This window comes from Clarias gariepinus, chromosome 20, assembly GCF_024256425.1.
Source record: "Clarias gariepinus isolate MV-2021 ecotype Netherlands chromosome 20, CGAR_prim_01v2, whole genome shotgun sequence".
Taxonomy (NCBI): Eukaryota; Metazoa; Chordata; class Actinopteri; order Siluriformes; family Clariidae; genus Clarias; species Clarias gariepinus.
This window is the reverse complement of record NC_071119.1, coordinates 28,046,827-28,118,915: the sequence shown is the minus strand read 5'-3', so window position 1 is coordinate 28,118,915 and position 72,089 is coordinate 28,046,827. Positions and strand designations below refer to the sequence as shown.

Here is a 72,089-nt window from a genome sequence, read left to right as displayed (position 1 = left end):
TAGTGTTTTTGTGAATACAAAACAATATAGCAAGTTTCCACACACCAGAATTAATACAATAGAATACCAGATTCCATGTACAAGTATACTTACTTGTGATGTAATGCCCCTAACTGACTCCCTTGGGAAAACAACATGGTGACAGTCGAGTCTCTGGGAGAGAAGGGGGCCAACATGCTGAGGCAACACGGTGGGGTTTTTTCCGCCTTAAAAAGGGCTGTGGTAGAAGACCCTTTAAAAAAATATGAACTGTAAGAATCAGAGCGTGTGCGAGAGTGGGTGGCTAACAGCTTTCTTCGTCGTTTAATCTCTAAACTCTCAGGCATCCTAATAGCAGCAGTTTCCATCCTGCATGCTGATTTTCATGCACTTGCGAGCATGTTTATATACAGGTCCTTTTTAAAAAATTTGCTTATTGTGATAAAGTTCATTATTTTCTGTAATTTACTGATAAACATCAGACTTTTATATATTTTAAATTCATTACACACAACTGAAGTAGTTCAAGCCTTTTATTGTTTTAATATTGATGATTTTGGCATACAGCTTATAAAAACCCAAAATTCCTATCTCAAAAAATTAGCATATCATGAAAAGGTTTCCTAAACGAGCTATTAACCTAATCATCTGAATCAACTAATTAACTCTAAACATATTGTGACTCAAAACACAACCGTGTGTATTGTGAAGAGAAACTTGAGAGACGCAAGACTCAACACTCTGGATGAGCTTAAAGCCGCTATCGAAGCATCCTGGGCCTCCATAACACCTCAGCAGTGCCACAGGCTGATTGCCTTCATGCCACGCCGCATTGAAGCAGTCATTTCTGCAAAAGGATTCTCGACCAAGTATTGAGTGCATAACTGAACATAATTATTTGAAGGTTTACTTTTTTTGTATTAAAAACACTTTTCTTTTATTGGTCGGATGAAATTTTTTCGAGATAGGAATTTTGGGTTGGAAAGTCTAATGTACATTACACTAATCAGTACATTACAGAAAATAATGAACCTTATCACAATATGCAATTTTTTTGAGAAGGACCTGTATGTATGTATATATATATATATATATATATATATATATATATATATATATATATATATATATATTGTGGCGTGGGCGGGGTTTTGGGACTAGTAACCATCATGCTTTGCGGGAGGGGTTGTTAGGTGTTCACCCTGTCGAGGAAAGGTGTTTGGGTTAGTGGCTTCGGCCAGGGTGTGTGTGTGTGTGTGAGTTAAAAGTGTGTCTTGTTGATCTGTGTTGAATGTGTGATTGTGTGACTTTTTGTGCTATGTTAAATAAAATACTCCCAGCCATTTGCATTGGGCAGCAAGGAAGCTCACTCGTCTCTCCACCATCCTTTCCGGCTCCAATAATAAAACGCTCCAATATAAATATATATATACATATATACACACAGACACACAGGGAGGAAGAATAAAAGGAGATGACACAGGCGGGAGTCTCTCCTGGACATCTGTCGACTGCGCCTAGAAAGAGCTGAGAGGGTCCAGGACCTTCACTGCCCTTTTATCCTTTTCTTTCCCATAAAAAAAAAGACCCTTTCTTCTGTAAGACCTTGCTTTATGTCCATGTGTCTGTGCTGCCACCCATGCAAAGAGGGTCGAACCTGTTACACTGGTGCAGAATTATGGGAACAGATCTTGGGTTGTGTCCTGAATGGTGCCGGGGTCTTACTTGGCAGTGTCAGTGACAACTGTGAGCTCGGAGCTGAGGGAGAGGCACCGGCTGGTGATCAATCTCACACAGCAAGGACAGCTGTGAGCTCACTGCCGGAGCTCCTGTTGCTCTGCAATTCTCGAACGGAGCCAGATTCTGTAACCTTGTCGCTGAGGAGGAATAGGCTGTTAGGAGATTAGAGGTCACAGCCCCCGTACCCAGCCATGGAAAGCCATCCAGCCATCATAGAGGACTCCCATTTGAGGGCGCGGCCAAAAAAGACTTGGTGTAGTGTGTGTGTGTGTGTAGGATGTGTATACAGTATGTGTGTGTACTATATGTGTGTACAGTATAGATAGTGTGTGGCAGTGTAGGGTGTGTGTTACTTAGACCAAGTTTTTAGACCATGTGATTATTGTTGCTATGTCTGATTGGTGAAACAGTCATTTGGTAGATAATTTCCACATTTTTCTGGCAAAAATGAAGAATATGTGGATGTGTAGGATGTGTAGAGTGTGTTATTGGTAGTGCTGATGTCATAAATGTGTGTTTTACAAATGACCCAAAATATCTGACCTCATGTTGAGTTCAGCTCAATGAGATATAATGATTAGACTGTTATACGTCATCATACATATCCGTCCATTTACATGTACACATACAGTATGGCCATAAGCAAAACAAAAAATTAACAATTAATTCTTGAAACAAGCCCTATTCATCCTGTATTTTTGTACCATCGACTTCGTTTTATGCAAATATCCATAATGCAAAAGCACAAGGTTATACGGTGATGTCCCAGATAGAAGAGATCTCTCTCCTGGGACATCAATCTCACTAAAGAAGCCAATACTTCCCTCCAAGCCGTGTAGAACGTCTTCTTCTTTGGTAGAAATGGCTTTCCAAGCAGCAGGTCAGACCGACGCGTTTTTTGCATACCATGGCGGTCTTGCAGGCGAACCAGGCCGATCTGCTAAAGGATTTGAGCACGAGCGGCACCGTGAATGAGATAGCACTTACAAAATTACGTCAGGCTCGGCCCCGTGCTATCGGCCATTCTATGGCTTTCCTGGTGTCCGCAGAAAGGCACCTGTGGTTAAATTTGACAGGCATCAAGGATAAGGAGTGAACATTCCTCCTTGATGCCCCTGTCTCACCTGTCGGCCTGTTTGGCGACGCTGTTAATTCCGTCGCCACCAGGTTTCGGAAGGCTAGGCTATATTTCCTTTTGGGAAATGTTTCCTACACCGTCCTTAAGAGTCGAGACTGTCGGCCACCCAGTCTCAATCAGACATGATTCTTGCCAAACGGGAGGCGCAGAAGGAAAGCATCAGCAGCCAGGCACCGCCTCGTAAAGACTGGGGTACAGCTCGCCGCCCCTCACAAGCTGCCTCAAAGAGGTCAGATCGCCGCACTGTCTTCTTTTCGAAGAAGTCATCCTGAAGCCAGGGGAGGGGCACGTAACATTCTTTCCTATAAGAAGGTGCCCTCCCTGGCACCCCCAGGGGGTCAGTGTTCAGTTTCCGCCGCCTTTGGTGTTTCGGACAACATCGGTTTTCTTTAGTCAGATTAGTCCTTCGGTCATATCCTGCTGTACTCCAGGATGCCGAACCACCAACACCCCCCGCCCCGTGGAGCCGATGTGCTAAGACTTTCTCCCTTTCAGAGAAACTGGCAGCGTGGAAGCTACTGCCAGGCATATCTCCCTGGGTGTTAAAGGCTGTAGGAAAAGGCTACAGGATTCAGTTTGCACATCACCCTCCGTGTTTCAACGGCGTGGTGACCACTTCCGTGAAACCGGAAAGGGTGCATCTGCTGACAAAAGTTGCTGGGAAAAGGGGCCATAGAACAGGTTCCCCTACCAGACAAAGAGTCAGGCTACTACAGTCGGTGTAAGAGCCATATTTCATTTTTATGATTCTGTTTTTTTTTTTTAAGTTTTAAAGTTTTAAAGGTAATCTTGGAAGAACACGCAGGGTTGATAAGTAATTGAAACCGAAAGTAAGGATTTGCCTGCTTTGAAATTCACTATGGCAGACGACGATGACAACGCTGCCTTTAGCGCTGCCTGAGCGTGTGAGGGCGCTCGTCTAAAAAGGTTTCAAAGAAAAGCTTCACGAAATGATTAACACCAGAGAAGGCAAGTGGAGTCAACTGCCTGCAAAATCCTTGCCTTATCTCCAAATGATTATAGCCCCATAGACTCGCTCTGCCAATGCATTGATGAAATTAACAGTTGGACGTGCCAGAATTTCCTTCAATTAAACAAGGAGAAAACTGAAGTCATTGCATTTGGAGAAAAAAGATGAAGCTCTGAAGGTGAATGCATACCTTCACCTTCTGTGAGAAAAGTCATACCTTAGATGAATTCTACCAGTTCAACGTTAAGACATATAAAGACAAATTGGACTTTTTGAGAAAGAATGGATTTTGCTTTGGATGTTTAGTAAAAGAACATTTAAGCAAAGACTGCACCAGAAGAATCACATGTCAGTCGTGCTCAAGGAAACATCCTCGCATGCTACACATACTGTAGCCGCACAAGACACAGCTCATGTAATGGTAAAAGTTGGAGAAACTAAAACAGTTAATACCTTGCCTGCTACAGTGAGTCATGAAACAAGCGCCTGTGCTGGGGCTAGAGACAATTGCATTCTCTCCATAGTACCTGTTAAAATAAGTCCAAGAAAAGTGACAAGACAGCAGAAGTGTATGCCTTTGTGGACCCAGGTAGTTCCCTTTCAAAGGCTACACTTGATGCTGCGTGAAAACGCTATGGGAAACATCTTGTCATGTTGCTGGTTGTGAAGCATGTGTGTATCAAACACGCCAAATTTTGGCTTATATAACCTCGGTCGGGTGATGTCATCTGATAAGACGAACTTGCAGGTTATAAATAGGAGTGAACCGGAAACATTCCTCAGATCTTTTGTCTTTACTGACCTTGTTGTGTTGTGTATGCGTCTGTATTTAAACCAGCAAAATAAGAAAGTGTTTAACTTACCGATATGGCAGAGTTTTAATTGAAATATCCCTCCGTGTCAAATAAACACATATCGGAGGGCGATCTCTACACTTTACACGCAAGCGCGCGCCGCGCTTCTTGTGAATGGGCAAGGATAAACATTCTCTCTCGCTCCGCAGAGATGGAAATAGCAACCAAGCACTTAAAAAAATAATAATAATAAAAAATATTAGACGGCAGGTTCTGTCGGGTGGCCGGGGGGCGGAGCCTCAACGACACTCTCTCCCTTTTTCTTAGCAATCTCCATATGAGTTAACCCTTTCATGGAGTAAGCTGTATTTATCCTGTGTTTTCCTGCCATCTACTTATTTATTTGTTTAAATATAGTTGAGGTGGAAGCGCAGGGTTATATGATGATGCCCAGATAGAAGAGACGCTTTCAGGCTATCTCTCTCCTGGGACATCATCCTCCCTGAAAAGCTAATACTTCCTTTCAAGCTGTGTAGACTTATTTTCCCTGGAGGGAAAAGCTTTTCAGGCAGCAGGTCTCGTTGGTGCTCCATTGCACACCATGATGGTTTTGCAGGTCTACCAGGCTGACTTGCTTAGAGACTTGAGTACTGGCGGGGCTTTTCAAGATAGGGCGTTCTGGAATAACGCCGGGCCACAGACTTGTGGCTGAATCTCAGTGGCATCAAGCATAGGATCGCGCATTTCTCCTTGATGCCCCTATTTCGCCTTCTGGCCTGTTTGGCGATGTCGTTAACTCGTTCGCCACTAGGTTCATGAGGCGAAGTTATATAACAAGCCTTCGGAAATTCCTTCCCCACCGTGCTCAAGAGTCGGGACTGTCGGCCACCCAGTCTCGACCGGGTCTGACTCTTGCAAGGTGTGAAACACACAAGGAGAGTGTTGTTGAGCCGGGCACCCATCGTAAAGATTGGGGTGCGTCGCGCCGCGCTTCGCAATCCGCCTTAAAAGAGCTCAGACTGGCATATTGTCTTTTTCACAAAGTAGCCCTGAGGTTCATGTGCTCAGGACCATGGCCCCCCAATGGGGAGAGGCACGCAGAATTCCTTTCGAGAATGAAGTGTTCTCCCTGGCGTTCTCTGAGCGTGGAGGTCGGTGTTTTTGACCCGCCACCACTGGTGTTTCGGGCAACACCAGTCTCCGATAAAGTGTTTATCTCAATAAAGTGGTTTTTCCTGCCATGTTTCAGGATGCTGAACATCTAACATCAAACCACCCCCCCCCCCGTTTAACCAAGCCGCCGAGACTTTTGCCCCTTTCAGAGAAACTGGCAGCGTGGAAACTACTGCCAAGCATATCTCCTTGGGTACTAAGCACTGTAGAGAGAAACTCTCACATCACCCTCCGTGTTTCAACGGCGTGGTCTTCACTTCCGTGAAACCGGAAAGTATGCATCTGCTGACAGTTGCTGGGGAATGGGGCCATGGAACATGTTCCCTTACCAGACAGTGAGTCAGGCTACTACAGTCTGTATTTCTTGGTTCCCAAGAGGAACGAGGGGCTACGTCCAATTTTTAGATTTTCGTGGGCTTTTCCGCTATCTAAAATAAATAAATACAGCTTTAAAATGTGGACTGTCAAAGTGATTGCTCTCAAATCCTACCAAGCGATTGATTTGGAACAATCGATTGAAGGACACTTACTTCATATAGAAATATTGCCACAACACAGGAGGTTCCTAAGGTCGCTTTCGGGGGCGAAGCTTACCAGTATCGGGTCCTTCCATTTGATCTAGCTCTCTCACCTGCACATATACAGTACAAAATGCATGGATGTAGTTCTGGCGCTTACGACTCCAGGGCATCTGTATTGGAATTACATAGACGACTGGCTGGCCCAGTCTTAGTAGCTAGCGCTTTGACATCAGCATGTCGTCCTAGCTCATCTTTGTTTTTTAGGATTGAGACTCAACGCCACGAAAAGCGTGCTCTTTCCTGTTCAGAGGACAACATATTGGGTGTCACATGGGATTTGATCGTAAGCAGGCACAGCTGTCCCCCGCTCGTGCCGAATCCATTCTCAACACCCTCAAGGAAATCAAGCTAGACCAGAAAGTGACCATCACTTTCAGAGATCTTAGCTCATATGGCAGCTGTATCCACGGTGACACCTTTGGGCCTTCTGCACATGAGAGCATCTCAGTTGTGGCTAAGAACCAGGGGATTTCACTCTAGGGCCAATCCCCAATAAAGGCTACGCGCCAGGTGCTTCGTACCCTTCCTATGTGGTTTAGACCCCAGTTTCTGACTTTGGGTTCCACTCTAAGTTCTTCTTGTCGTCGCAGATGCTAACCACAGACGCTTCCCTCATGGGCTGGGATGCGGTCTTAGATGACCGTCCAGCCCAAGGGAGCTGGAGAGGCCATCTTCTCGCGCGGCACATCAATTGCCTCAAAATGATGGCTCTATTTCTGGCCCTAAAGCACTTCCTCCAGCAGTTGAGAGGATACCATGTCCTAGTGCGGGTGGACAACACTATGGCAGTCTCATATATTAATCGCCAGGGCGGACTGTGCTCGCGCCGCTAAATAGCTAGCACACCAGGTTCCTGTCCCACAGGGCGATTTACATTGCAGGGCATGTGAATGTGGGAGCAGTTGTACTGGCCAGTCAATCTCTGACACACGGGGAATGGAAACCCCACCCCGAAATAGTCAGTCAATCTGGGAGAGATTTCAGGTAGAAGAGGTGGACCTCCTTGCCTCGAAAGATCAGCAAATGTCCCCTTAACCACTCTCTGACTCTTCCAGCTACCCCTGGTCTGAACGCCTTGGCCCGTACATGGCCCTGGTTACGCCTTTATGGGCTTTTCCTGATAGCTCTGCTCCCAGGAGTCTTGGCGAGGGTCCATCTACAGTGTTTGCGCCTCTTATTGATAGCGCCCTGTTGGCCGACCAGAGTGTGGTTCTTGGACCTAATATTCCTCCTTAGCGGCTCACCATGGGTGATTCCAATGAGGTGGGATCTTCTGTCTCAGGTGCAGGGGACGATATTTTATCCCCGGCTTGAGTTTTGGAACCTTCACGTTCAGTCCCTGAACGGGCCCAACTAAGCTGGTCTTCCAGCCAGCATAATTAAGACTATTTTAAGTGCTAGGGCTCCCTCCCCTAGAAGAGCTTATGCCCTCAAATGGAATGTATTTGAAAGTTGCTGCATGACGAAGCAGGTAGACCCAGTCCACTGCCGAAATGTTTCAGTGCTGGAGTCTCTGCAGGAAAAATTGTCCTCGGGCTTGTGCCCTAGTACCCTCAGGACGTACGTAACTGCTATTTTAGCCTGCCACGTCCTGATTGGTGGGGTTACTGTGACACGGTCCCTTTTGTGGGTTTTATCTTTCGTGCTCGAAGAGCCAATTTACACCCTTTTTTTTTGAACCACTAGAGTCAGTGCCTCAGGTTTCTGACCTTTAAGATGGTTTTTCTAAGGGCCGTTACCTCTCTGAGAGGATTGGAGATCTGTCAGTCTCCCCATCCTGCCTAGACTTTGCCCCTGGGCTAGTCAGGGCCATTTTGCATTCTCACTGAACTTTCTTCCGAAAGTTCCATTCTCAACATGCACCCTATTGTTTTTGAAGGCTTCTGTCCTCCGCCTTTTACAGCTTCGGAGCAGGAGAGACTTACTGTGTCCAGTACATGCTCTCCAGATTTACGTCCACCGCATCAGCCAGTGGCGTAAGTCAGAGCAGCTTTTACATGTTTTGGGGCCGCAACCGGGGGGGCAGCCGCCACTACACTGGGTGAGAGTGTAGACAAGGTCAGTAGACAAAGGCCAACCCTGCGAGGTTTCTAAGGCATCTTGAGAAGGACCTGCTTTAGCTAGATTCTGCTTTATGATGGCTGGAGCTACACATCCTGCTCCTGTGCTTCCAGTGATCTGACCCCATCTGCCCTCTGCACCTACTGCTGAACTGAATCTACACAACTTCTGATGTATTGAACTTTCACCTGCACAACACACTTGATGTTATTTCTATCTGTTATCACCCAGATGAGGATGGGTTCCCTGTTGAGTCTGGTTCCTCTCAAGGTTTCTTCCTATTGCCATCTCAGGGAGTTTTTCCTTGCCACTGTCGCCATCACCCTTGGCTTGCTCATCAGAGACATTTCATTCATTTCATTATTATCTAGACACATTTTTCTCACACATACACACTTCCAAATATTTTCTTTTCTTTTCTAAAAAAAAAAAAATCTTTAATTTTTTTTTGTGAAGCTGCTTTGGGACAATGACCATTGTTAAAAGCGCTATATAAATAAAATTGAATTGAATTGAATTGAATTGAGAGATGCTATTGCCCTCTCCTATAAGCCCCAATCACTTCACCTCTAGGAATCAGGACTCATTCAACCAGGGGGATGGCCTCATCTACTGCACTAGCAGGAGGTATTCCCCTGCAGCAAGTGTGTGACGCGGCAGGTTGGTCCTCTCTGCACACATTTGCATTTTTATAGCCTGAATATTCATGCTACTCTGGGCTCATGGGTCCTCGAGTCAGCCTCCCAGAGATAGTTCTAAGACCTTCTCGGCCTTGTGCGCACACGCCACACAACCTTGGGGTCCAGACACTTGCAGTGCGGCGGTGTTGGTATTCTCGTTCCCATAGCGTTTTCACGCAGCATCAAGTGTAGCCTTTGAAAGGAAGCGTCTCGGGTTACTTTGCTGTAACCCTGTTGCTTGAAAAGGCGGGAACGAGATGCTGCGCTCCAATGCCACACTGCCTACCTGACCAGATGCCCCTTCAGACAAAATCGATCTGAGAAATCTTACTGGTTTACTTCTATCTATAACCTGCATGTGCGTCTCATCAGATGACGTCACCTGACCGAGGTTATATAAGCTAAAATTTGGCGTGTTTGATACACACGTTCTTCACAACCGGCAACACGAAAAGATGTTCCCATAGCGTTTTCACGCAGCATCTCGTTCCCGCCTTTTCAGGGAACAGGGTTACAGCAAAGTAAACCCAAGACGTTTTTGTTAATAGACATGCAGATAGATAGATAGACAGACAGACTGTGTAAAGCTTTCTTCAGCACATCACAAAGATGCTAAATGTGGTTAAGGTCTGGACTCTCCAATTGCCAATCCATGTGTGAAAATGATGTCTCCCTAAACTACTCTAATTTGCATGAGATGAATCCTGGCTACACAATCTTGTAATATATCCATGCCTTTAGAGAGGAAAAAACATTGATAGAAAAACCTGGAAAATTTTTCATCTATTATTTATCTACCAAAAAAAGCAACTACAAATCATAAATAAGAATAGATTGAGGTTCGCAAAGGTGTGTTTTCATCTTGGTTTCCTGGGAACGTCTTCATCAGAGGCAGTTTAATCATAGTGCTTGATGGGTTTTGCAAATGCACTTGACAATACTTCAGTATTCTTGCAAGAACTGTTCCAGAACAGCTGACCTTCATGTCTTAAAATAACAAGTGACTGTTTTTGTTACTAATGTCATATGTCTTTTTTTTTCCTAATCTCTAGTATTGTTTTAGAATGTAGAACAATAAATCAGAAAAAAAAGCATTTAAAAAAATAAAACATTGAATTAGAAGGTATGCGCAAACCTTTTACTGGTACTGTATATACTGTATACACTATAATTTATTGTACATATACTGCTGTAGTGTCCAACCCATGATGTTAAGAGGCTCACACTTTTTAATAACAAATGATAAATATAGGTTATTATTATTAAAGTTAGAATTGTATTTCTATATTGTATTGTATATTCTAATTAAAATATTGGCACATTATTGCCCCTAAGGCTATTTTAAAAAGTATTATTCTTTAAAAGCTTTAAACTACATTCTATCTATCTAACAAAGCTCATGTAATATTTACAGATCTATATAATTTCGTTGTTTCAGAAAATGCTTTGGGCAATTGTCTAATGTATAGTGGATAAACCACAAAACATGCTGCCTTTAAGCATTAAACAACCTGTGTGTGTAGCACAATGAAACTTGGCAGCAGATATAAGGCAAACACTAAACTTGTCAAACTTGTTACACACGTTTCCAACAATTATCTGCATTATTCATTTGGACCTATTTTCAGAGATAAGGGAAGGATGCATTTATTTAATAAGCAAACTGCACATTCAGTACAGAAGCAACAAAACACAAGAGGTGGAGTTTGTCTAATTAAGTCACAAATTATAGAGAATAAAGCTGTGACACTATATCTTTAGTTATTATTATTACTATTATTATTATTATTATTATTTACAACTAAATAAAATTTAGAACATTGGTGTATTTTTATATACAGTGAAATCCTAAATTCCGAGCACAATTTGCACTTGTAAACCGAAGCAATTATGAAATAATGGAAACTCAAATGATTCATTCTACATCCCCCCTAAAAAAAAACATAAAAATAATTAACACAAAATATAAAGTAAAAATAAAACAAATTAACCTGCAATTTCCCTTAAAAAAAAAAGTAAAAATAAATCCTGACAGATAAGTGTTTCCGTTTATGCGCGCAGGCGCTGTATGTGTGTGTGTGTGTGTGTGTGTGTGTGTGTGTGTATGAAGTAAGATGAGAAGCCACCCCCTTCTCATCCTACACAGTGAACCTTTCTCCTCTTTTATTTGAATTTCATACACACACACATTAACGGAAAGACTGTTTAGTCAGAAAAATTAACAGCGAACATCGTTAATGACACTCGTGTGAGCGCTTAATAACGGAATTACTACTGTGAAGTCAAACAAACAAATCAATAAACCTGCATTTTAGCTATGAGAAAGCTAAGCTTTAGAGAAAAGAATCTCTTCCACAGAGAGAATCAGAGTTTCTGTGTAGAGCAGAGACTGTGTGTGTGTGTGAGGGGGTGGGTGGGGGTCACAGTGTCAAATAACGAGCGCACACACATAGCGACAGAGAGGGAGAAACCTCTCTAATGGGATTTGCTTTTGCTTTACACGTGCGCACACAGTACAGTACACGCATGCTTACAAACACAAAATAAAATATGTTTTACACAAACACACGGGGTCACAGTGTTATAGTAAACAGTACATGTGCACGGATGTTGATTATACCAGTGCACTAAGACCCAGCAGGGGAGACGATTACCCACAATTCCGCAGCTCAAAAGAGAGAATAACCGTTGGCTAAGTTGTGATCAGGTGACGCTCGGCATCAAAACAAGAAGCGCATGCGTGATACATGATACTCGGTACTCGTAAATCAAGACTTGTTCGTTTTCCAAATAAAAATTCGTTAAAAATCTTTGCTCGTCTTGAGGATCACTCGCAAACCGCGTTACTCGTAATCCACTCTCGAGGTTCCACTGTACTTGCAAACATATATAAGAAACAAATATATTCCCAAATATGCATACTTCTTGGTAATGTAAATATTACTTCTTGGTAATGTACAAAGTACCTTCTTAAATTTAAGAGTAACATTTCATTTTAAGGTTTGTGAGGCGTATACTCAAGCAATGTAATAGTCTAAATCAAAGAAATGTATAAAAATAATCTTGCAGATGTTTTGTGAAATTTCAGACAAGGTCATAATATTTGGTTAGATAAAAGTATGTAAAAGTAAATAAAATGTTGTGGTGATGATGTTTCTTTGATGTTTTTTTATATATCAAAATGCAGGAAATCAGGGAAGCAAGAAAGCTATGATTGGTGCCCAGACCCTTTTGACATCGTGGGTTTGGCACTATTGTATAACATGCATTGTAAAATCTTATGTTTAACTATCCCATTTTTTTTCTCTGTATTTTACTCTCTAAGCCCATGGGCTAAGAACACTCTTTACTTGGACAAAGGTGAGTCATTATTTTATTTTCTCCCTAGTCACATCATTTTGAATCACCTGGAGTACCGATTGTAACAGGTTCTTATAATAAATTATGTAATGTTAATTATTTTCTGATTATAGTTATAATTGTATTGAATGTACATATGATTATAATTGCATTAGTAGTATTAACTGGAGGAGGAGGGAGAGAAAGAAAGGAAGGAGGAGTAATGGTAATAATTATTATTATAATGATTAGTAGTAGAAATAGTAGCAGTAGCTAGTTGTAAGCTCTCTTAAACAGCAGCCCCAGTACAGTGAAAGCCTTTTTTGTTATGGATGATGAATAAAATGGAGAGAGTTCCATCAGAAAGTCAAACTAATAAAATATGCAGACCCCTGTGGAGACCACTTACAGGAGCAGCCAAAGAAATAGCAATAACACCATTAAATTATTATTATTATTATTATTATTTTGTTATGATTGTATGTTTACATGTAAATAGGTAAAAATAAAAATAGACCTCAATCTCTCGCTCGTGTTTTGCTATATTGAACTTTCAAATCCTAAACAGAATATACAGATCAGTCACAGATGAAGAAAAGAGTCTATTTTAAAAAAAACTATTAAATCTCTTACAAATAATATATACTGTAAAAACATAATTCCATTATTATTGTTCCATATTTATTTTAGGTCATAAACACCACAATGAACTGGAGACTGGTCTTAGCGATCTTGCTTTTGATCAGTAAGTGCTTTCATTTTGCATTTTCCTCCAATAATTAAATATCAATATTGTTTCTGCAGTTACTTGTACATCAGCCTATCCATCCTATACATATATATATATATATATATGCATTTGGCAGATGCCTTTATCCAGAGAGACTTTTTTTTTATTTTTATCCCATTATACATCTGAGCAAACACAAAGCATGTATGTATGAAGGCTGTACCATAAGTAATGCAAAAGTGTGAATGACGTTTTTATTAACTGATGGTCATAAAAGTATGTGGCAGAAAAAACTAGAATACTTTGTTCTATTATTTAAAGCTTAACAAAATCAGTGTACAATATTTGTGAAGGGTGGCTGTCGACAGAGGCAGGTCAAGGAAGACAAGTTAAAGCCAAAGGCGAGAATGCTAAGGCAGTCACATCTCAGTGGGCTGAGAATCATAGTCTGCAGGAGAGCCAGAAGGAAACATTTGCACACTTGAGCCAATCCAATCATAGATTTGATATGCTGGCAGCTCTGTATAGCCCAGTGATGAGAGCCAGAAGATGAGCGATAATGTGCTGCCAGCCATGATGAATTCCTCAGCCCTGTTTCTGCCACCTGAAAGGTTTCCTCCACTGTTGCCAATCACGGGAATTTTTCAGGCTGGCTCTAACTGATGATATAAGGAAGGGGTGCTACTAAAAAAGACAATTTGGGAAATTACCTGCTTGCTCCAGAAGAGCATGTACCTGCTTCTCTAAAGTTGGTCTAGGAAAGGTATGTGCTGATCAAACCTTTTTCTCTTCCCCAGTGTTTGAGTGAATGATAACGTTGTGTAGGTAGGTGGAGTTGGGCCAATAAAAGTTGCACAGACCATACTGTACTGCCAGTGGCCTTGCTACAATGCTAATACAGCTCAGCACTTTGTTTTTTTATGGAGCTGCTTCAGGTGACATTTCACTGGTCCAACCTGCTTCTTTTCCAGCCTATGGTGTCAGGTTAGCCATGGTTGCTGTGGTTGCAGTGCTTCCATCCTCTCCTGGGCATTAATGGGAGCTTGCATGCCAACAGCCTTACTTTCTTTCACACGAACAGATTTTCAGATAGTATTTGCAAGTGATCTAGAGACAAAAAAAAAAAAATTGACCAGGAGTTGTACACTCAAGGTACGCTCTATTCACCAATCCAACACCCTGGTGGTCTAGTGATGAGAGCCAGAAAGAGTTAATGTGCTGCCAGGCATGAAGAGTTGGGATCAATGATGATGCAAATCAATTTTAGAAATTCCAAACTTAAACTTAACTCAAATGTAGAAAAACACTGCTGTTAATGTAAGCAATGGGATTTCGGGTCAGAATGCGGTTTTAAGCACACAGCATTTAATTTACTGATTGGTACATGTGACTATTCTAATTTTCAATTAACAGTTCCAAACAACTCCTCAATAAACAACTTTCCAACAAACATCTCCTCAACAAACATCTCTTCAATGTTGATCACAGCAACAAACCCCTCTTCACCAAACATCTCTTCAATGTCAAGGACTAACAATTCCGCTTCAATTCCGAGCGGATATTTCACCTCTCAATCGACGCTATCAAAAACTTCTGTGGTAGTTGCAATATTCCGCTTGGTCTCGAGGCTCAATGAGACAGTTCATGCAGCACTGGCTAATACCAACTCTTCAGATTTTGCAGCAAAAGCCAAAAGTATCTGTTATCTGGTAAGTCTTTATTGATAATGCTATGAAAGAAAGCAAGTAGAACTTTTCTTACTATTTCTTTATGTAATGAATACTGTGAGCTTAATTACAATAGGAACACTATGTGGCACAATTACATATGTATATAAATATGTGTTATTTTTTGTGTTTACTTTATCCAGTCACAACAATAACAAATCAAACATGCAGTTTGATGATTAAAACCCGGTCAGTATTTATAAGCAAATTAAAATTAATTAATTATTTTTTAGCTTGATACAATTTACAGACAAATCATCGCAAACTTTCTACAGGTGACAATTCATGGCTACCGGTAAGAAATCATTTTCAAAATCACTGCTTTGTCTATTTTTCTGTTTTAAAGTTTTAACTTTTAATTATTTTTTTTTTTTCTAGAACTGGTTTGACTGTGACAAATTCCAGCCTTGAATTTAAAGCCAATAGGACCATCTCAAATACCTCCAGCTCAAGTTCAAACATTTTACCAGATTCTATTTGGGTCACAGATAGACAATCCTTAACAAACTCTTCTTTAACCCAGAGCACAGAAACAAATACCACTTCAACAAACGTAACCTCAACCCCAAACACAGCAGCAAATGCTTCTTTAACAAACACATCTTCTACAAACACTTCTTCAACCCCAAATACCCCTATATTGATCACTCCTTCAACACGTACCTCTACAAACACCTCTTCACCGAATACTTTAACAGTGTCTGCAATATTTACTTTGGTCTTTAGCATCAATGAAACCTTTGAAGAAGCATTACTCAATACCAGCTCGCCACAGTTTGCAGAAAAAGCAGCAGATATCTGTAATCAGGTAAGTAATTACACTTTATTATTAATGCCACCAGTAATAATTTATTGAATACTTTTAAATAGAAGTTATTTTATGTTTTACTACGTTTAGAAGTGAACGTGAAAAAATATTTTTATAAAACTGTGAAAGTTCTGAAAATGTCTAATAAGTCTTCAATTATTTGTCTTTTTATCTGTTATCTTTACAAACCAAAGTGTAAATGCATTTAAAATCAGTAATTGTGAACAAATATGTTAATTATTTAATTGATCTTTTTTTTTTTTTTCAGCTTCAAGCAATTTATAGACAAAACTTTCCAAACTTCCACCAGGTGATAATTCATGGTTTTAGGTGAGAAATTGCTTTAAAATATAGATTTTCCTTGCTATTAATAATTTCACATTTCAACCTCTATTTTGCTACAGTTTTGTTTTTCCTTTTTTTTAGGGGTGGTTCAATTATAATAAATTCCAGCCTTGAATTTATTGCAAATGGCAGCATCCCCACTAACTCCACATTACAGAACACCCTCATTAATGCAACAAACACCAACTCAAGCTTAAACATTATTTTAAATACTATTAACATCACCCAGATCATTGGTCAGTGTACAGGTCCAAGCCCATTGCATTTTATAAAGTAATTACTACATGTGGATATTCTAATCCCATTTCAATCTCTCAATCTGCAGTGACAAACATCTCAACAAGCACAAGCACATCTACAAACATCACAACAAACACCTCTTCAACAAATGGGTCTTCATCAAACACCTCTTCAAAAAACAACTCTTCAAGAAACACATTAAACAAAAATGCAACAGCGGACACATCTTCAACAAACACAAATTTAACCTCGAAGCCAACAACTGATGACTCTTCAATTAAACCCAACATTATCTCCAAACACAATTGATGACCCTTCAACAAACAATTTAGTAATATTCAACGTGAGCTTCAGCATCAGTGACACTTTTACTAAATTGCTGGCTGACACCAAATCTAAAGAGTTTCGTTCAAAAGCTAAAGCAATCTCCAGTAAAGTAAGTAATTATGGTTTTATTTATTATATTGCTGGTTTCAATTTTTTTTTTTAACAAGACGATGTTTGCCATCAGAATCCTTCTATAGCACTATGATGCCGCTTATGAACATTACTGACATGGCATGTAAAAACAATTTACTTATAATTTATAATCAATACTGTGACATTAACTACAGTCTACACATCTTGTGGCATAATTATATATGACCATCTTTTGAACTTTTTAAATTAATTCTATATGTGACAAAACAAACAGCTCATATCATTTAGATAATTCAGTATTTATGGGGGGAAAACTGTGTGTTTTTCTTTTTTAGTTTGAACCCATTTGCAGACAAAAGTTTACGAATTTGCTCCGCATGGTAATTCATAGTTTCAGGTGAGAGACAATGTATGAGAAAATTACTCTGAAGAATGTTTTTATTATTATTTTAATTATTCAGTAAAATTGCACCCTGTATTCACATGTTTTTTCTCTTTCAGGAAAGGTTCGAATTCGATTGTGACAAGTGCCAGCCTTGAGTTTAGTGTCAATGGCACCATTCCAACTAAGTCTGCAATTAAAAACACTTTTTTAATTGCCATGAAAAACCAAACAAATTGGAAGATAATTTTAAATTCTTTAAAAGTCATCTAGATTTCAGGTCAGTATACAGTTTTAAGGATGTTAAAGTTTTATTAATTGATTCATGCCTGTGGATATTCTAACAATCTCTCACACAATAGGGACACAACTGGACACACAAACTTCTTTAGTAGACTCCAGCATGAGTGCTAGCTCTGATGGAACAATGGCAATTACCAGCTCTCCACGGGATGTGCACATGTATACTGTGTAACTAATATCGAATACATTTGCATAAATGGATACATACAGATGATTCATAACATTTCTGAAGGCATCGTAGCACACTTACATACTCAGTAGCACAGAACATATGATTTGTCCTGAATTTTACATTATAAGTAGCATTTATGTTTTGCTCCAGCAGTAATAAGCAGAGGCAGAGTGTTTGCATTACGGAGTTTTATTATCAAATTTGTCAAGTTGCTTTCAGCACATGGTATTAATGGGATGGAGGAGCTACAGCATTTACAAATCTCATCATTAAATCTACATAATTGATTATTTGGATTATATAATTCAAATAATATATATAGACATATATATTGGTCAGTATATATATATATATATATATATATATATATATACACACAGTGGAACCTCGGATTATGGGCATAATTTTTTCCGGAAGTGGGCTTGTATTCCGTTCCACAGCCGTTCCATATATAAAGTAATATAATAATAATAAATCAGATAAGTGTTTCCGTTCGTGCATGCAGGCGCTGTGTGTGTAATGTGCTTGCACACACACACGTTAACAGAGAGACCGTTTTTAAAACCGATTAAAAATTAACAGTTTAAAAATTAGCAAGGAACATCGCTAGTCACACTTGTGTAAGTGCATACTAACGGAATCACTGCTGTAAATTAAAACACCAACAACTAAAAAAAAAAAAATTAAACAGCACCTTACTTTTGAAAAAAAACGTGACAGAGCAGAGTTTCTGTGTAAGGCAACGACCGTGTGTGTTTATATTTTATATTTTATATTTTATATACACATGCGCGCACACACACAAACACACACACACACACACGAGAGAGAAAAAACTCAGTTGTCTCAGTTGTGCTGACGTGACGCTCGGTGTCAGAACAAGAAGCACATGCGTGATACATGATATTCTGTGCTCGTAAACCAAGTTTTTCAAGTCAAAATGTATTTAAAATCTTTGCTCGTTTTGCGAAACACTCGTAAACTGCGTTACTTGTAATCCGAGGTTTCACTGTATATATATATAAATTTCTATTACTTCCGCATGGTACATACATTATTTTAATCATGTATTGGTGGGTGGATAAGTATTTAGCACAAAGAGTTTCCCCAAATAAGGTTGCCTTACAAAAACAAGGCAAAATTATCAACTTAGTCATACAGGGCTTCAGACTGCACAACTCCCCCCAAGACAGGGATTCCGATCTGTGCCATCTTGCCTTTCTGTGTTCATTTTAAAAAGAGTAAAACAAATTAATAATCAAATTAATTAATTAGATCAAATAAATAAATAAACAAATCATGCATCGTGTTGCACTAAAATGTAACAATGTGGTACAAATTTCTTTTTATAATGTTTTATTTAAACATATTAGCCATTTTGAATGTAATTTTCATTTAAGACTGTGGGAAGAGGTTCCTTTCTTTGTCTTTTACCTTTTTTTGTAATAAATGCAAGCAAAATTATACTTGTCTTCCGTTGAATTTTTTTCCAAACATTTACATTTAGCAGACGCTCTTATCCAGAGCGACTTACATTTTTATCTCATTACACATCTGAGCAGTTAAGGGCCTTGCTCAAGGACCCAACAGTGGCAACTTAGTGGTTTTGGGGTTTGAACCTGGAATCTTCCGAACCGTAGTCCAATGCCTTAACCACTGAGCTACCTATATATATATATAAAATGTGTTGAATTTATCATTCAGGCTTATTACAGTCTTAAACTTCTAATAAAGTCATTTCACAAGAGCAGGTGTTGAAGACGTGCTGTGAGTGTGGCCTGACACTTGAGAGGGAAACTCACCTGCACCCTTTCCACATAAAAACACTCATAAATCACAACTGCAGCATAAACTCTTCAGCAACAAATGCACAGAATGATTTCTTTAAACTAAACAGCATATTGTATTTCTAGAATTTTTTTTTATCATTTTATCATTATTTATAAAAATATCTTTGTGTTATAATTTAATTTTTTGCTGGTGCTCAGTAAATTTTTAGTAAAGACCATATACCATGTAAGACTTTTACCACACTTTATCTGTTGCCTCACTAGTTAACCTAAAATGACTTATTAGATCCATAAATGTGTACAACCACCTCCTGGACGAAAAAAAAAATGATTGAAGTCAAGGAACCAAATAACAAAATGCACATTTATGCTAGTTTGCTTAGGCTAGTCTCTGGTGATGAAAAAAAAAGAAGCTAATGCAGAAGTACCGAAATGTTACATGTTACACTCGAATGTTACAGAATGTTAATACTCTAATTATGAGCTCATCTGTACTCCCGTAGCAGCTATTAGTGTAACTGAAAAATGTTCATTGGTGTGAAATAAAATGTATCAATTTATGTTTGACTTTTGACCTAGGAAGAATAAACAGGGTTACATAGTGTTATCTGTGCTGGAAGTTAAATAATGTATAAAAGCCATGCTTTTGCTGAAGCTTATAAAATACCACTTACAAAACTGGTCTGAAGACACTGTTGGTGCAAAAATATTGCCTCTGTGCCACTTACTTTACAAAGTATTATTATTATTATTATTATTATTATTATTATTATTAATAATAATAATAATAATTAAAGTAGACTATGACTACAACCACATGTTCTCAACACAAACAATACTGTAAATCTTGTGGACTATTCAATTATTTATCACGTTTTTTTTCTTAAATCTTATATGACTACCATGTTTTAGTAAAGAACCAATTGGTCTGTCTTAACCACTGTCTTCTTCAGTGTTTCTACACTCTAGAAACTGTCTATTAATGTTGAAAAACGATGGGCTAAACTGCTTCCACTGGGAGATAGATAGATAGATAGATAGATAGATAGATAGATAGATAGATAGATAGATAGATAGATAGATAGATAGATAGATAGATAGATAGATAGATAGATAGATAGATAGATAGATAGATAGATAGATAGATAGATAGATAGATAGATAGATAGATAGATAGATAGATAGATAGATAGATAGATAGATAGATAGATAGATAGAGTGGAGCAAAACAGTATTTAGTCAGCCACCAATTGTGGTGAGAGACCCCTGCACTTTTCATCATAAAAACCTATGAGAGACAAAATAAGGAAAATAAATCCAGAAAATTTCTAAAGAATGAATTTGGAAATTATGGTGAAAAATAAGTTTTTGGTCACATAGAAGCAAAAGATTTCTGGCTCTCTCAGACCTTCTTCTTTAAGAGCCTCCTCTGTCCTTCACTTGTTACCTGTATTAATGGAGTCACATAGGCTTCACCCACGATCACTATCACCTGTTCCCAGCAGTGTTTAGGTGCAGATTGTCTTTGTAATTGAGTGAAGCTGTCCATCCTGAGACAGGAACACAAAGGTTGTTTGTATTTCATACAATTACAGGGAATTAAACATGGCCACCAAAGATTAAGCTGTCCATGTTTAATGTAGTTACTGAAAATGGACAAATATTATTGAAATGCTATAGAAATGCTAACTTTAATTTATTAATTTATATAGATTTTACAATGACTGCATACATAGAGATCAAACCTGAAATACAGACCTTGGCTTGAAAAAAATATTTTAGACTGGACCTAAGGTGTGAAAATTTCTTTCATTACCCCTAAAATACAGTATAACACTTATACAGTGTATACTGTATATATAAAGAATTGTTTAAATAGGAAGATATTAAGTTTAAAAGATAATTAAATATAGAAAAGGGTAGGATTGTATTAATGTCTACTTCCCAATTCCTTTCGAACATGTAATATTAAATAATTTTGTTTTGAGAGATAAAAGAGTGCATTTTATATGTTTGTTCTATGATTGCATTGTTGTCTATGTATAAGTCTATGTAGTGTGTATGTACATGTATATAATTGCATGTGTACATGGATTTTCTTTTGTTGTGTTCAAAATAAGCTAAACTTAAAGTAAACTAACCATTAGTTTCAGGAACCTGGGTACAGTGTAAACCACAGATCAGGGCCCGGTTTCCCAATACGCACACTCTTAGCACACTAAGGAGACTCTTAAGACAGTCTACAGTGAAGGTACTGAATTAGCTCACATCGGTTGCTCATGAATCAATTTTTCACTCCTTTTGCATGACAGCGTTCAGAAGGACCCTCTCCATTTTATCTGTCTTCCTGAAAGAAAAATAAGGCGTTCACTGTAATGGGGCTGATGCAATCACTCAGGAAAATTTTTTACTCAGAAAAATTAAATGAGGGGTTTGAAACTCCCAAGTAATAAATAAAATAAAACTTGTCAAACAAAAAAGTTCATCTAGTCATAAATGATGGCTAATTATTAATGAAACATTTTAAACAAAAAGCAGCAAGTAGCTGGACATCGGGACATAAAGCGAGAAACAACGCTAAGAGTGAGTTAAGGTCGGTCCAGACCAACCTTACGAATGTGTGACTTACTTAAAAGATACTTAGAGTACGAACGTTTCGGGAAATGCGCCATAATGTTAAGAGAGAGGTTAAGGTACAACTTAAGAACTAATTAGCGATAAAGTGCTTTCAAGAAACCCGGTCCCTGATTATTAACATTATACAATTTATCATATTTCCTTTTTTTCTTATCCTGCTAAATAAATAAAACTAAAACAGGAAATGCAGTAAAAGCGTGTGCTTTTTTTTTTTTAAGTTGTCAATGCAAATAAAAAGACAAGCTATGATTGGTGCCCAGAACCTTTTGACATCGTGGGTTTGGCACTATTGTATAACATGCATTGTAAAATCTTATGTTTAACTATCCCATTTTTCTTCTCTGTATTTTACTCTCTGATGCAGCCCATGGGCTAAGAACACTCTTTACTTGGACAAAGGTGAGTCAGTATTTTATTTTCTCTCTAGTCACATCATTCTGAATCACCAGTATGAAGTATCAGGTGTAACAATTATTATAATAATAATTTTATTATTATTATTATTATTATTATTATTATTATTATTATAGTATTACAGTTCTAATAATTATAATGAATGTAAATCTGATTATAATTATTATTTTTATTATATTATTAGCAGTAGTCAGTAGAGAAGGAGGAGAAGGAATAAGTAGTAGGAATAGTATCAGCAGCAGCCCCATTACAGTGAAAGCCTTTTTTTTTTTTCAGGAAGACAGATAAAATGGAAAGGGTTACATCATGAAGTTATATGCAGATCACATGACCTGCTGTGCCAATCCTTACAGAGTAGTCAATGGAATTACAATAACATATTAATATATATTAGTGATTATTATTATTATTATTATTATTATTATTATTATATAATTAATTTATAGTTGTATGTTTAAACTCACTCTCTTTCTTATATTGAACTTGTGCTTGTTTTTAACTCCTACACAGAATAAACAGATCAGTCACAGATGATGAAATAATTCTATTTAAAAAAAATGTAAGAATAAATAATCTCATTTGTTTATTTACATAATTTAGGGTGTAAATATCACAATGGGCTGGAGAATGGTCTTCGTGATCTTGTTTTTAATTGGTAAGTTTTACATTTCTCCTCTGATAATATGAATTATATCTAGTTCTGGCAGTCACTTACATGAACCTGTACAAATATAACACACTTAGTTAACAATCAGGGCCTGGTTTCTCGATAACGCACACTCTTAGCGCGCTAAGAAGACTCTTAAGACATATCTTACATAAAGTGATTACTTTTCCAAGTGTGTTACTCGAACTGTCCCTTAGGAGTCTTCTTAAGTCGCTGCCTCTTATATCCGACGTTACAAGGCGCTGTCTACAGTGAAGGTACTGAATTAGCTGACATCGGTTGCTCAGGAATTGATTTTTTACTCCTTTTGCATGACAGCGTTAAGAAAGACAGCACTTTTTATGCAAATTAAACATTGCACAAAATTCTTCCAATAATGTTTTTTTTCGACATGGGTTAACTTATCAATAGCATGCCATAATAGACAAATATATAAATTAAATCACCAAACTGTCGCTGATATTTTCATGATTTCATACAATCATAGTTGACAGCTGACAACACTCTTCACCAGCTTCAGAAACAATGTGAAGCATGTCAGTGGTTGGGGTTGTATAGCACATAGAATGATACGATAAGATCTCAGAGTAGAGGTTTAATACCCCTACCTCACCTACACGGTTTCGCATGGTGGCCGTAAGTGCGGTTCATCATGATTCAGCATGAGTTTTGGTGCCATGATTGCATTTCTATCTTTCCACGCAAAAAAATTAAATATGTTTAACATGCGGAAGCTCGCGGGCCTTGCAGATCTTTGCGGAACGTTGGGCCGTCACAGTTTGACTCACGGTGAGATGTGATGTTAGGCACTGCCCGCCGACGTCCCGCTAATATCCCTTAAACATGTTTAATTTTCCACACGGAAAAATGAAAACGTAATCTTCTTTGTCTTTCGGCTGTTCCCTTTCAGGGGTCGCCACAGCGAATCATCTGCCTCCATTTAACCTTATCCTCTGCATCATCTTCTCTCACACCAACTAACTTCATGTCCTCTCTCACTGCATCCATAAATCTCCTCTTTGGTCTTCCTCTAGACCTCCTGCCTGGCAGATCCAACCCCAGCATCCTTCTACCGATATATTCACCATCTCTCCTATGAACATGTCCAAACCACCTCAGTCTAGCCTCTCTGACTTTATCTCCAAAACATGTAACATGGGTTGTCCCTCTGATAAACTCATTCTTGATCCTATCCATCCTTGTCACTCCCAAGGAGAACTCAACATCTTCAGCTCTGCTACCTCCAACTCTGCCTCCTGTCTTTTCTTCAGTGCCACTGTCTCTAAGCCATAGAGCATCGCTGGTCTCACCACTGACCTGTACACCTTTCCTTTCCTTCTAGCTGATACTCTTTTATCGCACAACACACCTTAAACTTTTCTCCACCCATTCCAACCTGCCTGTACCCGCCTCTTCACCTCCTTTCCACACTCTCCATTGCTCTGGACTGTTGACCCTAAGTACTTAAAGTCCTGCACCTTCTTTACCTCTGCTCCCTGAAGCCTCACCGTTCCTCTTGGGTTCCTCTCATTCACACAAATGTATTCCGCTGCGGCTAACCTTCATCCCTCTGCCGTCCAGAGCATACCTCCACCTCTCCAAATTTTCCTCCACCTGTTCCCTGCTCTCGCTACAGAGCACAATGTCATCTGCAAACATCATAGTCCATGGAGACTCCTGTCTAACTTCATCAGTCAACCTGTCCATTACCAAAGCAAACAAAAGGGGGCTCAGAGCCGATCCTTGATGCAGACCCACCTTCACCTTAAACTCTTCTGTCACACCTACAGCAAATCTCACCACGGTCTTACAGCTCTCATACATGTCCTGCACCACTCTAACATACTTCTCTGCCACTCCAGACTTCCTCATACAACACCACATACAACACCACGGCTTCTCTCTCGGCAGCCTGTCATACGCTTTCTCTAGATCTACAAAGACACAATGCAACTCTTTATAACCTTCTCTGTACTACTCCATCAGCATCTTCAAAGCAAATACTGCATCTGATGTACTCTTTCTAGGCATGAAACCATACTGCTGCTCACCTCTGCCCTTAATCTAGCTTCCACTACTCTTTCCCACAGCTTCATTGTATGGCTCATTAGCTTTATGCCTCTGTAATTGCCACAGCTTTGCACATCTCCCTTGTTCTTATAAATTGGCACCAATACACTTCTCCTCCATTCCTCTGGAATCCTCTCACTCTCCAAGATTTTTTTTAAACAAACCAGCCAGAAACTCTACTGCCACCTCTCCTAAGCACTTCCATATCTCCACAGGTATGTCATCAGGACCAACAGCCTTTCCACTCTTCATCCTTTTCAACACCCTTCTTACCTCACTTCTACTAATATTTGCTACTTCCTGCTCCACAACGTCTTCTACTCTTCATTCTCTCTCATTTTCCTCATTCATCAACTGTTCAAAGTACTCCTTCCATCTTCCTATTACACTCCTGGCATCTGTCAGTACATTTCCATCTCTATCTTTAATCATTCTAACCTGCTGCACATGCTTCCCATCTCTATCTCACTGCCTCACCAACCTGTACAAATCCATCTCGCCCTCTTTACTATCCAATCTAGCATACAAGTCCTCATATGCTCTTTGTTTGGCCTTTGCCACCTCTACCTTCACCTTATGCTGCATCCCTCTGTACTTTTGTCTACTCTCTTCAGTCCTCTCAGTGTCACACTTCTTTTTAGCTAGCCTCTTTTCCTGTATACACTCCTGGACTTCCTCGATCCACCACCAAGTCTCCTTGTCCACTTTTGCCTTACCTGCTGATACACCAAGTACCCTCCTACCTGTCTTCCTGATCACATTGGCTGTAGTTGCCCAGTCAACTGAAAGCACCTCCTGACCACCCATAGCCTGTCTCAACTCTGTTGTGGGTCAACTCTGTCCTGAGTGCTTCTGCCTCCACGCTTATATGTCACCCTCTGTTCCTGCCTCTTCTGGAAGAAAGTATTTACTCCTGCCATTTCCATCCTCTTTGCAAAGTCCACCACCATCTGTCCTTCTACATTCATGTCCTGAAGACCAAACCTGCCCATCACATTTTCATCACCTCTGTTCCCTTCCCCAACATGTCCATTGAAGTCTGCACCAATCACCACTCTCTCACCTCTGGGGATGCTCTGCATCAGTTCATCTAACTCAGTCCAGAATGTCTCCTTCTCTTCTAACTCACATCCTACCTGTGGTGCATAGCCACTAACAACATTGAACATCACCCCTTCAACTTCCAGCTTCAGACTTATCAGACTTATCTGATACTCTCTTCACCTCTAGAACGTTCCTTACAAACTCCTCTTTCAGAATAACTCCTACTCCAATTCTTTTCCTATTCACACCATGGTAAAACAATTTGAACCCTGATCCTAAGCTTCTAACCTTGCTACCTTTCCACCTGGTCTCCTGGATGCAGAGTATATCCACCTTCCTTCTCTGCATCATATTAACCAACTCTCTTACCTTCCCTGTCATAGTCCCAACATTTAAAGTCCCTACTATCACCCCTAAACTCTTGCCTTTCCTCTTCTCTCTCTGCTTACGAACACGCCTTCCTCCTCTCCTTCTTCGACCAACAGTAGCCCAATTTCCACCGGCACCCTGTAGGTCAACAGCACCGGTGGCGGTCGTTGTTAACCTGGGCCGCGACCGATCCGGTATGGAAATGGTATTTGTGATTTGCATCATTTATTTGGCAAACGTTTTACGTTGGATGCCCTTCCTGACACAACCCTCTGCATTCATCCAGACTTGGGACTGGCACAAGAAGACACTGGATTGCTGTCCTTTCTTGTAGAGGGCCATTGTGTTCACTGACCAGTCCAGTTTATTATCCAGATGCACTTCTAGGTATTTATACTCAGAGACCATGTCCAGTGTCTCTTCCTGGAAAGATATAGAAGGCACAGGGGTTCCACCTTTCCTAAAGTCAACCACCAGCTCCTTTTTTTATGATGTTAAGTTTAGTTGATCCACCACAGCCTGGTATTTGGAGATGTCACCATCCTTAATACATCCCACCACCACAGAGTCATCAGAGAACTTCTGTAGATGTCATGATATAGAGGGTGAAATGAAATGGAGACAGAACAGTCACCTGAGGAGCACCAGTGCTGCATATCACAGTTTCAGACACACAGTTTTGTAAACGAACATACTGGGGATGGCAGCTCAGGTAGTCCATTATCCAGGAGACCAAGGGAGTAATAATTTCCATGATCCTAAGTTTCTCCCCCAGTACCGCCGGTCGAATTGTGTTAAAGGCACTGGAGAGGTCAAAGAACATAATCCTCACACTGGTCCCAGGTTTGTCGAGGTGGGAGTAGGTACGATAGAGCAGGTGTATAATGGCATACGGTGGAGCAGGTGTATAATGGCATCATCTACTTCCAGGAGTGGCTGATAGGCAATATATAATAACTGATATAATATAGAACTGTCTATTCTAATTCAAATCCAATCTCTTAATCAACAGTAAGAACCAACTCTTCAACAAACATTTCATTAAGAAATATCTCTTCAATGCCAAGCACAGCTACACACTTTTCTCCAGAAAATATCGCTTCATTTGAGAGCAGATATTCTAACTCATCTTTCAGCTCTAAATCAACAATGACAAAAACATCTGTAGTAGGTGCAATATTTCGCTTGGTTTTTAGACTCAATGAGACAATTCATGCAGCAGTTGTAAAAACCACCTCTCCAGAATTTGCAGGAAATGAAAAAAGTTTCTGTTATCCGGTAAGTATTTACTGTTAATACTTACAGATAGAGTTTAATCTATTCTTCTAAACAGGATAATGTTGAGCACCTGAACAGTTTTATTGATCTGTAAGATAACTTTTCTTACCAAGTTACTTATGTAACAAGAGTATTTATTTTAAACGTACAATAGACACACTGTGTGGCACAATTATAATCTGAACTTTATATTTTTCCATGTTTTGTTTTTTTGCATTTATTGTATCCAATCTCAGTAGTAACCAAGTAGATTTACAAGTCAGTATTAATAAATAAGTGATTTATTATATTTCAGCTTAATACAATTTACAGACAAATCTTCGCAAACTTCCTTCAAGTGGCAGTTAATGATTTCAGGTGAGAAATAATATTTAATCTTGCTGCTTTGACAATTGGTTTTTCATTACTTATGGTGTTTCAAAATTTTCAAAATTTAAGTTTAGTCTTAAACTTATCACTGTTTTTTTTTTTTAAAGAAATGGTTTGACTGTGACGAATTCCAGCCTTGAAATCAAAACCAATGGCACCATCCCAAATACCTCCAGCTCAAGTTTGGCCATTTTACCAGATTCTTTTAGTGTCACCCAGGATCCTCAGACATTTTTAGAAAATGAACTTTTACCAAACACCTCTTTACCCCAGAGCACAGAAACAAACACCTTTTTCACAAACACTTCTACAGTAGCTGTAATATTTAACTTGGTCTTTAGCATCAATGAAACCTTTGAAGCAGCACTACTCAATACCAGCTCTCCACAGTTTGCAGAAAAAGCTGCAGATATCTGTAATCAGGTATGTAATAAGATTATAATTAATGTCACCAGTTATAATGTAATTAATTATTTCAAACAGGATTTGCTGCCAAATATGTGAACTTAAAGAAGACTTAAATGTCCCATATTTGACCATTTTCTAAAAAGGTAGATATCTTGTAAAAATAACTTGCTATAAAAACTGTGTATGTTCTGGACATGGCTGACAAGTCTTCATACATTGGTCTTTTATCCGTTGTTGTTGTTGTTGTTTTTTATCCATTCCAAACAATTGCAAACCACAATTTTAGAAAAACAGACAATGCATTTTATATATATTTAAATAATTTTAAACAAATATGTTAATTAATTATTTACTTACTTTTACAGCTTGAAGCAATTTACAGACAAAACTTTACAAATGTCTTTCGAATAGTAATTCATGATTTTAGGTGAGAAATTGCTTTAAATTTTTCATTTTATTTAGAATTTAACCTATATTTTACTCAGGTTTTTTTTTTTTTTTTTTTTTAGGAATGGTTCAATTAAAGTAAATTCCAGCCTTGAATTCATGGCCAATGACAGCATCCCAACTAACTCAACAATACTAAAGTCACTTTCCGATGCAGGAATGACCAACTCAAGCTTAAACATTATTTTAAATTCTATAAACATCACCCAGGTTATTGGTCAGTATACAGTTATAAGGGCATTCAACTTCAATAAGTGATTTGTACAGTACATGTGGATATTCTTATCCCAATTTAATCTCTCAATCAACAGTTACAAACACCTCTTCTACCCCAAATACATCTACAAACAGCTCAACACACATAACTTCAACAAATGGCACTTCAACAAATTTCACTTCAAAAAACGGCTCTTTAACAAACGGCACTTCAACAAACGGCGCTTCAACAAACAGCTTAAACTATTCTACAACAAATGGCTCTTCATTAACCAGCTCTTCACCAAACAGCTCTTCACCAAACAGCTTAACAAATGCCTCTTCAACAAACAGCTCTGTAACAAACAGATTAACAAACAGCTCTTCAACAACCAACTTAACAAATGGCTCCTCAACAAACAGCTCTTCAACAAACAGCTCCTCAACCAACATCTTAACAAACAACTCCTTAACAAATGGTTCATCAACAAATGGCTCTTCAACAAACGGCTTCTCAACAAATGCCTTAAACAATTCTACAACAAATGGATCTTCAACAAACGGCTCCTCAACAAATGCCTTAAACAATTCTACAACAAATGGATCTTCAATCACCAGCTCTTCAACAAACAACTTAAATGGTTCTTCAACAAACTGTTTAACAAATAGCTCTTCGACAAGTGGCTCTTTAACCTCAGGCACATCTACTAACATCTCTTCAACAAGTGGCTCTTTAAGCCCAACCACATCAACAAACAACTCAAATGTCTCTTCAGAAAACACACCTTCAAACTCCAGCATAGTATCAATTTTTAACTTGATCTTTAGGATTAATGAAACATTCCATGCATCCCTGGCCAATAACAGCTCTGCGCAGTTTGCAGCAAAAGCTACAAATATCTGTAGTCAGGTGAATTTTATCTGAAGCGGTTAAAATTAACTATTTTTCCTTAAAATTTCTATTGCATTACATTAACATGTGTGTAAGCATTATCATGTGAAATTTGTTAAATGTAATCATCTTGTATTGAATGTGACAGTCTAGGTTGTCAGTGTATTGTTGATACCTAATTTATATATATATATATATATATATATATATATATATATATATATATATATATATATACTTAATAATAACTTTTTTATTATTATTTCAGGTTGAACCATTGTACAGGGAAGCTTTTAAAAGCTTCACGCATATGATTATTTTAACATTCAGGTATGAAAGATTTTTATTTTTTTGATTTTTATTTGTGAATTAATATGTGAATTTTAACCAGTTTTTTTTACATTTCTTACCTTTCAGCAATGGGTCTATAGTGACAAATAGCTACCTCTATATGAATTCTAGTGGGTTAAAGGTTACTGTGTCCAAAGTGAAAAAAACTCTTCTCAATGGACTTAGTAACTTGACTTTTCCTGTCATTCCAAACTCCATCCGTGTCACCCAGACTCTTGGTAAGTATACACTTGTACAGACTTATGAATATCTTACTTATTTATAATAAATCACAAATAATTTTACATGTGCTTACTTCTGTGCATTTAATATTATATACATGTTTGTATTTTGCAGGTAATTCCATGCCACCAGTGATTACCAGTTCACTTTCCATGATATGGATGTCTCTTCTATCATTTTTGCTTTCATGGTCATTACATTTCTAGCTCTAGACCACATTTAAAAACATGCACCGTACCATAACAGTGCTTTTTTTTTTTTTAATCTATTCGACTGAAGTAAATATATATTTACTGAAATGTAGTAAAAAAAACAAGAATACAATAAAATAGTTAAGCTAAAGGGAAGATGGTGGAAAACATTGAATTCTCATACATATGTATGTTTATTTACACAGGAAATATTTTAAAATATTTGTTTAAAATAAGAAAAGTACACTTTAGTTTCTCATTGAAATGTAATTAATTCATATATATATATATATATATATATATATATATATATATATATATATATATAAATCAAATACAAATCAACTAAAACATACACACACAGGCATAAAGTTACATGTAATCCTATTTCAACTGTATATAAATGTATATTTCACATATATGTTTACGTATCTCAGCGCACAATGTTTATATTTACCATGTAAAATAAAGTTTTTTTTTTATTATTTATGTAAAATTATATCATCCTGGCAAAACCAACAGTTCAGAATTTGATTAAAAATAATTCCCCCCACAGGTCACAATTTCCATCATAAAAACATTAAATTCTGTATATAGACATAAAAATTATATTACATATTTGTGGTGCTTAAATAAAAAATAAAAAAAATACTCTGCGGGCCAAATTACACTGTGCAGGCAAAACCATGAGAGTCATAAAGCAGAAACATGATCATATATACATGAGGAATCTAGCAACACCCTAACAAGTAATTGAAATACCTATATATAGAAGTACAGTGGAAAAAATATGGAAGCAAAGTGTAATTTGCGTTTATAGTCCATTGTCTATAGTTAAAAGAAAGCTGTTTGAACTGGTTAATTGACAGGAAACATTGCTGCAATGAGGAAAATGTCAATGGAAGCAATGGAAAAGATTCCAAAACCCATTCAAATGAAATTGAAATTGAAAAAGTAAAACAATACAATAGTTACACTTTAAAATGTATTGCACTGGGTAAAGTTTAAAATGGCCAGGCAGAGATGAAGAACTACTTAATAACATATGATTGATTTTGATTTACTGAATTTAATGTACTCTGGCTACCATGAGCAATATTCCTATCCATAGTAGAAGCTTCCACAACATGCATTAGAATATCTACTATAATCTCCATTAATTTACAGTGCTGGATACCATGTTTGCTTGTTCTCAGGAACGCTGATCTTACATCAGTGCTACATCACACTTTTGGAAAAGGTCCAAGTTTTTAAACATTAGGGCCAGGGGTGTTGGATAGTGTTGCTTCAATGTTTAAAATGATTTATCAGCTATATTTGGTGTTTTTTCTGGTTGTCATTGTCTTATATCAAATTGTGTTTGATTTAAGCATGAACACTGAAAAACCAAGAGCTTATTGGCCCAGGGTAAAGTCAATAAGCTGGCTTCCCACATAGTACCAAGTGGTGGCAGTTAACACCAACACAAACACCAACCACCAGCAAATGGTGACAAAACAGCTCTGTTCCAAGCCATGTGTGCAGGACACACAGCCTGTTCATCTGATGATCTCCACTGCCCACTCGGAACCCTGTGGAGGACATCATACCTGATCTACACAGTAGTTTTGTAAATGCCATACTTTGTATTCACCTAGGAACCGAATGACAAGGTAGCCCTCCTCCAATCAAAAGGGTATTGTCTTACCACAGCTGATGTAAGAAAATCTTTATGCTGAGTCTACATACGCAAGGCTGCTGGCACAGACAATATTCTGAGAACATCCTGAGCAGCTGTATCACTCTCTGGTTTGGGGAATTTAAATCAGATAGTCATTTACTGCCACCAGCCACATCTTTTTGAATTAATTAAGCCGTTTCTAAGCCCTGTGTTTGCTTTCTGTTTTTTTGTTGTTTTTTTTACTTTAAATACGTTTTTCCTTTTCTTAATTTTAGGCCTATGGGTTATGCCAGTTTGTTGATTACCTGAACTGGCACAAAATAAATAACAGGCCAGGTGATAGGTGTACATCACATACTGAAGCATATTTAAGGTATTAAATACATATGAATAGTGACACTGGATTAGACTCTATTTCACGTATGCAAAATGTCCTGGTTTGCAAATAACTATAAACACAAGGAGCTACTGTAACAGCTTTGTTACTGAAAATATTTTACACATAACAGTAAAAACATATTAACATAATAATAATAATAAGATATTAACATAATAATAAGTCATTATAGAAGACCAATAAATAAATAATAATAAAAATATTCTAAGTAAAATGTAATTCAATCGAATTAAAACCGATACCAAACCACCCACATATATGAGTTAAACTATTTGTTATTCTACAAAGGCCAATTTCATATTTAGGTCACTGTAACACTGACGTCTATCTGAACATTTCAGCTTGAACCATTTGATTTCCACAAAGTAAAATTTGCATGTGAAGCCTTTTGTTATGTAGTTTCCCATCTGAAAGGCAGCTGTATAACAAAAGCTGCATTATTTTTCAACTCTCTTTTTCAAACATGGGAGTTCTCTGAAAAGCATTACCTAAACCCTTATGGCTTGCATTGTTTTTATGTATTTCAGAAGCCATCCTATTATTTTCTCTTTTATTCTTGGTGAACTCAATGTTATACATTCTCTTTTCTGTATGTATTCCTTCTGAATGCAAACCACACCTTTTTTAAGAACATTGGAATGACTGTAGCCTTTAACTCTAATTATTTTTTTAATTAATTTAAAAAACATTTAATTAATTTAATTCTTCAATTTTTTAAACTTTAACATGGACAGTTTTGTATCAATTTAATACAATTTTATTTTAATAGCATTTTTTATAACAGTCATTGATGGAATGCAGCTTTACAGAAGCAAAATATGGAAACAAGTAAAAAAAATATGGAACAATGTACACTATGACTTATAATTACCCGTTTGTCTCTGCATCACTGCATCATCTACAACTGCTAGGGTTAACCAATAAAAATATCTTTATGATTAAAACTGATTTTCAGTGGGATATTAACAGGTTTACTGCACCTGTCAATCAGCTTTTTTTTTTCAACCCAAATATGATGTAATTAACATCATATTTACAGTCAGTCTTAGGATTGAAAAATGGACAAACTTAAATTTAAAAGACTACGGTCATCAAACAGCTATCTATCTATCTATCTATCTATCTATCTATCTATCTATCTATAATAATAATAATAATAATAATAATAATAATAATCAATAATAATAATAATAATATTAATAATCTATAATAATCTATAATAATAATAATAATTATTATTATTATTATTATTATAACAATTACTGTTATTATTATTACTATTATTATTATTTTAAAAAAGTAATAAAAAAATAAAAATAATGAACTATAATGATAATAACTATTATTATTAATAATATTATTAATAATAAAAAATAATGATCTAAAATAATAACTATTATTATTATTATTATTGTTATTATTATTAATAATAACTATTATTCTCACCTTACAAATACCCAAGGACATTTGACATAAAAAATAAGGAAACTAAAAACTAAAAGTTTTATCTTAATATATTGTAGATAATAATTAGTATTATATTTTAATTAAAATATGAACACACATGACATAAAAGGTATTATAAAATGTATGTCAATAACAAATACATGTTTTGTGACATTCCGAAATTTGCTTTCTGTTTAATTCTGTGGCCATACAGTAATTACAACAAAGAGCAGCATTTGTACAAGATATTTTAGAGGTAAATAAAACAATGCCTTTAAACTCGCCACAAAAGGATAGCCAGTGGAAATGTTGCATCAAAAGAAAATACATATAGGGCAAAGAGAAAAGAATATAAAGCTAGTTTTGTATTAATGCCTTATATGCGTCTAAGGGCTATTCTGGGAAAACTGGTTGTGAGGTAGAAATACACCTTGGATGTGACGTCAGTCCATTGCATGATGGAAAGGCTTTGTTACTTCATTATAATACTAAACTGTCAACATTTTGTGACAGACCTGGGCCTAAGGCTCTTCTGCTATATGTAGTACCTCTCAGTGGTAACGCCTTAAGCTCCAGGGACTAGTCACTTACTCTCAGGAACACATGCCAATACTCTTAGATCTAGTCACTGGTCACTTTCATGCTGTTCTTTTGCACAATTACTATTTGCACTCTTGTCACTTTGTCATCACTATAATTGCACATCAAAGGTTGCACTGCATTTCACTTTATTATTATTATTATTAAGTATATATAAACACACACACACACACACACACACACACACACTGATCAGCCATAACATTATGACTACCCCCATATTATTGAGGACGTCCCCTTTGTCCTGAAAACAGTCGGTGACCAGTCAGACCCCTTACCATTGGAAATGATGAAAATTAACCTTTTTAATCATTTTGAGTTCCACTAGCTCTTCTATTAGATCAGACTACACGGGCCAGCCTTCACTTCCTATGTGCATCAGTGAGCCCTGGCCTCCCATGACCCTGTTGCTGGTTCACTGGTTTTCATACTTTGGATCACATTTTGATGGGTAGCCATTACAATTTGGCCCTTCTCACAGTAGCTACATTTTCAATAACGTTTTACAATGGCAGGTGGAAGTGGGTGAGATATAATTGTAATGGCTAGAGGACTGAGTCATACAGTATCTAAGGAAGGAAAACCGGTGACCTGGCGACAGGGTCATGGGTGGCCAAGGGTTACTGATCTTATCCAGAGCGACTTACATTTTTATCTCATTACACATCTGAGTAGTTGAGGGTTAAGGGCCGCGCTCAAGGGCCCAACAGTGGCAACTTGGTGGTTGTGGGGTTTGAACCTGGGATCTTTCGAACCGTAGTCCAATGTCTTAACCACTGAGCTACCCCTGGCCCCATGGACATGGCCATAGTCAGAAACAATGCTCAGGTAGCCCGTGGCATTAAAACGATGCCCAATTGGCACTAAGGGGCCTAAAGTGTGCCAAGAAAACATCCCTCACACCATTACACCACCACCACCAGCCTGCACAGTGGTAACAAGGTATGATGGATCCATGTTCTCATTCTGTTTACGCCAAATTCTGACTCTACCATTTGAACGTCTCAACAGAAATCGAGACTCAGCAGAGCAGGCAACATTTTGCCAGTCTTCAACTGTCCAATTTTGGTGAGCTCGTGGAAATTGTAGCCTCTTTTTCTTATTTGTAGTGGAGATGAGTGGTACCCGGTGGGGTCTTCTGCTGTTGTAATCCATCCGCCTCAAGGTTGTGCGTGTTGTGGCTTCACAAATGCTTTGCTGCATACCTCGGTTGTAACGAGTGGTTATTTCAGTCAAAGTTGCTCTTCTATCAGCTTGAATCAGTCGGCCCATTCTCCTCTGACCTCTAGCATCAACACGGCATTTTCGCCCACAGGACTGGCACATACTGGATGTTTTTCCCTTTTACACCATTCTTTGTAAACCCTAGAAATGGTTGTGCGTAAAAATCCCAGTAACTGAGCAGATTGTGAAATACTCAGACCAACCCGTCTGGCACCAACAACCATGCCACACTCAAAATTGCTTAAATCACCTTTCTTTCCCATTCTGACATTCAGTTTGGAGTTCAGGAGATTGTCTTGACCAGGACCACACCCCTAAATGCATTGAAGCAACTGCCATGTGATTGGTTGATTAGATAATTGAACAGGTTTTCCTAATAATCATTTAGGTGAGTGTGTATATATATATATATATATATATATATATATATATATATATATATATATATATATATATATACACACATACACACACTTGTCATTAACAAGTCCTTCAGGTTTAAAAAAGTATCTGTCTATCTAAACCATTGCTAAAATGTTCATTATGCAAGTCTTAGGCCCCGGGTTAATTGTCCTATTCTGCCTTCTAGTAAAGCCACAGATGCTAGCACATTTTTAAATATAAATTAAGTGAATTAATTGATGTCTGTTTACATTGCCACCTCTTTTTTTATTTATGAGCAGTGGTGGCTGGTGCAAAAAAATTTTAGTGGAAAATTTTGACCATGGAACCCCTTGCTCAGTCCATTCGTTTTGATCCTTATTGACCGGCCGCCAAGGTTTATGGGTTTTTAATAAGTTTATTTGGGGATTATCTTAAGTTTTGACACCAGCCAGTACATTTAACACTGATGCTTTCTTACAAAGACAAAAATGAACCACCATCCATCTCCCATAAACCACATACCACACCTCTGTGTTAGCAGGAACTTGATATCATTAGACTTCTGACATTACATTTCTTGTATCAGACTGAGGTTTTTAACTGTCTGATGACTGCGAGTGTAAATCATTTTTAGAACGAAATACCAACAGCCATCTTTATGGTGTCTATGTGATACCAATCACAGTAAAAACATGATGATCTGTAGCTGTTCATATGGTGTCTTTTTCAGGTGAGGGAGGTTCCAGACAGTAGGCCATTAGGATGGATTATTTATTAACATAATATTCCTTATATTATCAGTATTTCCGAGAAGAAAAAATTTGAAAGACTACTGTTGTCAAACAGCTATTACTGTATCTATCTATCCATCTATCTATCTATCTATAATAATAATAATAACAAACTATAATGCTAATAATTAATAATAATAATAATAATAATAATAATAATAACAAACTATAATTCTAATAATAATAATAATAATAACAAACTATAATTCTAATAATAATAATAATAATAATAATAATAATTATTATTATTATTATTATTATTATTATTATAAGCACCCTACAAATACCCAAGGTCATTTGACATAAAAAATAAGGATATTAATATATTGTAGATAATAATTAGTATTATATTTTTAATTAAAATATGAACACACATGACATAAAAGGTATTATAAAATGTATGTCAATAACAAATACATGTTTTGTGACATTCCGAAATTTGCTTTCTGTTTAATTCTGTGGCCATACAGTAATTACAACAAAGAGCAGCATTTGTACAAGATATTTTAGAGGTAAATAAAACAATGCCTTTAAACTCGCCACAAAAGGATAGCCAGTGGAAATGTTGCATCAAAAGAAAATACATATAGGGCAAAGGGAAAAGAATATAAAGCTAGTTTTGTATTAATGCCTTATATGCGTCTAAGGGCTATTCTGGGAAAACTGGTTGTGAGGTAGGAATACACCTTGGATGTGACGTCAGTCCATTGCATGATGGAAAGGCTTTGTTACTTCATTATAATACTAAACTGTCAACATTTTGTGACAGACCTGGGCCTAAGGCTCTTCTGCTATATGTAGTACCTCTCAGTGGTAACGCCTTAAGCTCCAGGGACTAGTCACTTACTCTCAGGAACACATGCCAATACTCTTAGATCTAGTCACTGGTCACTTTCATGCTGTTCTTTTGCACAATTACTATTTGCACTCTTGTCACTTTGTCATCACTATAATTGCACATCAAAGGTTGCACTGCATTTCACTTTATTATTATTATTAAGTACATATAAACACTTGGCACATAAAGTGTGCCAAGAAAACATCCCCCACACCATTACACCACCACCAGCAGCCTGCACAGTGGTAACAAGGCATGATCGATCCATGTTCTCATTCTGTTTACCGCAAGGTTGTGCGTGTTGTGGCTTCACAGATGCTTTGCTGCATACCTCGGTTGTAACGAGTGGTTATTTCAGTCAAAGTTGCTCTTCTATCAGCTTGAATCAGTCGGCCCATTCTCCTCTGACCTCTAGCATCAACAAGGCATTTTCGCCCACAGGACTGCCGCATACTGGATGTTTTTTCCCTTTTCACACCATTCTTTGTAAACCCTAGAAATGGTTGTGCGCAAAAATCCCAGTAACTGAGCAGATTGTGAAATACTCAGACCGGCCCGTCTGGCACCAACAACCATGCCACGCTCAAAATTTCTTAAATCACCTTTCTTTCCCATTCTGACATTCAGTTTGGAGTTCAGGAGATTGTCTTGACCAGGACCACACCCCTAAATGCATTGAAGCAACTGCCATGTGTTCCTAATAATCATTTAGGTGAGTGTGTGTGTGTGTGTGTGTGTGTGTGTGTGTGTGTGTGTGTGCGTATATATATATATATATATATATATACACAGTATATAGTTGCGTTTTTCACCACTAAGAAGGAACTTGGAGAGACGGGTGAGTTTTCTTGCTGTCCAGTGCAAATGGCTGGTAGTACTTACTGTAATTAAGCATGCAGTCATACAAAAGCATGAGCAACACCTTTACACCAGAACCACATCCAATTTAGCCTTAGCATAAACCAGAGCATATTCAATAGAACACAGACACCTAACAGACACACAACATGGCCGAAGCCACTAACCCAAACACCTTCCCCAACAGGGTGAACACACAGCAACCCCTCTCACAAGGCATGATGGTCGCCAGCCAAAACCCCCCCTATGCCACACTATATATATTGTAGCGTTTTTACGCCTGAAAAAATGCTGGAGAGACGAGCGAGCTTATTTGCTGCCCAATGCAATGGCTGGGAGTACTTTATTTAGCATACAGCCGGTATGGCATGAGCAGCACCTTCACTCAAGAGCCTACCTCTAATTCAGCGTCAGCCTGAACTAGAGCACATTTCACACATTACACCTCAACACACACACAACAGGGCCGAAGTCACAAACCCAAACACCTTTCCCCATCATGGTGAATACACCGACATCCCCGCAAGGCATGCTGGTCGTCAGCCGCCGCCCCGCCCACGCCACACTGCCCCCACCCGAGCTGTGACCGTCCCTGGTCACCATGACGAACTTTGTTTTGGAAGCGTGGAGGCGGTCGGCGCTGGCGGTGGGAACGCCGGTGTCCTTTGGCAGGTGAGGGATGAACGTGAACGTAGTCCTGAGGCGGTCCGGCCTCCACAGAGTTCAATGTTTCCCCGGCGTGCGGCTGGCAAGGCGCAAGACGGTCCCGGTGGAGCAAAACTCGTGCCCGCCCCGCCAACCGCACCCGGTAGATGACATCGGAGAGCCGGGCTATTACCGTACAGGGGCCCACCCAGTGAGACACACGCCCGGCCGAGAGCCCCCTCCTTCTCCTTCCGGAGGAACACACCCACACCTGCTCGCCAGAAGCAAAATCTCGCCCCTGGCCGTGAGTGTCCACGCCCATTCGCTCCATGGGTGCCCCCACCCGAAAGTCCTGCAGCGGTGCCCGCGAGCGCTGGGTGGGGCACTTCTGCCTGGCGATGAGCGGTTCACAGTTCTGTGAGACTGGCGGAGCGACTGCGGGTGACGCAGGAACATGGCTGCACGCTGGCTCGGACGGCTGCCCACCACTGGAGAGCCTGGAGGACTGCACGGGGACAATGTTCGGCGACGAGGGCTCTACGTCGTCACGGCGCTCCACTCGCTCGCAGCACCGAGGGTTTCCCGCTCGGTCTGCTACCGGAAGTTCCGCCCCCCGGGTGAGTGCTGCTAACCTGTCCGGCTGTGGTTTGGGTCCAAGCAACCTGGCTACCCCGAAGTTACCACGAAGAGTTCCGCTGGACAAGTTTAGCACCGCACCCCATCTACCCAAAATGTCCAACTCCAGAATGCAGTCCTCCTCGACATTCCCCACAACGAACCCGTGGGAATAAGTCCGTCCACCCACCTGGACTCGCACTGTGCGACACGCCCTTACCTTCACGTAGCCCCCAGCAACGGTGCCGATGCTGAAGGCAGGATCAGGCCGTCCGCAAACACGCTTGCTTTGCCCCAGTAATCCAGAGCGCAGCAGCAAAACAGTGGAGCCGGTGTCCACGAGCGCCCGCAGTAAGACGCCATCCAGCACACAGTCGATGTAGAGCCCGGCGGGGCTCCCCAACCGTCCACCCGGCGCTAGTTTAGCGGCTGCTGGTGTACGCTGTCCCTCAGGCCTGAGAACGTTGAAGCGGTAGTCCGGCTGTCCATCAGGCCTGAGAACGCTGCAGTGGTAGTCCGGCGGTCCGTGGCCTTGGCGTCGTCGCGGAATCTCGGAAGCGATGTCGAGGCCTAGCCGCGACGGGTAGCCCTGTCCCTGGCTAGGTTCACCTACCAAGCGCCACTGAGCTGCGGGCGGTCGCTTGGCTCTTTCGCCGTAATGTGCCGCCATTATGGGCTCAGCGCGCTCGACCTCGCGCAGCGCCTCCTTACGATCACCCGCGCCGTCGCCTCGCCGCGAAACGTCGGAGAGCTGCTCGTTGCCTAGCCGCGACGGGTAGCCCTGTCCCCGGCTAGGTTCACGAACAGAGCGCCATCGAGCTGCAGGCGGTCGCTCGGCTCTTCCGCCGTGACGTACCGCCGATATGGCCTCAGCGCGCTCGGCCTCGCGCAGCGGCAGGTCGCTTTGCCGGCTAACGGCGCGCGGAGATGTCTCTTGCTCCGCCGCTTGCGCTGCGCCAGCCTCCGCCCCGAGATCCAGCGCCGGGATTTTCACTTCACCGCTCCGCGTTGGTTGCCGTGGTGTGCTCGCTTTAGCGCCGTCGGGAAAGCGCTTTTTCTTTGCGAGTAGTCGCTCCGCTACTCGGCGGCCCGCTTGGATTTTCAGTAGGTCTTCCGTTGTGCGCTCGAACCCGTTACTCTCCATCCCACTTCTGACACCAATGTAGCGTTTTTACGCCTGAAAAAATGCTGGAGAGACGAGCGAGCTTATTTGCTGCCCAATGCAATGGCTGGGAGTACTTTATTTAGCATACAGCCGGTATGGCATGAGCAGCACCTTCACTCAAGAGCCTACCTCTAATTCAGCGTCAGCCTGAACTAGAGCACATTTCACACATTACACCTCAACACACACACAACAGGGCCGAAGTCACAAACCCAAACACCTTTCCCCATCATGGTGAATACACCGACATCCCCGCAAGGCATGCTGGTCGTCAGCCGCCGCCCCGCCCTCGCCACAATATATATATATATATATATATATATATATATATATATATATATATATATACATGTGCATTTTTTAAATGATGGTTTTTATTGTTTAGGGAGAAAAAAAAATCCGAACCTACATGGCCCTGTGTGAAAAAGTGATTGCCCCCCTTGTTAAAAAATAACTTAACTTTTGTTTATCACACCTGAGTTCAATTTCTGTAGTCACCCCCAGGCCTGATTACTGCCACACCTGTTTCAATCAAGAAATCACTTAAATAGGAGCTACCTGACACAGAGAAGTAGACCAAAAGCACCTCAAAAGCTAGACATCATGCCAAGATCCAAAGAAATTCAGAAACAAATGAGAACAAAAGTAATTGAGATCTATCAGTCTGGTAAAGGTTATAAAGCCATTTCTAAAGCTTTGGGACTCCAGTGAACCACAGTGAGAGCCATTATCCACAAATGGCAAAAACATGGAACAGTGGTGAACCTTCCCAGGAGTGGCCGGCCGACCAAAATTACCCCAAGAGCGCAGAGACAACTCATCCGAGAGGCCACAAATGCCCCCAGGACAACATCTAAAGAACTGAAGGCCTCACTTGCCTCAATTAAGGTCAGTGTTCACGACTCCACCATAAGAAAGAGACTGGGCAAAAACGGCCTGCATGGCAGATTTCCAAGGCGCAAACCACTTTTAAGCAAAAAGAACATTAAGGCTCGTCTCAATTTTGCTAAAAAACATCTCAATGATTTCCAAGACTTTTGGGAAAATACCTTGTGGACCGACGAGACAAAAGTTGAACTTTTTGGAAGGTGCGTGTCCCGTTACATCTGGCGTAAAAGTAACACAGCATTTCAGAAAAAGAACATCATACCAACAGTAAAATATGGTGGTGGTAGTGTGATGGTCTGGGGTTGTTTTGCTGCTTCAGGACCTGGAAGGCTTGCTGTGATAGATGGAACCATGAATTCTACTGTCTACCAAAAAATCCTAAAGGAGAATGTCTGGCCATCTGTTCGTCAACTCAAGCTGAAGCGATCTTGGGTGCTGTAGCAGGACAATGACTCAAAACACACCAGCAAATCCACCTCTGAATGGCTGAAGAAAAACAAAATGAAGACTTTGGAGTGGCCTAGTCAAAGTCCTGACCTGAATCCTATTGAGATGTTGTGGCATGACCTTAAAAAGGCGGTTCATGCTAAAAAACCCTCTAATAAAGCTGAATTACAACAATTCTGCAAAGATGAGTGGACCAAAATTCCTCCAGAGCGCTGTAAAAGACTCGTTGCAAGTTATCGCAAACGCTTGATTGCAGTTATTGCTGCTAAGGGTTATAAGGTTCAGGGGGCAATTACTTTTTCACACATGGATTTTTTTTCTCCCTAAATAATAAAAAACCATCATTTAAAAACTGCATTTTGTGTTTACTTGTGTTATTATTGACTAATAGTTAAATGTGTTTGATGATCAGAAACATTTAAGTGTGACGAACATGTAAAAGAATAAGAAATCAGGAAGGGGGCAAATATATATACACCACTGTATATATATATATATATATATATATATATATATATATATATATATACACACACACACACACACACACACACACACACTTGTCATTAACAGATCTTTCAGGTTTAAAAAAGTATCTGTCTATCTAAACCATTGCTAAAATGTTTATTATGCAAGTCTTAGGCCCCGGGTTAATTGTCCTATTCTGCCCTCTAGTGAAGCCAAAGATGCTAGCACATTTTTAAATATAAATTAAGTGAATTAATTGATGTCTGTTTATTTAAACTACCATTTATTGCCACCTCTTTTTTATTTATGAAAAAATGCACAGATTTTGAAGGACATAGTAGGAGACAGAACATTCGCATATTACACATCGAGAGGGGGCCGAGTCCGGAATAAAACCAAGGGACTTTGATGGCTTGATCGTTTACCACTACTGTAGTTGACCGCCGTTACCATGCGGTGCAGAACCGTCCCGGAGTTGATGAACCGCTGCATGCTTTCGTGATTCTGTTACATTACACCCACGAAATGAAAGAAAACCTGCAGAAGGTAACCAAATTGCAGCAATTCACTTTTAAGGGGCAGCGAATTAACATCTTCCCGGACTATCCTTCAGCAGTTGTAAAACGCTGTGCGCTATTTAAATGAGTATGGGAACTGCTAAAGGACTTGCTGTCACGTAGGGCCAGTAAAACTAAGGGTCATGTACAACAGCAAGGAACATTATCTCACGGATCCAGACAAGGCCGTTAAGTTCGCAGAAGGCTCCTTTGGTCTCGAGTGACTGTTTTTAAATGCCACGTAACTAAGATAAGTGCGAACAACATTTAACATGTTAAGTGCAATTATTTTGTGGCTATTCGTGGAAAATTCCCAACCATGGTCATTTGGTACCTGATCATTTTCTTTCTATTTTTTAGCTCATGTGTAGCTATGTTAACTTAGTATTTGAAGGTATATATATAACGAATAACATATTTGTGTGCGTTTATTATTTTTTAATATATAAAACATTTTATATTTTTTTTGTACAGATACATCCATAGATCTCTCATCAGGGGTCCAAAAATAATAAATAAAACAGAATAAAGCAAATCTTTTAATGCTGGCGAAACAAATTCATCAATTAGACATGAAAATGCCCAAAATCATTCTACGGCATTAAAAATACATCAAACAAATCTACAGTTAAGATACGATTGTTCCAGGTAAATTAAATGAATTATTTATAATAGGAATAGTTTAAATTCGGAGATAAGCCACATAAATTACTTTTTTTGCAAGACAGTTATAGGACAATCCATAAGATCAAGACAAAACCTGGAGCACAATGTACTTCATCTAAAGATATAAATAACCACTTGAAGGTATTCTACTTAATCTTAGCCTGCTCAGAACACTGAAGGGGGCATTAGTGACTGGGTTACCACCAACATTCAATGAAGCATTAATAACTGTTCTTCCCAAAAAAGGGAAAAATACAGAGGAGGTAGAAGGATACAGACCAATCTCTCTCCTTAACATTAATCAGAAGATATTTTCAAAAACCCTCGCAAATAGACTTGGTCGATTACTTACTGGTCTGGTTCATCCTGATTAAACTGGATTTATTTCTGGTAGGAATGTCTCACAAAATACCAGGCGCTTATTTAACCTAATGCACCATCCTCAAACAATTCAAGACAGTCAAGACAAGATAATTATATCTCTCGATGCTAAAAAAAAAAAATCTTTGGCCAGGTTGAAATGTCCTTTTTTTTTAGAGTACTAAAAAAAATTGGGATAGGTGATAAATTTATAGATTGGATTAAAATCCTGTATAAAAATCCTCTGTATAATCCTGTATAATAATACTCTGTCTGGTCCCTTCAATCTTTGAAGAGGGACTAGGCAAGGTTGCCCCCCTCTCTCCTTTTTATTTGCACTGACCATGGAACCCGTTGCTTTATCCTAGTAATATTATCCACATGAGCTTCAAATGATCAGAAAGGCCAGCCAGAGTTACTGTTGGAGGAGGTTAATAATCATACAGTGATTTATGTCCTTCACACATTCCTCAACTTTATTAGGTTAGTGTCTCTAATCTGTAGGCAATAGAATGTACACTGAGTGGCTAAAAAAAGTCTTAGACTGTAACTGATTACTTGCTGATAACTATGTACAAATAGATGCCTCAGGCAGAAAAACGGGCTGCCGGACCATTTGAGCGGCGTGATGACAGAAGCGAGTTGATCTTTGCCCAATCTATTTGCGGGTGCATGGTAGCACGCAGGCACAAGAATCTGCACACGGGCGGAGCCAAGGGTACCATTCAATAATAGAGGGTTATCGTTATCACGATAAATGAGGGTGGGTCAATTTGATTTATACACATTCACATTGAAAGTAGCCATTTGGATTTAAATAAACAAGTACCTACAATGAGCATGATTTTTTTTTTTTTGTGAGTGCATGCTATAAGTTGGATATGAGTGAATATGCATATGTTATAGTTTTCAATTTAACACAAAGTTAGTTCATGTGCACATTAAATGTTTTGCAAAAGCACATAATGTACGCTTCTGTGTGTTTCTGTTGTGTGTAAGTTTGTGTGATATACTGTAGCTCAGTGGCCTGAAACTGATTTGCTGCAGGGAGTTACTTGACTTTATGGGAAACTTGGTACTATTTGATCTTCAGTTACAGTATATAAATGTGTAACACAACATGTGGACATTAACAAAAGAATTTTGGCCCCCAGTGAAAATGTCAAACTCTGCATATGAGTGAAACACATTGCCTTGTACAGTAACTGAAATCTGCCATGCCTCAACTACCTGTCATGGAATGGCCTCATAGACTTGGAGATTCCACAATCATTCAGTTGCAGGGATCTCCTTTTATATTTTTTATATTCCAGAATTGACAGGATTTTTTTAATTGTTTTTTTTTTTTACCGGCAACAATTGTTATTATTTTATTATGTATTTAAATTATTTAATAATTCTAATATCTGAGCATACTCCTCTACCACTAGACCAGTTTTCCCAGCTCTTAGCACACCTGATCAGGTAATTAACAGCCTGTTTTAAATTGAAGCGCATGTAAGCAGAGAAAACACTAACTGTGCAGGACAGGTTGATGACCACTGCAGTAGACATTCAAATTTCAATACATAATCCACCACACTGGTGGTTTAATTCTCTACTCTTAGCAGACAGTGAATTTCTTTATAACTCTGTTAATAATTTCCACTTGTTTAACTGGAATGACTTTTTTCTGCCCAAATCTGCGGTATTATGTCTGGTATACTAACCATGTTTGGTTATAAACCAACACATTTGTCATGGGCAAATTTCCTTAATTAGAGGTTGAGCAAGGGAACCTAAACCTCAGAATTAATTATAAACTTTAATTTAATAAATTTATTTTTTTTTAGTGCTTTTAATAATGGTCATTGTCTTAAAGCAGCTTCATACAATCAAATGGAAATTATGAAAAATGTATATAAAATGTGAGAAAATATGTGTAAATCATAATGATCGGATTGTCCCTGAGAGGGGGACACGCAGCACGCAGAGGGGGACGGCAATGATAAACTCCCTGAGATGGCAATAGGGAGAAACTTTAAGAGGAACCAAATTTTACTGACTCAACTTTACTAAAAAACAATGCAATGAAGGAGGCTTGTCTAAAGAGCGGACACTGAAGTAATGATCACAGTGCATGATCATTATAACCCCAAGAATGTGGGACATACAGTATTTATGTATGTTGGGCACACAAATTTTCTTCAATTGCACTAGCTGTTGCCATATTCCTTTAAACTTCAAATAATGTCCTAACTTCTCTCCTTCTCTATTTTGATACACATAAATCTTGCATATTTGTTCTCTGGCTTCTGTCTGTAAATTTACCTAGGCTTTCACACATTGTAAATAATTCTTTACATAAAATATTATAGTTCATAAAATACTTTTTAAGCAATGGAATGTACACTTCCTGTTTAAAAAAAAATCAGACTCTAACTGATTACTTGCTGATATCTGTGTACAAATAGATAGAAATATGGCTGCCTGTCACACCTGTACCACCACGGTCCCGGGGAATAAGATCTGGTTCTCCAGATTACCGAGCCGCCGCTTTGTCTCCCCCTAGTGTGTCTACGTCGGTATGTCTCCCAGTAACACCAAATTAGTTTCACGGTGTCTGTCCCCTGTCTGGGTCACTATTTAAACCAGCCGAACCCGTAGGTCCCTGTCCATTCACTATTGTTTTCATGTTCGTCAATGGTCAACATTAACCCTCCATTTGTCATTTGTTTCCTCCTCAGGACTGATCAGTGTCTGCAGGGACCGGGCCGGGTTTTTTTAGAGACAAGGTCAAGGCTGAAAAGTAATCAGCTCGTGGTTAAGACCTATATCTCCTTGTTTTGTTCTTTGAGTTTATCTTTCTTGCTATTTAGCCCGCTTTCAGACCCAGCCTGAGGAGTTGTCTTTTTTTGTGTTAAGTTTATTTTTCCCCCTCTTTTCACATAAATAAACAAGAGTGATTTACTTGAAGAGGGAGTTACTTGACTTTATGGAAAACTTGGTACTACTTGACCTTCAGTTACAGTATATAAATGTGTAACACAACATGTGGACATTAACAAAAGAACTTTGGCCCCCCAGTGTAAATGTCAAACTCTGCATATGAGTAAAACACATTGCCTTGTAACTGAAATCTGCCATGCTCCAACTACCTGTCATGGAATGGCCTCATAGACTTGGAGATTCCACAATCGATCAGTTGCAGGGATCTCTTTTATATTTTTCATATACCAGAATTGACAGGATTTTTTTTATTGTTTGTTTGTTTGCACAACCTGCATTTGCGTCCGTCTCCTAAATACAGGAACATGACAGATGAACTGATTATTCTGGACACAGCAGAAATCCATCTGCCCAACGAAAAATACCCGAATGCACGGCTATCTTCGAGATCAACAAAGAGAGATCGAAAGTCTGACACAAGCGGTCCATGACCTGGCCTGCAGTGTTAGTCAGCCCGTGACAGCCCAGTCTCCCCCAACGTCTCGGCACCGAGCCGCCACATCCTCACCTCATCCTCACAATGAAGATAAGACAAGGAAACAATCCCATGGCTGAGTATGCTGTGAGGTTTTAAGTTTTAGCCGCGGAGTGCAGATGGCATGAAAGAAGCCTGTTAGCCAGATATCGGGACGGACTTAACCCCGAAATTCAACTGGAACTCACTTGCAGGGGTGCCGAATTGTCCTTTGAGGATTGCATCGCGCTGGCAATTAAGCTGGATCAAGACCCGCGTTGTCAGCAGCGGTGCTGGTCACCATGACCGTCACAAGACGGCACAAACCCCGCCGTAAAGAAAACCTCAGTCAGACGCAGCAGAATAATCGTGAAGGGTCTCCACCAGAGCCAATGGGCGTACCTTGGCTCAGTTTCCACAACCCTAATTTTGATTGGGCGAGTTCCTGCATCATATCCTGGGCCCCAAGATGCGCAAAATTTTGTAAATCGTTGCCATTGACGGTCCAAACAACAAGCATTGAAAGCCCGCGTGCCCAAGTATCAGTTAACGTTCCAGTTTGTGGAGTTTGAAGATGTGTTTAGTATTAGGGCAGCAGCGAGACTTCCCCCTCGTCGTCCATGGGACTGCACAATCGAGCTCCTGCCGGGGAAAACACTGCCTTGCTCACGTATTTATCCATTGTCCCTTGATTACCGAGGTCTCAATGCAGTAACAGTAATATACAAGCACCCGCTGCCGCTGGTACCGGCCGCTATCGACCAACTCCGAGGCACATCCATCTTCACAAAACTCGACCTCAGCAGCGCTTATAATCTCGTTCGTGTACGTAAGGGCGACAAATGGAAGACAGCGTTTAGCACTACATCGGGGCATTATCAATATAATGTAATGTCGTATGGATTGGTAAACACACCTGCAGTGTTTCAGGGGTTTATGAACGACGTGTTCAGGGATATGTTTAACCGGTCAAACTCTGAACACCTCCTTCATGTAACCGCCGTCTTTCGTCGACTACGTAAACACGGCCTCTATGCGAAGGCAGAAAAATGTAAATTCCACAGGAGGGAGAATGCATTTCTTGGCTATAGCATAGGGCCACAGGGGGTTGAGATGGAGACGTCCAAGGTAGAGGCGGTAAAACAATGGCCGGAACCCAGTAAAAACTCAGTAAAGGCGCTACAGAGATTTCTTGGGTTCGCCAAATTTTATCGGAGCTTTATCAGAGGTTTCAGCTTAGTGGCAGCACTACTCACATCACTATTAAAAGGAAAGCCTAGACGACTAGGTGCATTCACAGCAGAAGCGAAGGCAGCCGTCCAGAGACTCAAAACTGCCTTCACCATGGCACCTGTTTAAAGGCTTCCCGACCCCGAGAAGTCGATGCAGCGGAGGTAGGGATAGGAGCGATGCTGTCACAACGTCACTGTCAACCCGAGAAATTCCACCCTTGCGCATTTTTTTTCTCGCAAACTGACACCTGCCGAGCGAAACTATGATATCAGTAATAGAGAACTGCTTGCAGTAAAAGCGGCGTTAGAGGAGTGGTGGCACTGGCTGGAACACCCATTTGTGATACTCACCGATCATCGAAATTTACAGTACATCCAACAAGCCAAAAGATTAAACACTCATCAAGCCCGGTGGGCGCTGTTCTTTACACGTTTTCTATTCCATATCACGTATCGACCTGGCTCCAAGAATAAGAAGGCAGATGCTTTATCGCGTTATTATCCAATGCCAAATTCGACCGCAAATCCGGAGTCCATCTTGCCTTCATCACTAGTAGTAGCTCCGGTGATGTGGTAAATCAATGCGGAGATCACACAATGGGCACGGTCCAATCCCGTATGGATCAAATCTACATCCCAGAAGCGCTTCTTAAACAAGTGACAATAGAAGCACACACTAATCTGTTTTCGGGACACCCAGGCATGACACGCACTTTTTAAATCCTAGAACAAAAGTTTTGGTGGCCTAGGATGAAGGAAACTGTGAGAACAGTTGTTTTATCTTGTACAATATGTACAACAATAAAAAAAAATCCTCACGGGTTGCCAGTTAGTAAATTAATGCCCCTACCAACACCAAATAGACCATGGTCACACATCGCTGTGGACTTTGTCACGGATCTACCGGTGTCAAAATGGGTACACAACAATTTTAGTCATAGTCGATCGCTTTTCCAAGGAATGTCGTTTCATTTCCCTATTTGAGACAGTGTTTCGTTGCTATGGCATTCCAGAGGATATCGTTTCCGATCCAGAAATTGGGCACCACTGTTAGCTTAACGTCAGGCTATCACCCCGGTCAGGCAACCCCCACCAATGTACCCATGGTGGATGAGTGGTCTAAAAGAGCCGGTCGGCGGGTCCCTACTCCCTCCCTCGGGAGGCAGGTCCTGTGGTTGAGGGGTACTGTCACACCTGTGCCACCACGGTCCCGGTGAATAAGATCTTGTTCTCTGGATTACTGAGCCGCCGCTTTGTCTCCCCCTAGTGTGTCCACATTGGTATGTCTCCCAGTAATACCAAATTAGTTTCACCTGTGGCTCTCCCGTGTATCACTATTTAAACCAGCCGAACCCGTAGGTCCCTGTCCATTCACTGTTGTTTTCATGTTCATCAATGGTCGACATTAACCCTCCATTTGTCATTTGTTTCCTCCTCAGGACTGATCAGTGTTTGCAGAGACCGGGCCGGTTCGTTTAGAGACGACAAGTCAAGGTCAAGGCTGAAAAGTAATCAGCTCGTGGTTAAGACCTATATCTTTTTGTGTTGAGTTTATCTTTCTTGCTATTTAGCCCGCCTGCATTCCCAACCTGAGGAGTTGTCTATTTTTGTGTTGAGTTTATTCTTTTTCCCCCTCTTTTCACATAAATAAACAAGAGTGATAAAACAACCTGCATTTGCATTCGTCTCCTAAATACAGGAACATGACACTGCCGAGCCATTCAGCCGGCATGATGACAGAAGCAAGTTGATCATCACACAATCAATTCGCAAGTGCATGGTAGAAAGAAAGAAAATAAAAAAAAAAAGACTTGTATCCCGCAGAAAAGCCAAAAAATTAAAATATTAAAAATGAAACATTTTAACATGTGCTTATATTTATTTATTTTTTTATTTTTTGGATTTAAAAATGAATAATGAAATAGTTAGACTAACTAGCAACTAATTTTGTTGTTTGTTTGTTTGTTTGTTTGTTTTTACTTGCATATTCCAAAAATAAATAATAACTTTATTATTATTACAAACCAAAGTCTAAGTACTGTGATCGATGAACATGAACGTGTGTGTGGGGGGATGGGGTCCTTTTTCTACTTTTTCTCTAGTTTTGTGGCATACTGTTTATCCGTATTGGCTCCCTAAAATAGTAACAATTGCAGTGTGACATCACACAACACATACTGTAAGAAAACACCAACCCATACAGTATATGAAGGTCTCGTGGAAAAATATACAAAAGCAAACATCCTACGCATACAATAAAGAGTTACAAGACCAGACATGGTAATAAACAAAAACAAAGATACAGATTTAGGAGGAATCCCTGAAATCTACCAAATAGATATTAGCTCTTTATAAATAATGTTACATTACATTACATTTACGCATTTGGCAGACGCTCTTATCCAGAGCGACTTACAATGTTAGGGTTCATGTGCCTTTACAAACATTCATCTACTGTACATTTAAACTTCCATAAGGGATTAATAAACCATAAGGAAGAGCTTCCTTATCACTATATGATATAAATAGATTACATTCAAGTACAATTTTAATTTGGATTTTTTGTCCTTCATGACGCTAAAAACTCCCCGTAGAGTATATATATGAAAAAGTTTGTGTTATTAGAAGTAGACATGTGAGCAGGAGGGTGACTGTAGAAGGGGACACTTCCCATGAAGCGCTGCTAGCTTGGGTAAATTGTCCTGAAGATAATAATAATAATATATATATATCATTATTTTCATACAATCTTATATAATATTTTGTTCTTTTAGAAGTTAAGATAAAGATAGAAAAGCATTCCCTTACCAGCAGCAACAGTGCCATTCACTAGAGGCAAGGCGGTGAGGTGATTTTCCCAGGCAGACGTCAAAGTCTCCACTATCGTCTTATCAGCAGGTATAACATCAATAAAGAACGCTGTTGCATTAACTATAACAGATCCTTTACTGTTGGGAGAAACAGTATGTTTATGTATTGTTTTAAATGATTAAAAATGTTATTATTGTTATTATTATTATTATTATTATTATTATTATTAATAGTTTCAATATAAATCATGAATGATACACTCACTGAAAGCTGTTGATTTGACAATGGCTGTACCGTCTGCTAAATGCTGACCTAAATATTAAATCAAGCTGATAAAACAAAAAGATTTTTTTTTGCAAAGTTACTTTTTTAGGAAATGACTTATACAGCAGCAAGGTTAATATTTTTCACAGAACTCTACCACAGCACTGATCTAATGAAATGACGTTTAGCTTAGTTAGAGTACATCATCTGTGATATATAAGTTAGAATAAATAAAGAGTTCACCTGCTCTATAATAAATGCAGCGAGTGACAGAAAGGAAGCCGATGAAGGATTTGCGAGGTCTGCAGTGTACGTCATGTCGAGAGTAAATGTGATAATTACTACAAATGTGACAGGGGGTGCTGTTGGTGTTGTTGTCGTTGTTGTTGTTGTCGTCGTTGTTGTGGTGGTTGTGGTGGTGGTTGTTTTGGTTGCTGGTGTTGTTGTTGTTGTTTTTGTTGTTGTTGTTGTTGTTGGTGGTGGTATTTTAATCGTGCTTGTGGATGATATCTTTGTTGTTGTTAATTCTTTCACAGCTGTTGTAGATTTCTGTGTCGGAAATGTGGCATTAGTAGTATTACTTGTTGTTGTTATTGTCATTGCTGGTGATGTTATAATTTCGGTTGTCTTTATGGTTGGTGTTTGGGATGTTGCTTTCCCTGGTGTTGAACTTGCTTTTAAAGTTGTTGTATCCTTCTGTAATGGTATTGTAGGAGAAATTGTTGTTGTTGTTGTTGTCCCTGATACTGAAATGGTTGTATTCGATTCATTAATAGTGGGTGTTGTAGATTTCTGTGATGGAGATGTAGTAATATTTGTTACGATTGCTGTTGTTCCAGTTGTGTTAGTGCTTAGTGTTACCTCTGACACTGTAGTTTTCTTTGATTCAGTAATAGTGGGTGATGCAGTTGTCTGTGTTGGAGATGTACCAGTATTCGTTGTTGTTGTTGTTGTTGTTGTTGTTCCATTTGTGTTTGTTGTCAATGTTACCTCTGATGTTGGTCTTATTGGAGTAGTTGTGTTTAATTCAGTAATATTGGATGTTGTAGTTGTCTGTGCTGCAAATGTACCAGTATTTGTTGTTGTTGTTGTTGTTCCATTTGTGTTTGTTGTCAATGTTGTTCCATTTGTGTTTGTCGCCAATGTTACCTCTGATGTTGATCTTATTGGAGTAGTTGTCTTTATTTCAGTAATATTGGATGTTGTAGTTGTCTGTGTTGAAGATGTACCAGTATTCGTTGTTGTTGTTGTTGTTGTTCCATTTGTGTTTGTCGCCAATGTTACCTCTGATGTTGATCTTATTGGAGTAGTTGTCTTTAATTCAGTAATATTGGATGTTGTAGTTGTCTGTGTTGGAGATGTACCAGTATTCGTTGTTGTTGTTGTTGTTGTTGTTGTTGTTGTTCCATTTGTGTTTGTTGTCAATGTTGTTCCATTTGTGTTTGTCGCCAATGTTACCTCTGATGTTGATCTTATTGGAGTAGTTGTCTTTAATTCAGTAATATTGGATGTTGTAGTTGTTTGTGTTGGAGATGTACCAGTATTCGTTGTTGTTGTTGTTGTTGTTCCATTTGTGTTTGTTGTCAATGTTACCTCTGATGTTGATCTTATTGGAGTAGTTGTCTTTAATTCAGTAATATTGGATGTTGTAGTTGTTTGTGTTGGAGATGTACCAGTATTCGTTGTTGTTGTTGTTGTTGTTGTTCCATTTGTGTTTGTTGTCAATGTTGTTCCATTTGTGTTTGTCGCCAATGTTACCTCTGATGTTGGTCCTATTGGAGTAGTTGTCTTTATTTCAGTAATATTGGAAGTTGCAGTTGTCTGTGTTGAAAATGTAGTAGTATTCCTTGTTCCTTGAGTAGATGTTTTCAAGTCGGTCACAGCTGTGGTAGAATTTTCTGTCTGTGATGTAGGAGTAGCACTAGCTGTTATTGTAGTTATGGTTAAATTTGTGGTTGTTAGGTTAACACTCGTGGTAGGTGTCACAGATTGATCAGTCGTAGATGTATAATTCTGTGTTAGATGACTTGTAACTATATATGCTGAAGTAATTGATTTTGTTGTTGCTGCTGTTGTTCTTGTTATTGGTATTGTTGTTGTTGTTGTTGCTGTTGTTGTTGTATTAAAGCCTGTAAAGAAAAGACAGAAAGGAGCTCAGAGTAGTTTGATGAATGCCAATGCCAGTGTTAAGTTCAGTTGCAGTTTCAGTTTGTATGTGTGAAATGTGTTTGAAGCTTTTACGTGGGTATTAAAACTGACCTTTTTTTTATTAATCAAACCATTAAAGAAAAAATTATCTGGAGTTTGATGTTAAATATATGGGAAAATTAATAGGAATAAAAGAATTAAATAAAGGCCCTTAGTAGCAAAAAACTTTTGATTTAGAAATGTTTTCATTTTTATATTTGGAAGTTTGTATACACATGTGGAAGTTTATGTTCCGTGCATTTTAATGGAGTATTAAACTGAATGCCACTACCTCATGTTGATGGACAATGCAATCAATTGTCATCATTAAGGGTATGTAAGATACATTCATCTGTCACTCAGACACATGGAATTTTCTCTGTTGACAACCCAGTGACTTGCTGTAACCATTTCACCGTAAACATGTAGATCACAGATGTATGACAGAGTATTTGTACCTTCTGTACTGGCATTTGCATTAGTTGGGATGGCCTGGGTTGTGAAGTTTGTAGGTCCAGGTGCAGGTGTTGTGAATAGGGTAGTTGCTGGTGATTGGTTCTGGACTCCTTTATGATAAAACAAAACAAAGAATTGATCAGAAAACTAGTCTTGTCTTTTTTCAATACTGTTGACTGATAATCTTACAAGTACTTAGAGCATGAATACCAACACAACAGACACTGCTTAAGTTAAAATTACAAGCATAGGTGAGATATATACTGGGGTGTTTATTGTATCTGTACATCTGTACATTTGTATTGTGTTCTTTAACAATTTTTATCATACAAATGATTATAACACAAAGGCTTACCCAAAACTAGGTATGGGTACCAGTACCTTCTGATAATCACTTGTGATCCTTCCCTAAAATACAAACAAGTAAAAACAAACAAAAAAACTGTGTTTATTTATCCTGTTACCAGTTATTGTTTATTGTTTATTTTATTATCATCAAGTTAATCCCATCCTTAAAAAAATATAAACAAACTAGTAATCTAATTCACATAAATAAGTAAACCCCTGACCAGGCAGTCCGCAAGAATGAATGAATGAATTATGCTTTAAACACAGGATACCAGACTGCACATTTATATTAACATTCACATAAATTATTTTGTCAACAAATGTTTTTTTTGTCTTTAAATCATTTACACACTGCAAAAACCTCACCCCACATCGTTTTAAACATTTAAAAATATATATATATATAGTTTTCTTTCTAATATACAGTATATATATATACTTGGCTGTTACTGTTTGTATTTGTGTTCCTTATAGGCTCTTCGATTTGCACCAAACTTGACACACATATTTGTCACCCCCCTGGTCAAAATACTGCTAATTTTTTATCCTTTACTACTAATTCATTTTTTGAGATGGAGGATGAGGAACTTTTTTTACTGCCAAGAACACCACAACACTTTACCACAACCTACCGCTCTAACACAGACTGGATTATCTGTATAAATTACATTCAGGGATTACCAATGGGTCCCAAGGGGACTGTCTCTGCAGGAGAGATATTATATTAAGATGACCATTTTAGAAACAAAATTTTAGAAGCTATGGAAGCATGTTGCTGCCACAGAATAATACTATTTTTTAAATATGTATTTTTTTAAAAGTCATGCAATCTTACATTAACTGTATTATCTGTACGAATTACAATCAGGTAAACACACCACTTACCAAAAGTTCCTAAGAGGGCTGTCTGTGCAATGGAGCACAATATGAGGGTTAACACTTGGTTGAAAAGTGCAAGATCCAACTGTGACAATCAGCAGAATGAAAAAGATACAGTGGAACCTTGGATTATGAGCATAATTCATTCTGGAATCAGGCTCGTATTTCAAAACACTCATAAGTCAATTACTTGTTCCACAGCCCAAAAAAATAAATAAATAAAAATAATTAATACAAAATATAAAGTAAAAATACAATAAAATTACCCTGCACTTTACCTTTAAAAAAAACCACCAAGTCACACCTGGACACTCATTGACCTCCACATGCCTTTCAATGAAAAAAAAAAAAGGCATGCCGTAACTATTTGAAACTGTGCCAGTAGGGCAAAACGCATCTACATATATTTCCTCACTATGTTTTATTCCTGTGTGTATGTTTGATTATTCTTCATAACTTTAAAGGTGTAATCAGCATTTACAAACCCTTTTATTAGATAAAGGAAGGGATGAGTGGGTAAGATATGTAATGTTTGATGTCCATCTAAAGCTGGCTTTATTCAAAGAACATTGGTAAACAGGGGAAAATTGGTAGCATGAACAGAACATGGGCCCCATGTGACAGCCGAAACATCGTGCTAATGTATGCCCAAAAGGAGAAACCACATGAGGCGTGGCTAAGCCCGAAGGGACAAAAACCCTAAGGAGTAGAAGTTAAGGAGTTAACATCACGACTGCAACCTACAACATCTTCCAAGCAGCTTGGGCTTACACCCTTGCGGGCGCCTCGTCACTGCTGGCGTCATCCGCTGTTCAAGAACTCTCAACAAAACTTTGTGCCAGAACTCCAATGTCCCGCAATGAAGAAACCCACAGGAGAAATTCCAGAGCGCAGCCGTTGGTAAGCAGGCAACCAACGCCTCATCGAATGAGAACCTAACATGACGCAAGTAAACAAACAAAGCTGCATACCTTGCTGAAGTTGGTGCTCATTTCATAACTAAACCGTAAGATTAAACCCAAGAATCTGCTCTTGTGACTTTCGTTGATCTAGTAAACAGTACTAGAACAACTTCATTTAATTTTCACCTTCCAAACATGTATTTTAAAGTCTAAACATTTGCCCAGATCGTGTTACCTTGCTCATAATTGCTAAATACTAGATTTTGTGATATAGCCGTTGGCCCTGTGATAAGCAGAACTGGTAAGATACATTACATTGTGCTTAACTCTGGACAGGTAGTCGATAAAGTGTACATTATAAATTTTGATTCAGTTAATCAAATTAACCCGAATCGTAAAAAAATCGATACAACTCTAACCCAGAGCTAAACATTACTTATTAATGATGAAGAATGCGTTGGCATTGTGTCCACATTTAAATGTCTACATTGTTATTTTTACTTTACATTACTTTACATTAGTATTCCATTATTACTACAGTGTTGTAGTAAACAGTACACGCGTACACGGATGATTATACCAGTAAAAGACGCACATTAAGACCGAGCAGGGGAGACGATTACCCACAATTCCTGCAGCGCAAGAGAAAGAATAAACATTGGCTCATTTGTGAACATGTGACGCTCTGCGTCAAAACAAGAAGTTCTTTACTCAGTACTCGTAAACCAAGACTTGTTCGTTTTTCAAGTCAAAATTCATTAAACATTTTTGCTTGTCTTGCAGAACAGTCGCAAAACGGTTTACTTGCAATCCATTTACGCATTTGGCAGACGCTCTTACCCAGAGCGACTTACATTTTTTATGTTATTACACATCTGAGCAGTTGAGGGTTAAGGGGGTTAGCTCAGGAGCCAACAGTGGCAACTTGGTGGTTGTGGGGTTTGAACCTGCGATCTTCTGAACCGTAGTCCAATGCCTTAACCACTGAGCTACCCCTGGCTCGAATCCGAGGTTCCACTGTATGTCTAACGAGGAAATTTATATTGGATCCTCCTGGATTTGCTACACAAATGGGATAATAAAACTACTGCGGTTGGAATCACCGCCAGATGTTCTTGGTGTTACATATCAGGAGCTACTTTGGACTCTAAGCATTTCCTCAAAAACATCAGAAGGTACAGTTCATGTTTCCAAATGAAATCCTTTAGTGTCACATCAATAGTTGAACAGACAGGCTTTCCAAAACTGCCTAACCAAGATTTGGAAATTTTCCCTGATAAAACAGCACTGGAACATATGCCAATGGATTAATGCAAAGTAGTAATTATAGCTGACAGTGGAGAAACGCAGTTTTAATTATTCACAAGCAGATGAAGTGGCAGTGGTTATATCAGGCAACAAATTTGATCACTGTGACATCATAATCCAAAGGCAAGGTTAAACATTTTGGAAACACATAGATCTTATAATGCACTTTATTACCCAATAAAATATAATTCCGAGGTGAGGATGTTTACTTCACTCACTTATCATCTATATAGTTTATCCTGTATTCAGGGTCGTGAAATATGGATATAATTTTAATATAATGCAAAAAAGCTGGCATCCTTTAAACAACTAACAAAAAAGTTTTATCAATGGATTTCTATGCATACTGTACAGTTTTATGGTGCAGGACATGGAACCAAACCATATATTAAACTCTCCACAATTATTTAGTTAGTGGTATTGTATGAGAAGGTCTGGAGTGGCAGATTAATATGTTAGAGTGGTGCAGGACATGTACAAGGTGTAGGTGGGTCTGCATCAAGGATCGGCTCTAAGCGCCTTTTTGTTTGCTCTGGTGATGGACAGGATGACAGATGAGGTAAGACAGGAGTCCTCATGGACTATGATGTTTGCAGATGACATTGTGCTCTGTAGCGAGAGCAGGGAACAGGTGGAGGAAAATTTGGAGAGGTGGAGGTATGCTCTGGAAAGCAGAGGAATGAAGGTTAGCCGCAGCAAGACAGAATACATGTGTGTAAATGAGAGGGACCCAGGAGGATCGGTGAGGCTACAGGGAGCAGAGGTAAAGAAGGTGCAGGATTTTTAGTACTTAGGGTCAACGATCCAGAGCAACGGAGAGTGTTCAAAGGAGGTGAAGAGGTGGGTACAGGCAGGTTGGAATGGGTGGAGAAAAGTGTCAGGTGTGTTGTGCGATAAAAGAGTATCAGCAAGAATGAAAGGAAAGGTGTACAGGACAGTGGTGAGACCAGCGATGCTCTACGGCATAGAGACAGTGGCGCTGAAGAAAAGACAGGAGGCCAAGGTGGAGGTAGCTGAGCTGAAAATGTTGAGGTTCTCCTTGGGAGTGACAAGGATGGATAGGATCAAGAATGAGTTTATCACAGGGACAACCCACGTTAGATGTTTTGGAGATAAAGTCAGAGAGGCCAGATTGAGGTGGTTTGGACATGTTCAGAGGAGAGATTGTGAATATATCGGTAGAAAGATGCTGAGGTTGGAACTGCAGGCAGGAGGTCTAGAGGAAGACCAAAGAGGAGATTTATGGATGCAGTGATAAAGGACATGAAGTTAGTTGGTGTGAGAGAAGAGGATGCAGAGAATAGGGATAGATGGAGGCAAATGATTCGCTGTGGTGACCCCTGAAAGGGAACAGCCGAAAGACAAAAAAGAAGAAGACAATTATTTAGTTCATTGTTGACTTATATGCCATATGCCAAATTAAAAGTAAACATCTTTTTTTCATAGGTTTAAATAAAAAAAGGCTGAGTGTGGAAGAATACATCCATCTAAGGGATGCTGTGGCGAATTACATTGGTAATCCTACCAGCAACATTCACAGGGAGTCCCAGACACATGCACAGATATATTCAAGATGCAATGACATACGTAAGAATTTATGTGAGAGGGGGCTTATTCATTACCTTCTCCTGGAATTCAGCTTGGATAGAAATATGGGAAATGCTCATAAATGGCCAAGCACCCAATGGCCATCATGTTTTTATAGCTAGAGTATTTAGACAAAAGCAAATGAAATTACTTGACGTGTCATGATGCTATATACAGTATATAAAATTGAGAACCAAAATTGTGGACAGCCACTTACACAACCTAATTTGGTTGAAAAAAAAAATTTACGCCTCACAAAATCGACAATGTTACATCTGATGAGTTCCTCAACCCCGATGGTCCCAACCTGTATGCAGTTGTGACCAAGAATATGATCAATGGACTATGCAGGCATCTCAATCTCAATTCACCATGTATGAAAGATGGAAAGTGCAGCAAGAGATACCTAAGAGAATTGATTGAAGATAGGCAAACTGGAGATGATGGTTATCCTTGGTGCAGATGGCATGTTCCAGAAGATGGACGGTCCGTCGCAAAACTGAAGATACGTGGCAGCATGGAAATGAAACTGGACAACAGATGGGTCGTCCCATACTCTCCATTACTTTCCAAAGTGTTCCAGGCACATATTAAGTGTGTAAGTATGTTAACAAGGGCAGTGACATGACTGCCTTGTCAGGGCAGATGCCGAAAACAGTGATAAAGTGATGCAGTACCAGTTAGGAAGATTCATTAGTAGCAGTGAAGCAGTTTGGCAGGTTCTATGTTTTCTAATTCATGAACCGCATCCTACTGCTAAATCAAGATCAAAGAAAAGGATATAACACCATCATGGATCACATCAAAAGAGAACAAGGTGGATTAGTTTTTCTAGATGCTCCTGGAGGCACAGGGCACATTTTTGTCTCATTTACTACTGGCCGAGATGCTGACTCGGGGTGAAGTGGCCCTTGCCATCGGCTCCTCTAGGATTGCATAAATGCTCATGGATGGAGGAAGAACAGCCCATTCCACAATGAAATTACCACTAGACATCGCCAGGCAACAGAACCCTATCTGCAACATTACCAATTCAATTGGTCAGGTGCAAGTCCTTAAAAATATTTGTTTGGGATGAGTGCACCATGGCCTACAAGAAAGCTCTTGAGGTCCTTGATATAGCCCTGAAGGATCTGAGAGCAAAGAATCATCTAATGGGAGTAGCTCTGGTTGTTGTCTATGGTGACTTCCAGTGATACCAAAATCAGCGCCTGCAGGTAAGATAAATGTTGGCCTAAAAATTCAACTTTTTGTAATAAAATTAGCACAATTCGTTTGACAAAAAAAAAAAAAAAAAAACTTTTGAATAGTTTTGTCAGATAAACCTGCTCAAGCTTTTGCTGATAAACTTTTGGGAACTGGTGAAGGTAGGCTACCCATAGAGTCATCCAGCAACATAAAATTTCCCCAAAGGTTTGCTAAATGGTATCATCTGTTGCATAACTAATTGATGTAGCATACCCTATCATTGCAGAAAATTACATAGATTAGGTTGGGGGGGGGGTTCCTCAAACAATTTGTTTTTAGTTTTGCACCAGGCAGCCAAACAAGAATGTAGTACATCGTCAAGTACTTCTGTAAGATTTTGTACCACAGGCCCTTAAGCCCTTTTCTAAAATTAAAATTGTCCATTATTAATAATAGAATGAAAAATCCAAATAAATATCAAATTAAAACATTGTTTTCTTTACACCATACCACCACAAGTTTTAAACTGTGAAAAGCCTGGGCAACACCGGCTACTCAAGCAAATAAAATAAAAATAAATAAATAAATAAATAAAATAAAAACAACATAATTTTTCAACTTACCTAAATATTTTGACATCTGTTCCATTCTGCAAAAGTTCTAAAGTTCTAGAGTTCTACAGATGGATAGAGATCAAAACTGTTTTAGTTTGTTATTTTGAAAGGGGGGGGGGGACATCTATGCACAAATGGAATAGATAATTAAGAAATAACAGACATGCTGTTATCGGCAAACAATCTTTTTCAAGCAATATATTTATTTATTTTTGTTTTGTTTTTTTATAAAAAAAAATTTATATAAGATTTAATATAAGACCAGTCGGATTTAAGAATTTAACCTTTTTTATTTACTTATCACATATTCCGGACGTAACGACTAAGGTTTCACGAGAAAATACTCTGCACAGATCGTCCAAACCCGCAGGCTGCTACCTCGCAGAGTTCTGAACAGGCAATGGTGCGAGGCATGTTTACGCTGACTGCCCGGGAGGCAGTCAGCGTAAACATGCCACACATGGCGACGTGTCTATTTAAAGGTCCCGATACCTACGCACTTTGTGCGATCATTAGGTACCATCAGTAAAGGTATAAGGGCCAGGACAAAGTCCCAGACCCACACAGTGCGATTGGTGAGCGCGATCGCGCTGATTTAGTTGAAAGCACCTAACAGGGATAAATCCAAATTCCATGAGAGAACATTATTAGGTTATAAAGGTTATATTTTTAGTTTCAAGAGCCTCACCCGGCCTCGAGGAGACGATGGAGCGCTGTTTATTTTGTGTTTTCAGTTTTCATCCATTTAATTTTTTGTTCATTAATTAATAAACCCACACTATCTCCAAGCAGAAGGTCTTCCCAAGCATGTCTCATAATCACTCTCATTAACTCCTATTTCATTAATCCCCCTCAGAAGCCCAGTATAAGTGCTCTTATTAGAATTATTATACTGTATGTCGTCGTGCACCGAGTAACACTGGATTACTATTTTAGGATCCGCACATAACAGATTGAACATGTATATAAAAATGTTTTTACAGGTATATCCACTGGATTGTCGATGATACTGCCGTTCAGATCTTGAGGATCTATGGAAGAGGTAAGTAAAAAAAAGAAAGAAAAAAAAAAAGCATTCTTATTTGTTTTGTTTTTTGTTGCATGGGATGAGGTATACAGGCAAAGTATACATCTTACCTGGAATAAGAAATCCACTGCTATTTCTTTTCCAACCATAAACTAACAGTTGATTGATATCAGACGATATCCCAAGTAGTCCTAATAATAAAAAAAAAGAAGATTACCAATTAAAAAAGACATTTTGAGAAATTGCCTTACTTCTGAAAATCTAAAAGTAAATCGATGGAATGGGAAAGGATGAATATGCTTACCTAGTAGAAAGAAAAGAATCGGCAATGCTCTTATTACCATTTTTATAGGATCCTAGCCCCTGTAAATATAAATTAGGTTAATATAATATTATCATTATTTTTTTACCAAAACAGCATGAATTAGACACTGAATGTTTGAATAAAAATAGGTATAAACATAATAACTCCTGCAGTAAGTGTTCAAGGTATTTCTATCCAAGCTATTTCTGTAGCTATTATTATTATTATTGTTGTTGTTGTTGTTGTTGTTGTTGTCAGTAATAATAATTACTGTTATTACTGGTTATTTTTTAAGGTTATTGTTAATCAAATTCAGTTGAAATATGGCTGAAGAGACAAATACTCTATGTTTATGATGTCTAATAAGCTTTGTAAAATAAACCTTACATAAACATTTTACATAAACATTTTTACAGTATATATACTATCTGTGCCCGTGACTTCATCCGCGTGGAATTTAATTTCACACTCATAAGTGTCTTTTTTAAAATGTACAGCGACATCTGCTGAATTTTGAAATGAACTAAAATTTTTATGTGTTTTCGTGCGTTTATTAAGTACATTTCAATGCACAAATAGTTACATAATAAAAATGTTCAGAGCCATCTGTTAAATTTTAAGATGAACTATTGATTTTTTTTAAGTAGGATTTTTTTGGTGCGTTTTCTATTTACAAAGCATATCTTCTCTTCCTATGGGCCGATTGTGATGAAACAAAGTCTATATGTCACCTCAAGCTTAGCCAAGTAAACCTGTGAAAACCCCATTACAATTCCTTTTTACGTGATGCATGCACAAACAGACAGACAAAAATTCCAAAAGCACCTTGCTGTGTTCTATTACTCGTCTTACGTCCCCACAAATAACTTTTCAGCAAATATCTTCAGTGTACCAAGATGCCAGCTTTACAGTTTCATCATATGTATGAGAGATAGATAATAAAAAAGTTTATATTAACATACTTTAATGCTATCTGTTGCTACTTTGATTGGACCATGTAAATGCCTTTTTACGGTATTTATTATGAAGTATGCTGACCTTTTCGAAATTGACGAGTTTATAATTTCTCTGAAAACTTTGAAAATCCCAGCAAAGTTCATGGTTTGTTTTAATTTAAGCTGTACAAAAAAAGAAAAAGCAGCAAAAAAAAAAAACTTACGCTGAAGCAGTTTTATAAAGAACGTAAGTGTGTGGCCCCCAAGTTCTTGTTGTGGGTTCATGAAGCACATACAGCTAGAAGTACGCTTTCTGATCACACAGTAACTCGTAAACTCATAAAAGATTTTGGTGTGATTATAGATTCCGGACTTTTATTTAAATCTTATGTTGATAATACTACTAGAATAGCATTCTTTTATCTTAAAAAAAAAAAGGATAATAAAAGATCAAATTTTCTTTATCCAATAAAATAAATAAGCAGTTGCTACTATATTTAAACATTTACATAATACACATCATACATGTCAAATCTTTTTGACATAGCAGGAAGGCTTGTTTGGTTTTTACGATTCTGACGCAGGCTGTAACCTATCAACTGTTTCTCTAGAGGAACTATAAAAAGGGCTTTTATCAAAGTCCCAACCAGGAGACAAAAACTACACAGTTAGAGTAGAAAGAAAACTGTCACAGTAATGAGACAGAGACATCTTGAAATACTCGTTTCATAAGTCATGAGCTGTGAAATAAATGTCAGCAGTGCATAGGGGAGTCTGAACAGTGGAACATACCTGAAATGGCAGGAATTTTAAAGCATAAATCTTCCAAGCTTTGCCACACCTTTAATGATTGGCAGGCTTTGCTTTCCACATGTGTGGCTTAATTTCATAGAACTTTTCAGAGAATTTTACTTTCTTTTTTGGGGGGCTTTAACTGAGCTTAACATTAATTAACACTTCATCATTTGGGGGTTTTCAGGCCCCCCAGGGTGTGGCTCCTTCGGGTGCCCTGGGTTGTAGGGAGGGGCTTCTGTGGATTTGACTTGTTTGTCTGGGACAATGTGTGTGTGTGTGTGTGTGTGTGTGTAGCTGTTGTGAGAAAACAAGACGTTCTCTTAGAAAGAGAAGACTCTAACCCAAACACAGCAGTATTTTCAACATAGAACAAAGATTTCACAACAATTTTCCAATGACTTCACTGATTGTTTTCATAAACAGATGGCTAATACATGTATGTTGGTATATACTGTATATTTTTCAACATTGTTTTGGAAACAGAAAAAATAACCCAAGCATAAAGATTTTAGCAACTTTTAGGTGAAAGCGACAGGGTCAGAGCTTCTGCCAGCAGCTCTTGTGTGATGTTCCAAGTCTACATTAGTTAAGACCCACCAAAAGTGGTAGGAGGGGAAACCGGTGACCCAGGGACATGGTTCACACGTATGGCTAACTGAGGAACATGGAGGGTGAAGGCTAGGATTCATCCAAAGTTAACACTGGTTCTGATAGACAGGAGTCAGATCACACAGTGTCTCGCAGTTTGTTGTGTATGAAGCTGTATACTGTAGCAGCAGAGCAACAATGTGCCCATGTCTTCCACCAAAAAATCCAACAATGCCTATCTGGGGAAGCGGTCGCACAAGGTTGCACTATGGGAAGGCAGTGTAATTCTCTTGATGATGTTCTGCTGAGAAACCTCAGGTCCTGCCATTCGTGTGGATCTAACTCTGACATGTTCCACCTAACACTGTTACAGACCGAGTTACACCCCTTCATGGAGACCCTGATGGCAGATGCACCCTGATAATGCTTCCTGAAACATTGCACACACTTTTCAGGAACAGTTTAAGGAACTTGACAATGAGTTTGAGGTGTTGATTCTGACTTAAAAGTCCTGGAGAAACACATCTGATCCATAGAGGTTCCACCTCACAACAACTTACTGGACTCAAAGGATCTGCTGCCAATGGCTTGGTGCCAGACACAACACACACCTTTAGAGGGGTAATAAAGTCCAGGCCTCAACAGGAAGTACTCAATATTAGGCCGAGGGGGTAAATGTCATGGCTACAGTAATTGGTGTAAATACATGTTTGATAAAATAAAAAGGTCATATAATAACATTTTGCAGTAGGAGACAAGTAAAACTCAGCTGCAGTGTTGATCAGCCAACATGTTCATAAACTAAAATAACATCAAAGTATGTAATAATCCGCTGCCAAAGGCTAAGATTCATAATATACCTTTTCAGGACTGACACTAAAGACCAATTCAAAAAGAAAATTTCAGAAAGTTTGATTTTTTTATTATGGTCATCTGTTTTTGCAGACATGGATACATGGAACTCATCAGTTATGACAATCATTCGCTTCCGAAATTCTGCTATGTGCAAATTTAAATGTATGTACTGTAAAATGTATTATATAAAAATAAATTAAATTGTACATCAATTTAAATTACAGTTATGTACTGTTTATATATATGTCAGTTTTATTTGTAAAGCAACTTTAAATACAACATTGTTCTTCAAAGTGAGGTACAATGTTGTACAATTACTTTAAATAAACAGAAAAGTAATAAACAACGCAAAAACACAACAGCGTAAAACAATAACAGGCAACAATACATTAAAACAATACAACATAAAGTAAAAAATCAAATTCAAATTCAAATTGTATTTTTCACATATACAGTCATACACAGTACGATATGCAGTGAAATGCTTAGACAACTGCTCGTGACCTAGGAATAAAAAAATAGGAATAGGAAATAAATATAATAATTAAAATAAAGGGTAAATTTAACTAGGAAAAAATAAAATAAAATATACAAATAAAAGTTAAAAATAAAATAACTGTTCAACAAAAATACACAATATAGAAAATATATGAAGAATATATGAAGAAATGTACAAATGTCTCCTTGCTGATTGAATAAAAAAAAACCTAAAATGTGACAATAATTTTTTTCCCCTGATTTTATTCAGGAAAAGGAAAATATAATGTTTATTTATTATATTAATACAATATTAACAATTAATAATATTGTATATTATGGAAATTATTAACTTTTATTTTATTTTCTGGTCATTGACTGTCATATTAAGCATTTCACGGCACATCGATCTGTGTACGTTAGCAATATGTGTATGATAATAATAACAATAATAATAAATACTATTATAAAAATAAATATCTAAAATATTACAGCTGTCCAGTGGACTCACGCATTTGTTTTGCTTTTTTATCTGCTGATTTTACTGATTGCAGTATTTTTTGTCACATTTTCTACAAGTAAATTAAATTACAGTCAGTGATATGCATATTTAATCGCAGTTGCAAGATAAAGCAAAACAAAGCCACACCACTTCTGAAAAGTGACACTCTAATAAACAAACAGGTTTTGGGTCACTTCATGTAAACTGCAGCCAAATTGTGATATGAAGATAAAACCCTCTAACCCAAATGCAGACAAAATGGCATATGGGTGAAAAGATAACATATGGGTTGAGAGGTATTCACAAGTCATGGGAATTTCTAGGATGGTTCCATCAATAAAAAATGTTTTTAAAAGAAAAAAAATAGCAAAACATTGTCGATGAACAATGTTTGCAGAATGAAGATGAAGAATTTTGACCAGTCTCAAAGTCCATTAACGTCAATACTAGATAAGAAAACTCTCTCTCTCTCTCTCTCTCTCTCTATATATATATATATATATATATATATATATATATATATATATATATATTTTTTTTTTTTTTATAATAACAAGATTTTCATGGGCACAGAGTGCATCACTAGCTACAGTAAGACCTTCTCAGTTAGTTTAGTTTTTATAATAATGTAAATGCAATAGATTACATATTAATCGAGTGACTTAGCATGCAAAGCGGTTTTCACAATTTGGAAATTTAGCTGCAGACGTCATGAAATGACTCTTTTAAAACCAGCACTGCCATAGTAAAGCACAAACACTCACCTCTTTCTGTAAATAAGTGTAGTTGAAATTCCTAATAATTTGATGTGAAATTGAATTCGGAGATATAAGGAAGCCACTAGATCGTCATTCTGTGAACTGCTCAGCCTGAAGAAAAACACCGTGACAGAAAGGAACTCCGAGACTTGAAATACTGGTTTTGTAAGTTATAAGCTGTGATATAAATACTTACACGTAGGAACATACCTGAGATGTCATGAATTTTAAACACACACACATCTTATATCTGATAATGACTATACCTTTAAAGTTTAGTTAGATCTATTTGTTTGTTTGTTTGTTTGTTTGTTTGTTTGTTTAGAAATGTGATTCCTGTGATGCTCAATTTTCTTTGAAGCAGATCATCATAGAGATAAAGCTTCGTTAAATCACGCATCACTAATGCATTGCCATGCTGTAGTGTTATATTTCACATGCACTTTTCTGTTATACATTTTGACTGTATCAATGTACATTTTTCTTAAATAAAACTTGATATTTATATTTTATCTTAACCCCTTCAAATCTAATAATAGAAAATGGAACAGAACCATATTTTAGACCACCGTCTGAAGTCAGTAATCTGTGGGAACCTTCACAGAAATATTTTAGCACAAAGGAGGAAATCATCTCTGCATAATACTGCATCATTGCTGGTACATTAAGAAATGTTTAACATTACAAGAATGTGTTCTTGTATATATTTAGCGTATTCACAACTGCCGTGACGGCAGAGGCTGTCAATTTGAGCATTTGTGGTATAATTTGCTTTAAGTTACCACGCTTTAGGCCTCGCTGTATTATTATATCGTTTTATTTATTTATTCATTTTTTTTATTTTATGTTTAGTCCCGAGGCTGGACTTAATCTGAGGAATGAAAAAAAACATCTAACTAAAGGCACAAACCAGTGAGAAACAGAAAGAGATAATGACAGGTGATCAGTGCGGTCATTAGTACACTGCGGGTGCTGAATGTTGAGTGGTTGGAACAGACGAGAGGTGAAATGAGGTTTTCACATCAACAATCTCTTTAGGAGCTTTGCACCCTGTCGCAGTTAAACATCTTCCAGTTAATCTACATTATTTAATTTTACTTAATATGAAGAAATAAGGGCTGGCTCAAGACAAATACTCACACACACGGTTGGAGGAAATAAACATAACTAGCATAAAATTAAATGGACCTGCAAGACTCATGAACAGAAAATATAAAAGACCAGGAAATTTACAAGAACAATCACACCACCTGTAATAGCGATAAAATCTGTTCTGGTTCTTCCTGTTCTTCATCAGAGCAGATCACCAGATATACTTTTTTTTTAATGAATGCTTTCCTGCTTCAACCCACTCTATTATTATTTGGACCAGGAAATGGAGAAAGCACCGACTTGTGGCTGGGGTTCGGTCCTTAACAAGCAAAGGTACTCCTACTGTTATAATAAAGCATGAATAATTAATTGTAAAACATAAAATTAAAAACAAAAACCTCTTTTTAAAAAGACTTTAGAATCAGAAAGTCAATAATAAGTCAACTTATTTTATTATAGTATGTTCAAATTAAAATGATCAGAAAGTCCCTGATGAACACACTGAGGAAAAACTCTGAGATGTGGGTGATAACGTATAGCAGGGATGGATCTGCAGTCAAAATCAAATCAAATCACTCTTATTGTCACATTACGTTACTGGTACACTGGTACGGTACATGTGAGTGAAATTCTTGTGTGCAAGCTAAACATGCAATAGTGGTGTACAATTATAAGAATAAATATGCATGTAAATAAGTAAATAAGTACAGTAGTATTAATGTTGTGCAAGTATCTAAAAAAATGTAAGAAATGAATACAAAAGAATTTAAAACAAGTATACATATACAGTGAGTTATATATAAGAGATACTTAGAAATCATGGAGGGTCTACAGTTTTCAGCATAGGAGCATTTCCACTGTGAGAGACAGAATCTAAAAAGAAAAATCCGGAAATCACATTGTATGATTTTTTAAAACAATTTATTTGTGAATTACTGTGTTAAATAAATATATAAAGTAAGAGAACCTGCCAAATCACAGAGTGATCAAATACTTATTGACCTGTAAACATACAATATACTGTACATATATACACATTTATATATATATATATATATATATATATCTCCACACATACTGTACACATACACACACGTTTGTGACAGTGTGTCTACTTATATATAAATGTATAAAGAATGTCCACAATGAATGTTGTGCAAAAGGCAATTATGTGCAGTATGGAGTGTATAAAGTGTCTCAGTGACTATAAAGTGACAGTGTGAAAGTGACAGTGTGGTGTCTGTAAAGACTTATTGGTCAGTGTTCAGTAGTCTGATGGCCTGATGATAGAAGCTGTCCCTCAGCCTGCTGGTTCGGGACGGGACACTGCCGTACCTCCTGCTTGATGGAAGTAGTTTTAATGGGTTGTGACTGGGGTGACTGGAGTCTTTGATGATCCTCGTCACTTTCCTCAGGCACCGTTTCCTGTAGATGTCAGTACAGAAAGGTCAGTATAACAGGAGAGGTGCTTAGGTTAATATGGAGTCCAGTTTCTGTATTGGAGGCTCGGATATAAAACTGTTTTTGTTTTCTGGTCATTTCAGTTCCTAAATAAGAAAACCTAAAAGGTAAATCCAAAATTTCCTGGGAGCCAGCAGAGAGAAGCAAGCCCAGGGCTAATGTAATCTTAGTCTGTAACTGATCTGAAGCTGAGATTTTGACCAATGCAAATAATACTTAATCATGATGTGCATATTTTTGGAGAAGAAAAATAGAAAACAATAAGATAAATAGTTTGACATACGTAGGAGACGGCATGGTGGTATAGTGGTTAGCACTGTATATATGGATCCCCAGCCAGGTTCGATTCCCGTTTCTGTGTGCATGTAGTTTACATGTTCTCCCTGTACTTGGGTGGTTTCCTCCCACAGTCCAAAGGCCTACAGATTAGGCTAATTGCCGTTTACAAATTGCCCATCATGTGTAAGTATATGTGTGTGTGCCCTGCGATGGACAGTCCAAGGTGTACCACGCATTGTGCCCTAAGTCTCCTGGGATTTCACTATATGAGGCCATCCTCACTATATAAGAAACTCTGAAACTTCCTCGCATTTAAGTACTCCTTGTATTTAAGTACTCCAAGGTAAAGGAGTTAGGTAAAGGATCTTCCACTATCTCAAAAGGCTTGTTACACATGAACAATGGAATAGGTGAGAAAAGGAAGGAGGGTCCTTAGGAAGTGGGAGGTGTTAGGTCTTTAAGGTGTCCTGAGACAGTAAGGGAAGTCCTTCTAGAAAGAAGTCACGTTGACATGACCCAACCCCTGGATAACCTTACCTGGATGAATATTCACAGACACAATCTTTCTTGTGCATCTCTGAACTAATAATTAGTTGTATAACCTGCTTTCTTTTTTGTTGTAATTCCTCTGCATTTCTTGGCATTTCTGGCCTCAGAAACAGCATTTTTAATGTCAGCCCACAAGTTTTCTATTAGATTAGGGTCTGGGGATTGGGCAGGACACTTCATAACGTTAATTTTGTTGGTCTGGAACCAAGATGCTGCTGGCTTACTGGTGTGTTTGGGGTCGTTGTCTTGTTGAAACAAACATTTCAAGGGCATTTTCTCTTCAGCATAAGGCAACGTGACCTCTTTAAGTTTTC

The 72,089-nt window shown here is 38.4% G+C and overlaps 1 protein-coding gene and 1 long non-coding RNA gene across 2 annotated transcripts; one reads left to right on the top strand and one right to left on the bottom strand.

Annotated features, from left to right (window-relative positions):
• The first annotated feature begins 30,426 nt into the window (after positions 1-30,426).
• On the top strand, positions 30,427-30,955 carry LOC128508373 (uncharacterized). The gene is made up of 3 exons (XR_008355911.1): positions 30,427-30,492; positions 30,580-30,731; positions 30,850-30,955. It is a non-coding gene; the product is annotated as an uncharacterized LOC128508373 (long non-coding RNA).
• Positions 30,956-51,576: 20,621 nt separating this feature from the next.
• LOC128508685 (mucin-2-like) lies at positions 51,577-68,511 on the bottom strand. Its single transcript, XM_053480119.1, has 11 exons — positions 68,401-68,511; positions 63,485-63,543; positions 63,291-63,371; positions 63,135-63,184; positions 62,163-62,215; positions 55,683-55,735; positions 55,330-55,437; positions 52,928-54,813; positions 52,685-52,749; positions 52,418-52,557; positions 51,577-52,311 (listed from the first exon to the last, which is right to left on the bottom strand). Exons 2-11 carry the CDS (start codon positions 63,522-63,524, stop codon positions 52,187-52,189), a joined length of 2,601 nt encoding a protein of 866 aa, XP_053336094.1. The 5' UTR covers positions 63,525-63,543; positions 68,401-68,511; the 3' UTR covers positions 51,577-52,186.
• Positions 68,512-72,089: the final 3,578 nt, after the last annotated feature.

What these genes read in the sequence shown, in the direction of transcription:
- LOC128508685 (XM_053480119.1), bottom strand. Translation starts at nt 63,524, where the DNA reads ATGGTAATAAGAGCATTGCCGATTCTTTTCTTTCTACTAG. An exon ending in TGCAAATGCCAGTACAGAAG is followed by an intron (nt 54,814 to 55,329) that starts GTACAAATACTC and finishes TTTTCTTTACAG; the next exon opens with GCTTTAATACAACAACAACA. An exon ending in TGTCAAATCAACAGCTTTCA is followed by an intron (nt 52,558 to 52,684) that starts GTGAGTGTATCA and finishes TTCTCCCAACAG; the next exon opens with TAAAGGATCTGTTATAGTTA.